A 55,371-nucleotide genomic window follows, 5' to 3' on the forward strand; every position below is an offset into this window, starting at 1 on the left:
GCCCGGCCGAGATTCTGTCTTTTAAAAAAATTAAAAATTAGAAAAAGAAGATACAGCAATCATAAACACGTATGCATGAAAAACAGACCCCAAAGTTATATGACAAAACTTAAGGGAGAAATAGATTGTTCCATAGCAATAATTGGAGAGTTATGTATGACATTTTTAATAAAAAGACATCTACATAGAAGATCAGTAAGGACATAGAGAGTTTGAAAGATACTGTAAGCCAACTAACCCTCAGAGACATGTAGAACAGTCCATCCGATATCATGAGAACACACATTCTTAAGTTCATGTGGAACATCTTCAGGATATGTCAAATGTATATGCCACAGAACGAGTCTCAGTACATTTATTTTTTTTAATTTTTACTTTTTTTGAGACAGAGTCTTGTTATGTTGCCCAGGCTGGAGTGCAGGGGTGCAATTTTGGCTCACTGCAACCTCTACCTCCCAGGTTCAAGTGATTCTCCTGCCTCAGGCTCCTGAGTAGCTGGGATTACAGGTGTGCACCACCACACCTGGCTAATTTTTGTATTTTTAGCAGAAGCAGGGTTTCACCATGTTGACCTGGCTGGTCTCCAACTCCTGACCTCAAATGATCCATCCACTCTTGGCATCCCAAAGTGCTGGGATTACAGGTGTGAGCTACCACACCCAACTGAGTCTCAGTAAATTTAAAAGCACTGAATATATATAAAGTACCTTGTCAGAACACAACAGAATAAAGTTAGAATCTATAATGGCAGAAAAACATTAAAATACATAAATATGTGTGAATTAACACACACTTAAAAAACAGAGGATCAAGAATAAATTTCAAGGCATCTGTTTTCACCATAAAATATGGTAAGTACTTGAGATGGTGGATATGTTAATTAGCTTCATTTAATTATTCTGTATTGCATTCATAAATTATAATATTTTATACTCCATTAATATGTACAATGAAAATTTGTCAATTAAAAAAAGCAGTTAGGTTGGGCACGATGACTCATGCCCGTAATTCAAGCACGTTGGGAGGCTGATGCAGGAGGATCGCTTGAGGCTGTGAGTTCATGACCAGTCAGGTAACATAGTGAATTCCTATCACTACGAAAAGTTTTCTAAAAAATTAACTGGGTATGGTGGCATATGCTTGTAGTCCCAGCTACTCTGTGGACTGAGGTGAGAGGATTGCTCCAGTCTGGCCAAGACAGCAAGATCCTTTCTCAGAACATATCAAAAAACAAAGTAATTTTAATGAGAGGCCCAGACAGCTGCCTTTCCCTTTGCACTATGTGAAGACACAGTGAGAAGACAGTCATGTATAAACCAGGAAGCAGGCCCCCATGAGACATTGAATCTACTTGTGCCTTGTTCTTGGACTTTCTAGCCTCTAGAGCTATAAGAAATAAATTTCTGCTAGTCACAAACAACAACAACAAAAACAAATTACAAAAGAAAATATGTGGAGAGAAACAAAAATGAACAGGACAGACCTAAACTTATAGGATGCAATGAGAGTGCTCAGTGGAAAATTATTATTATTATTTGAGACAAGGTCTGGCTCTGTCCCCCAAGCTGCAGTGCAGTGGCACGATCACAGCTCACTGCAGCTTTGAATTCCTGGGCTCAAGCAATCTTCTTGCCTTGGCCTCCCAAAGTGCTGGGAGTACAGGTGTGAGCCACATTACCTGGCCTCAGTAGGAAATTTATAGCTGTAAATACCTATACATAATTTTACATCTTGTGGAACTACCAAAACGAGGAAAGTAAACTAATCCAACAGAAGAAAGGAAATAATAAAGAGGGGAAATATGTGAAATGGAGAATAGATAAGAATCTATTCAATGAGAATCAATGAAACTAAAAGTTGCTCTTTGCAAAGATCGATAACATCGAAAAACTTCACCTGGATTGACAAAAAAGACAGAAGATGCAAATAATTAGAAATGAAACTGGGGCACACTGACAACAAACTATTCAGAAATAAAGATTATAAGAGGATTCTGGCCGGGCGCGGTGGCTCAAGCCTGTAATCCCAGCACTTTGGGAGGCCGAGACGGGCGGATCACGAGGTCAGGAGATCGAGACCATCCTGGCGAACACGGTGAAACCCTGTCTATCCCGGCCCGCGGGATCGTCGAAGCAGGCCCTGGAGGAGAGAGTGGGAATTTGGGGGACAAGAGACACGAGAAATGGAGACAAGACAGTGCTCTGATCGTCTCGTTTAATGGCAGTAATGCAGTGCCTTATATACACTTGGAGGAGAAGGGGTTGGGCCAGAGGTGGAGATGATCTCATCGCAGAGGGCGTGACCAAGTAGGTATTGGTTTCTCTGGTCGAAGGTCATGTTGCACCTGCGCTGTCAGTTGGTAATTTTCCCGGTCGCGGGATGGTGCCTGCGCTACAAAGTAACAATTTTCGCAGCCGCGGGGAAAAACAAGTGAAGAAGAAGCAGGAAGAGCGCCATCTTTTATGAGGTATTGATACAAAAGAGAAACAACAAATCTAGGGAGGAGGTAGAAGGTGGAAAGGAATAGAGCTTGGGCGTTTAATCATTAATTATTATTTGCTATGGCCGGGGCGTGCAGCTCCGGACACCTGTCTCTACTAAAAAATACAAAAAACTAGCCGGGCGTGGTGGCAGGCGCCTGTAGTCCCGGTTACTTGGGAGGCTGAGGCAGGAGAATGGCGTAAATCTGGGAGGCGGAGCTTGCAGTGAGCTGAGATCCGGCCACTGCACTCCAGCCCGGGCGACAGAGCGAGACTCCGTCTCAAAAAAAAAAAAAAAAAGTAAGGAAAAATCTCAACAGACCTGTAACAAGAAGAGAGATTAAATCAGTATTTCAAAACTTCCCAACAATGAATTGTCAAGGACCAAAGAAGTGTCAATTCACAAACGAATTGTACCAAACATTTAAAGAATAATCAACACCAGTATTTCTCAATATCCTCCAAAAAAGTAGAACAGGAGGCTGGGTGTGGTGGCTCACGTCTGTAATCCCAGCACCTCGGGAGGCCGAGGCAGGTGGATCGTGAGGTAAAGAGATCAAGACCATCCTGGCCAACATGGTGGAAACCCCATCTCTACTAAAAATACAAAAATTAGCTGGGCATGGTGGTATGCACCTGTAGTCCCAGCTACTTGGGAGGCTGAGGCAGAATTGCTTGAATCCGGGAGGTGGAAGTTGCAGTGAGCCGAGATTGTGCCACTGCACTCCAGCCTGGCGACAGAGGGAGACTCTGTCTCAAACCAAACCAAACCAAACCAAACCAAAACAGGAGAAAACACGTTCTTTTTTTTTCCTTTCTTTTTTTTGCTGGTGGGTAATCATCCTATAATCCCTAGCACTTTGGGAGGCCCAGGGTGAGCAGAGGCCAGCCTGGGTAACATGGTGAAACCCCATCTCTACAGAAAAAATACAAAAATTAGCCAGGTGTGGTGGCTCACGCCTGTAATCCCAGCACTTTGGGAGACTGAGATGGGCAGATCACCTGAAGTCAGGGGTTTGAGACCAGCCTGGCCAACATGGTGAAACCCTGTCTCTACTAAAAACACAAAAATTAGCCAGGTGTGGTGATGCACACCTGTAGTCCCAGCTACTCGAGAGGCTGAGGCAGGAGAATCGCTTGAACCTGGGAGGCGGAGGTTGCGGTGGGCCAAGATCACACCACTGCACTCCAGCCTGGGCAACAAGAGCAAAACTAAACACACACACACACACAAAGTAGCCAGGCACAGTGGTGCGTCTGTGCTCACAGCTTCTTGAGAGGCTGAGGTGGGAGCATGGCTTGAGCCTGGGGTGGTTGAGACTGCATTGAGCCAAGATTGCAGCAATGCGCTCCAGCCTGGGCAACAGAGTGAAACTCCATCTCAAAAAAAAAAAAAAAAAAAAAAAAAAGAAATTAGAGACTATCTTTCATGAATATAGATGCAAAAATCTTTAAAAAATATTAGTAAATCATATCCAACAGCACATTAAAAGCACTATACACCATGACTAGTGAGATTTATCTCAGGAACGCAAGGTTGCTTCAACAAAAGGAAATTTAAAAATGTAATTCTTCACATTAGTACAAAAGACAAAAAATCCCACAGAATCACCTCAACTAATGCAGGAAAGGCATTTGATGAAACTCAACACTTTTCCTTGATAAAAATTAAGAAAACTGGCCAGGCGTGGTGGCTCATGCCTGTAATCCCAGCACTTTGGGAGGCCGAGGCAGGTGGATCATGAGGTCAGGAGTTGGAGAACAGCCTGACCAAGCTGGTGAAACCCCGTCTCTACTAAAAATACAAAAAAATTAGCCAGGTGTGGTGGGCACTTATAATCCCAGCTACTTGGGAGGCTGAAGCAGAAAATTGCTTGAACCCTGGAGGTGGAGGTTGCAGTGAGCCAAGATCATGCCACTGCACTCTGAAGCCTGGTGACAGAGCGAGACTCTGTCTCAAAAAAATAAAAAAATTAAAAATTAAGAGAACTAGAACTAGAAGGGAGTTTATTCAACAAGACAAAATGCACTTACAAAAACACAGCTAACACTGTTCACAGTGAATGCTCACCGGGCGCTGTGGCTCAAGCCTGTAATCCCAGCAGCACTTTGGGAGCCGAGATGGGCGGATCACGAGGTCAGGAGATCGCAGACCATCCTATCACGGTGAAATTGGTTTTTATTAAAAATACAGTTAGCTGGCGAGGTGGCAGGCGCTTAACTCAGTTATTGAGGCTGAGGCAGGAGGATTATGTAACTTGGGAGGCGGAGCTTGCAGTGAAGCTGAGATCCGGTTACTGTACTCCAGCCTGGGCGGCAGAGCAAGACTCGTCTCAAAAACAGCCAGTGAATGCCTGCACTATCCCTAAGATCAGGAAGAAGAGAGGTCTGATTTCTCTTTTGTTTTTCAACATTCTACAGGAAATTCTTTTCTTTTCTTTTCTTTTTGAAATGAAGTTTTGCTCTTGTCACCCAGGCTGGAGTGCAATGGCACCATCTCCACTCACTGCAACCTCCGCCTCCCAGGTTCAAGTGATTCTCCTGCCTCAGCCTCCTGAGTAGCTGGGATTACAGGTGCCCACCACCACGCCTGGCTAATTTTTGTATTTTTGTGAGAGAGACAGGGTTTCATCAGGCTGGTCAGGCTGGTCTGAACTCTCCTGACCTCAGGTGATCCACCACCACCCACCTCGGCCTCCCAAAATGATGGGATTACAGGCATAAGCCACCGCACCCAGCCTCTACAGGAAATTCTAGCCAGAGCAATCACACAAGAAAGTAAAATAAAAGGTTTCCCAATTAGAATAGAACAAATAAAAGTATATTTATAGGTGATATTTGATATATAGAAAATTTTGAAGAATCTACAAGAAAACTAGTAGAGCTTGTAATAAATTCTGTAAAGTTGCACAGTACAACATCAAGAGATGAAAATTAGTTTTGTATCTATACACCAGCAATGAACAATCAGAAAAGGAAACTGAGAATGTGATCCCTTTTACAAAAGCATCCAAATAAGTTACATGGGAATAACTTTACTCCAAGAGGTAAAGTATTTGTAAACTGAAAATTTCAAAACATTACTGAAAGAATTTAAAGAAGACCTAAATAGAGAGATATTGTATATTCACACATAGGAAGACTCAGTATTATAAAGATACCAATATAACCCAAAGATTCAACTAAATCTCTACCACAAGTCCAACAGTCTTCTTCTTCTTTTTTTTTTTGCACAGAATAAGTGAAGAATGCCTGGTATCAGTAGTATTTCACAATGTAGTATGGGAGGCTTTGAATAATTTGATAAGATATGAGAAATAGTAACAAATACATAGTTGAAGAAGAAAAAAATATACAATAAGCCCAGGCATGGTGCGTGGTGGCTCACGCCTGTAGTCCCACTTCAGGAGTGCAAGGCGGGCAGATTGCTTGAGCCCAGGAGTTCCAGACCAGCCTGGGCAACATGGTTAGACCCTGTCTCTACAAAATAATAATAATAATGATAATAATAATAATAATACAAAAATTAGCTGGGCGTGGTGGTGTGCCCGTGTCCCAGCTACTCGGGAGGCTGAGATGGGAGGATGGCTTGAGCCTGGAGAGGTCGAGACTGCAGTGAGCCGTGCTCCCACCACTGCATTCCAGCCTGGGCAACAGAGCCAGACCCTGCCTCAAAGGAAAAAAAAAAGAAAAGAAAAAAGAAAGAAAGAAAAGAAAAAAAAATGGCAATATTTACAGAAAGTATCGATACATTGAAAACGCAGAGGAATCAACAATTAGAATTTAGCAAGGTCAGATAAATAAAAAGGAATAAGAGAAAATAAAGTTCTAAAGACGTGATCGAATGGAGGAAGCAGGCCATTTTGTGGATTGGCAGGTTATCAACTGGAGAGAATCCTGAAAGGGGTCCAGGAACGTGGGGAAAGTTTTTAATGAGCATCCTGAGGGGCGAGTCCATCCCCCGACGTTTCGCCCTCCCGGTCCATTCTGTCACGGAAGCCAACCGGTGGGTCTGGTCCCACATCCAGCCCCGCCCCCGGACATGGGCCCCGCCCACAGCCCCGCCCACAGCCCTGATTTAACCCCCACCTTGTCCCGTGGGCCCATTTCTCTCTGCCGACCCACGCACTGAGCCGACCCCTTGATACCTCCGCACCCACGCGGAGGGAAACTAGAATCCTAAAGAGTTCCATCCTGTCCAACTGCCCACGCAACGAGGCACGCCCCTCCCAATGCTCCGGCGGAAGTGACGTTAGCGGCGCGCCAGTTGTCTCTTTTAGTCGCTGGCGCCTATTGCCTCAGAGCCACCTTTTTCTTTGTGTCGTCTGGTTGTTCACTACTTTGGTGAGGCTTGTGTAGACTAGTGGGTTGGGCGTTGTTTCGCGGGGTGGCAGAGGTCACAATCGACCCAGGGTAATCGAGGATCCTCCTTCGAGAGGCCCGGACCACTCCACTTGCGTCCGCGGAGCCGCGGAGCCATCGGGCGAGGCCACGTCGGAGAGGCCATTCGGACGTTCGGTCCCCTAGAGGACCCGGGTGGGAAGTGCAGTATGGGCGCGTCCGAGGGATGTTTTCCGCCATGCGTTCCCGTCTTCAAAAGTGTCCAAGGACTCTGAGGCCTAAAACATAAGTCTCCAAGGCAACCTTTGTGAATTGTTTTTCAGAGGGGAAAGAATTTTGCTGTTCGCGTTCGATTGACTCCGTCCCCAAGATCCTGCAGCCCCACGGACCTGGCAACTCCACCGTGTTCGGGTGAGCACTGGGAGAAAGTTGGTTCAAGCAGGCAGGTGCTTCCTTTTTTATGCAAACGAGTGTTTCCTGTGAGATTTTGGCATTTTGCCTTTGCGAAACCTGTATATTTTTTATGGACACTTTACGTTCAGGTAGAAAGGTGCTTTCTTAGCTGTCTAGGGTGTGCGTATTTCTGCATGTGCATATAAACGTTTGTAGACCGCGAGTCTTTCTACTAAAGAAAGCTAAGAATACTCAGCTATTCTTTTCATTTGAAGTTCCTAGCTCTGTACGTCTCCAAAGAGCTTCATAACCAGGCTTCCTGGAAGAAAGGGTGGAGGGTTTACACACAAATACTACAATAATCGAATTTACCGTTAACAGGATGACTGTACTAAGTGTATTTTTTCTGCATTTTTTTTTCGAAAAAACTGAAACCTATGGGTATGTTGACCATCCAGTACGACGAATAAGTGTCCATTGTAGCTGCACCTGTATTTAGCGTTTTGTGTAGTTGCTGTCTCGTAAATACATTTTATGGTGAACTGTTTGAGAGTAAATGGGAAATTCATTGCAGAGATGAAGCTCGACATTTCTTTCTTTTTTTTTCTTTTTCCGAGAGGGAGTCTCGCTCTGTTGCCCAGGCTGGAGTGCAGTGGCGCCATCTCACCCCACTGCAACCTCCGCCTCCCGGGTTCAAGCGATTCTCCTGCCTCAGCCTCCCGAGTAGCTGGGATTACAGGTGCGTGCCACAATGCCCGGCTAATTTTTTGTATTTTAGTAGGGATGGAGTTTTACCGTGTTAGCCAGGATGGTAAAAGCTCGACATTTAAGTACTGGGTAATACCTGACTCAATGATAAGAGTGTTGTCTTACTAAAACCGTAATTCTATTTGCATCAAGAAAATTACAAATAATATTATCTAATATTTGCTCTGTGTAATAAATGAAAATTCTCCAAATTGTTCTAAAATATAACGAAGTGTTTTTGGATCTGAGCTCTATTCAAGCTTTTTTTTTTTTGAGGCAGGGTGTTGCCCTGATGCCCAGGCTGGAGTGCAGTGGCATGATACTGGCTCACGGCAACCACCACCTACCACGCCCAAGTTGTCTTTCTGTGCCTGGTTTATTTCATTTAATGTACTGCCCTCTAGTTCTATCTATGTTGTTGAAAATGACAGAATCTCATTCTATTTTTTTTTTTTTTGAGATACAGTCTCGCTCTGTCGCCAGGCTGGTGTGCAGTGGCGCGATCTCGACTCACTGCAACCTCTGCCTCCCTGGTTCAAGCAATTCTCCTGCCTCAGCCGTTTGAGTAGCTGGGTTTTCAGGTACACGCTACCACGCCCAGCTAATTTTTGTATTTTTAGTAGAGATGGGGTTTCACCATATTGGCCAGGATGGTCTTGATCTCCTGACCTCGTGATCTGCCTGCCTCGGCCTCCCAAAATGCTGGGATTACAGGCGTGAGCCACTGCACCTGGCCAGGATCTCGTTTTTTGTCTTTTTTCTTGCCTTCCTCCCTACTCCCCCCCTCCTTTTTTTCCTTCAAGTTCAGCTTTTTATTGAACACATTTCAAAAGAGGTTTGGTCAAAAAGACCGAAGCCAGGCCAGGCGCGGTGTTTCACGCCTATAATCCCAGCACTTTGGGAGGCCGAGGTGGGTGGATCACAAGGTCAGGAGTTCCGTACCAACTTGGCCAAGATGGTGAATCCCTGTCTTTACTAAAAATACAAAAAAATTAGCCTGGTGTGGTGGCAGGCACCTGTAATCCCAGCTAGTCAGGAGGCCGAGGCAGAGAATTGCTTGAACCCAAGAGGCGGAGGTTGCAGTGAGCTGAGATCACGCCAGTACACTCCAGCCTGGGCGACAGAGTGAGACTCTGTCTCAAAAAAAGAAAAAAGACCAAAGGCCGTGTCATCATCAGACTCCTCAGATTCTTCTTTCTTTGCTTCGGCTTTCTTCTCCTCATCTGGAGCAGCAACTGTGGAGGGGGTAGGAGCTCCTGCTGGTGCAGCACCTGCTGCTGGGGGAGCAGGTCCACCAGCTCTTACATTGCAAATGAGACTCCCATGTTGACGTTGGCCAGGGCCTTTGCAAACAAGCCAGACCAAAAAGTTTCAACATTTACACCGGCTGCTTTAATGAGGCCATTGATCTTATCCTCTGTGGTGGTCACCTCGTCCTCATGCAGAATGTGGGCTGAGTAGATGCAGGCGAGCTTGGAGATGGAGGTCATGTTATGGGCCAGTATGGGGCTGGTGCTGCCGGATGCAGTGCTAGTTGCCAGATGAAGTGAGGGCCTCACTGCAACGCGGTCCTCGGGAGGACGGAGCACCTTGGCAGCAGCTGAGGAAAGTTTGAGCTCTTGTCACTGAGGCTGGATTGCAGTGATGCGATCTCAGCTCACTGCAGCCTCCACCTCCTGGGCTCAAGTGATCCTCCCACCTTAGCCTCCTGAGTAGCTGGGACTACAGCTGCTCACCACCACACCTGGCTAATTTTTGTATTTTTTGTAGAGATGGGGTTTCACAGTTGCCCAGGCTGGCCTCAAACTCCTGGGCTCAAGTAATCCACCTACCTCAGCCTCCCAGAGTGCTGGGATTACAGGTGTGAGTCACCGCACCTGGCCTGGATCTCATTGTTTTTTATGGATGAACAGTACTCCATTGTATATGTGTACCACACACATTTTCTTTATCCATTCATCTCATCTGTTGAGCTACACTTAGGCTGCTTCCAAATCCTGGCTACTGTGAATACTGCTGTAGCAAACGAGAGTGCAGATATCTCTTCAATATAGTGATTTCCTTTGTTTTTTCTTTTTCTTTTTTTTTGTTGAGACAGAGTCTTGCTCTGTCACCCAGGCTGGAGTGCGGTGGCCGGATCTCGGCTCACTGCAAGCTCCTCCTCCTTGGGTTCATGCCATTCTCCTGCCTCAGCCTCCCGAGTAGCTGGGACTACAGGCGCCCGCCACCTCGCCCGGCTAGTTTTTTGTATTTTTTAGTAGAGACGGAGTTTCACCGTGTTAGCCAGGATGGTCTCGATCTCCTGACCTCGTGATCCGCCCGTCTCGGCCTCCCAAAGTGCTGGGATTACAGGCTTGAGCCACCGCGCCCGGCCCCTTTTTTTTTTCTTAACGTTTATTTTAGGTTTGAGAGTCCATATGAAGGTTTGTTACATAGGTAAAGAAATCCAGGTATTAAGCCCAGTACCCAGTGGTTATCTTTTCTGCTCCTTTCCCTCCTTCTGCCCTCCACCCTCAAGTAGACTCCAGTGTCTATTGTTTCCTTCTTTGTATTCATAAGTTCTTATCATTTAGCTCCCACTTGTAAGTGAGAGCCTGTGGTATTTGGTTTTCTTTTCTTTTTAATGATTAATAGATGATTTATTTAAGCAAGAATAAATATAGTCATCATTGCCAGACTTAATATGAGATGTTAAATGTTCTATCCAATTTTCCTTCCTGGATAAGTTTTTCTTTCCTATCCATGTCAGTTTTGAAAACATAATACCAGAAGAAGAGAGGCCCAATTCTACATAGAGCTTCCAGGAGTGAGTTTTTAGGAGTGGGTCTGAAATTAGGATAGACATTTGCTGATCTTGCACAGGTCCAACTAATCAAGGCAGGATCTTCGACGAGCGGTGGTTAGGGTCATTGTACTGGAGCAGGTACTTCTGCTGAAACTGGACTCTTATGGCCAACTGCTTAGCTTGTGCCCTCCCGGTTTCCAGGGACATGTCATATAGTTGGCCAGGTCAAGCATCGAGGGCAGAGTGGCCAGGCGTGACGGAGTATACTTTGGGAACGACATCTTGGTGACCTAGCACACAACTGCCAGTATTTGGTTTTCTGTACCTGCCTTAGTTTGCTAAGTATAATAGCCTCCAGCTCTCTCTATGTTTTCACCAAAGACGTGATCTTCTTGTTCTTTTTCATGGCTGCATGGTATTCGATGGTGTATGTGTACCACATTTTCTTTATCTGGTCTGTCATTGAGGGGCATTTATGTTGATCCCATGTCTTTGCTCTTGTGAATAGCACTGCATTGAACTTTTGTGTGTCTGTGTCTTTATGGTAGAATGATCTATTTATTTATTCATTTTTTGAGACAGAGTCTCACTCCGTCTCCCAGGCTGGAGTGCAGTGGCGCAATCTCAGCTCACTGCAACCTCCGCCTCCCGGGTTCAAGTGATTCTCCTGCCTCAGCCTCCCAAGTAGCTGGGATTACGGGCGTTTGCCACCGTGCCCAGTTAATTTTTGTATTTTTAGTGGAGACGAGGGTTTCACCATGCTGGCCAGGCTGGCTGGTCTTGAACTCCTGACCCGTGGTCTGCCCACCTTGGCCTCCCAAAGTGCTGGGATTACAGGCATGAGCCACCTCGCCTGGCCAGAGCACTTTATTTTAAAGATAGCCTTTTCCTTTTGGATAAGAAAGTAATATGCGAGATCCTTTGTTTTACTGCTGCTACATCTGAAGATAGATTTTAGTTTTAACCGCAAGCCACTTGTTTTCAAAAAGAAAGTCAGTGTCTTGTTCAGTTTCATCCTGAATAAGCATACTCAAATATATTTTCAGAAGTATAGTGTTCTTTCTTTCTTTCTTTCTTTTCTTTCTCCCTGCCCCCGCCCCAACCCTGTTTTTGAGACAGATTCTTCCTCTCTTGCCCAGGCTGGAGTGCAGTGATGCCATTTCAGTTCACTGCACCTTCCGCCTCCTGGGTTCAAGTGATTCTCATGCCTCAGCCTCTGAAGTAGCTGGGATTACAGGCATGCACCACCACGCCTGGCTAATTTTTGTATTTTTTGTAGAGATGGGGTTTCGTCATGTTGGCCAGGGTAGTCTTGAACTCCTGGCCTCAAGTGATCTGCCCACCTTGGCCTCCCAAAGTGCTGGGATTGCAAGCTTGAACTACTACTGCGGCTGGCCAGTAGTGTAGCATTTTGGTTTATGTTTTATGTGTGAAACATTTTATATGAGTGTTGTTTAATTCTTGTATATTCTATTTCTTTTTTAAAAATAAAAATCCTGTTTATTCAGTGAATCACTTCAGCCTGTGACAGTAATTTTGAATCCAGTTCTATCAGTCATCAAATTGTATAGTCCATCTACGAATTTGATAAGCATGCTGTGTGTTATCTAATTGCCTTAGCTGAAACCTACAGTACAATTTTTTTTTTTTTTGGCTATAGAGTCGTGCTCTGTTGCCCTGGCTAGAGTGCAGTGGCACGATCTCGGCTCACTGCAACCTCTGCCTAGGGAAGAGTGTATATTTCCACATTCAGTCAAAAGGCAAAATTCATTTCCTTGCAGCTATAGGACTTGTTGCTGGCTGTTGCTGGAAGCTGTGCTCAGCTCCTAGAAACTACCTGCAGGTTTTGTGGTTTTTTTTTTTTGAGACGGAGTTTCACTCTTGTTGCTCAGTCTGGAGTGCAATGGCATGACCTTCGCTCATCGCAACCTCCGCCTCCCGGGTTCAAGTGATTCTTTTGCCTCAGCCTCCCGAGTAGCTGGGATTACAGGCATTCGCCGCCATGCCTAGCTAATTTTTTATTTTGTTTTGTTTTGAGACGGAGTTTTGCTCTTGTCACCCAGGCTGAAGTGCAGTGGTGTGATCTTGGCTCACTGCAATCTCTGCCTCCTGGGTTCAAGCAATTCTCCTGCCTTAGCTTCCCGAGTAGCTGGGATTACAGGCACCTGCCACCATGCCTGGTTAATTTTTTGTGTTTTTAGTAGAGACAGGCTTTCGCCTTGTTGGGCAGGCTGGTCTCGAACTCCTCACCTCAGGTGATCCGCCCACGTTGGCCTCCCAAAGTGCTGGGATTACAGGCGAGAGCCACCGCACCTGGGCTCCCTTCCATCTTATAATGCAACATGATAAAGCTTAACATGTTCCATTAAAAGATAAATGCTTAAAGAATACAGCCCTTTGTTCCACAGCAGATAGTGATGGTGAATTTGGAGCTGAGATGGATAAATTGGTAACTGGCATGTTCACTGTTTTGCCTAGTCAGCATCCACATGTGCCCGTCTACACACACTTTGATTCTCTTATAATGATTAAGTCTGCATTTCCACTTAACAAGATTGAAGGGAGAATTTCTCACCCCTAAGTGAGAAGGTGCACAGCCCCTCATCACAGGTCATTATTAATTTTTTTTTTTTTGGAATGGATTCTCACTCTTTCACCCAGACTGGAGTGCAGTGGTGCGATCTCAGCTCTCTGCAACCTCCGCCTCCCAGGTTCAAGTGATTCTCCTGCCCCAGCTTCCCGAGTAGCTGAGTGAAGGGATGGCCTGCCCCTCCACACCTGTGGGCGTTTCTCGTTAGGTGGAACGAGAGATTTGAGAAAAGAAATGAGACACAGAGACAAAGTATAGAGAAAGAAAAAGTGGGCCCAGGGGACTTGCGCTCAGCATACAGAGGACCCACACTGGCACCGGTCTCTGAGTTCCCTTAATTATCTTTACCATCTTAAAGATAAGGGAGTGGCAGGACAATAGGATCATTTTAGGGAGAAAATTAGCAGTAAGACATATGGACGAAGATCTCTGTGACATGAATAAGTTCAAAGGAAAATGCTGTGCCTTGATATGCATATGTAAACATCTCCACAAACCTCTTAGCATTGCGCCAGCAAGTCCCGCCAGCAAGTCCCACCTTATGGGTCCTTATGGGTCCCACCTTAAGGCGGTTTTCTCCTATCTCAGTAAACAGAGCATACAATCGGGTCTCACACCGAGATGTTCCATTGCCCGGGCACGGGCAGGATTTTTAACCAGCAAGCTGCCTTCAGGCACTTGTTTAACAAAGACACATCCTGCACAGCCCAAAATCCATTAAACCTTGAGTCACCACAGCACATGTCTCTTGCAAGGACAAGGTTGGGGGTAGGGTCACAGATTAACAGCATCTCAAATACAGAACAAAATGGAGTCTCTTATGTCTACTACTTTCTGCATAGACACCGTAACAGGCTGATCTCTCTTTCTTTTCCCCACACTGAGATTAAAGGCGTGTGCCACCATGCCCAGCTAATTTTTGTATTTTTAGTAGACACAGTGTTTCGTCATGTTGGCCAGGCTGGTCTCGAACTCCTGACCTTAGGTGATGTGCCAGCCTTGGCCTTCCAAAGTGCTGGGATTACAGGTGTGAGCCACCACGCCTGAAGCCATGTTAATTTCTACTGAAATTTTGTCATATTCTCCTTGAATATTCTGTTACCTGAAGACTAAATTTTAAATTTAGGCTGGGTGCGGTGGCTTATGCCTGTAATTCCAGCACTTTGGGAGGCTGAGGTGGGCTGATCACGAGTTAAGGAGATCGAGACCATCCTGGCTAACACGGTGAAACCCTGTCTCTACTAAAAATACAAAAAAAAAATTAGCTGGGTGTGGTGGCGGGCGCCTGTAGTCCCAGCTACCCAGGAGGCTGAGGCAGGAGAATGGCGGGAACCTGGGAGGCGGAGCTTGCAGTGAACCAAGATCTCGCCACTGCACTCCAGCCTTGGCAACAGAGAGAGACTGAGTCTCCAAAAAAAAAAAAAAAAATTTATATATATATATATAAATTTAACCTTTAGGAACATATATAAGATAGAAAAGAGAAGTGAATGGTTGGTTTATATAAATACATGCTTAGAAACTAACATGTATACATAAAAATCAAAGAGAAAACTCGGGGCTGGATGTGGTGGCTCATGCCTGTAATCCCAGCACTTTCGGAGGCCGAGACTTTTGGATCACTTGAAGTCAGGGGTTTGAGACCAGTCTGGCCTACATGGTGAAACCCTGTCTCTACTGAAAATACAAAAATTAGTTGGGCGTGGTGGTGGGCACCTGTAATCCCAGCTACTTTGGAGGGTGAGGCAGGAGAATTGCTTGAATCTGGGAGGTGGAGGTTGCAGTGAGCTGAGATTGCGCCACTGTACTCCTGCTTGGGCAACAGAGAGAGATTCCGTCTCAAAAAAGCAAAAACACAAAACCTGCCGAACTGCTGAAGTTCTTGTCTGTCGTTGATCTTGAAGTTATAGTTGATATCCATGGTTTTACTTTTTCAGTGAACATTTTTTGTATTTTCCTTGCCCTCATCCAGAAACTCAGCAGCTCTGGGTTCTGTACCTAATGGAGTGACTCAAATCTTCATTGTGAGAGGATCTTGGTCCTCCATGTTCCTGCCTTTTTTCTATTGTAATTTTTTGTTAATCTTTCTAAGTGGTATAGAAGTGCTAGGAGGTTCTAGATGTCTTCCTTTTCGCCTCAGTTGTATAGCAGTACCCCAGTTTCCCTTTGGTAATTGAGATTAATCCCTTCAGTTAATAGATTATTCCCTCTCACCTCCTTATTTTTCTTTTTCTTCTTGGTTTAATGGATATGAAACTCATAAGGGCCAGATGTTCATCTCACTTTCCAATGTGTTGGGACCAAACAGTTGCCCCTTGGGAAGCATTCCCCATTATGGACTCAGATCTCCAAATTACACTGCTCTACATTGCTGGGATTGGAAGCAAAATTTTTGTCATGGAGCTAATTCTGCCTTCACCCGTCAATTCCTGAGCCTGTTTGTTCTGACTGGTGAGATAGCAGCATCTAATGATCTCTGATTCAGAGCATACACTGTGTCTTGTGAAACAGAATCCTATTCTTTCAGAGGTTGTCTCCCAGTTGGCCCTGTATTTGAATTTTCAGTAAGCCATTTCACCTTTCATTTAGACTAGCCGCTTCTGAGTGATGGGGTGTGTGGATGAGACCAGTTGATGATAGGGACATGTTCCCACTGTTGCACTTCCTTTGCAGTGAAATGGGTTCCTTGATGAAAGACAGTATTGTGTGAATGCTGTGACTACAGTGAAAGCATTTTGTGAGTGCATGGATGGTGCATTGTATAGGCAGAAGCCTAGTGGATTTGCCTCTCGCCTATACAAATCTGTCTCTATACAAATCCTATATGGATTTGCCTCTCTACTTAGTAGTTAGGCTTCTGGCAAATCCATATCCAGAACATGAGTCTGTTCCAGTGAGGATGAATCTTAGTCACCTTCATGATAGGAGTGGTCCAGTGTAATCATCTTGCCACCAGATGGCTCCCCTGGTCACTCTAGAAATTAATGCCCTTGGTTCAAGACTAACCTGGGCAACATGGTGAAACCCCATCTCTACAAAAACAAAAAATCAAACCATGCTCCCCAAAAGCCCCCCAAATTAGCCAGGCTTGGTGATATACACCTGTAGTCCCATCTACTCTGGAGCATGAGGCAGAAAGATTGCTTGAGCCCAGGAGATTGAGGCTGTAGTGAGCTGTGATCTTGCCACTGCACTCCGGCCTGGGTGACAGAGTGAGACCCTGTCCCCCTCCCCCCAAAAGAAAAGAAAAAAGAAATTAATGCCCTTATATATTCAGTTTTGGTTTTTGCTTTTAGCAGATTAAGCACCTAGCAGTAGCGTTAGCTGCATCAGCTTTGGTCAATGGAAGTCCATACTGTTGAGCCATAGTAGCCTTTATCCCTGTTTTTATGGCCATCTTATTCAAGGGCCTATGGAGCAAACATTGGGGTGGCAGGGGAAAGCAATTGACTTCTATATAGAGTATCATTTTGTCCAGCTGATTATTAAGAGTCTTATTTCTAGTGGATTGCCTTTGCTGGACATTTACGTGGGACACAAATATCTTCACAGCCCATGTCCTTTAAGAGAGATCTATCCATGTATGTATTTCTAGACTTACCAGTCTTGTTCCATATACATCCTTGGCCATTCAGTGAAACCATTAGCAACTGCTCACGGATCATTGTTTACGTGTCCTTCTGGCCGTGTCCTCCAGACCCAGATAGTCAAATATACTGTGAGAAGTTCTGCCACTGGGATGCCATTCTTATCTGAAAGATACTACAGTCTTTTGGCATCATTGTTCAGCTGAGCTGTTGTGTTTGCGCTCCCACTTTTGGATGGTGCTAGCATATTGTGCAGACACATCTGTAAACAAGCCTTGTCTCAGATAGGCATAAGAAATACCTCAGGAAGCCACAGGCATGGATTGAGGGAAATGAGGCAGTGCGAATGGAGCTTGTGTTGAGTCTTTGCCATTTGTTGATGCAGTTTACTTGTACTCGCTGCAACTTCTAGAGCTCAGTGTCTTCTGTGCCATTTCCATTTGTTGAAAGATTGCTGCTGTATTTGCCCCAGACTTGGGGTTTTGTGGGTCAGACAACCTCAAGTTCATGGTAGATAGCTCAGGCCACTTGGTCATTTGATGTACCATGTACAACTTATATGTTGAACCCAGTGGTAATTATTTACTCAAAAGGAGACTAGTTTCCTGCAGAAGAAGGAATATATTTATTCTGAACTACTGCTGTGATTTTCCTACTGGTGCTTGCTAGAGGCTTCCAGCAACTATTATTTACTATGGATACTTTGAGTATCATTGTATCTGGTGGATTATTTTGACCAAGTGATTACAAATCTTGTACTGCAGCCTGAGCTTGGTGCACTGCAATCACTTGGTGTTCACTCACTTGTAAGCATTATGACCAACTCTGTAGATGGGTTGAAGCACATTGAAATGTGGTATATGCTGTCTAAAGAATTTTATTTTATTTACTTTTATTTTTTTAGACGGAGTCTTGCTCTGTCGCCCAGGCTGGAGCGCAGTGGTGCAGTCTCAGCTCACTGCAGCCTCTGCCTCCCGGATCCAAGTGATTCTCCTGCCTCAGCCTCCTGAGTGGCTGGGACTACAGACGTGTGCCACCACGCCCAGCTAATTTTTTGTATTTTTAGTAGAGATGGGGTTTCACCGTGTTAGCCAGGATAATCTCAATCTCCTGACCTCGTGATCTGCCCACTTTGGCCTCCCAAAGTGCTGGGATTACAGGCGTGAGCCACTGTGCCTGGCCAAGAATCATATAGGTCTGCCAAGTGTTGCACCTAATTTTGGGGAGCATTGATTAGGAGTGATACCTTGGAGGGGATATCTTGATATGGTCTAGACAACTGAACCCTCAAATCTTTGTTGATTGGATGGGGCATGGTGGCTCAGGCCTGTAACTCTTACACTTCGGGAGGCCGAGGCAGGCAGATTGCTTGAGGCCAGGGGTTCAAGACCAGCCTGGCCAAGGTAGTAAGATCCCATCTCTTCCAAAAAAAGGTTAAAAGAAAAAAAAAATTACCTGGCGTCGTGGTAGTATACACCTGTCATCCCAGATGCTTGGGAGGCTGAGGTGGATCACTTGAGCTTAGGAGGTGGAGGTTATGGTGAGCCATGATCACACCACTGCACTCCAGCCTGGGCAACAGAGCAAGACGCTGTCTCAACAAAACAAAACAAAACCAACTTTGTTGATTTAGCTGGCTCTTGAATCTCCCATCCTGTACTTTGTAGCCTGTAAAGGTATCCAAACTATTTACTGTTTCCTGTTCATGGGATCTAATATGCAAAATATTATCAATGTGATGGAGTGTTGCAAAGTTTTGTGTAATATCAAAACCTCTGAAGACTCTATTTTGATGGAAAACAGGAGAATTGATATAAGTTATGATAGTCCCCCGTAATTCTCCAAAGTCCATGTGACTTCTGCACAATCCTGAGTGATGTGTTACCTAGGTCTGGTGATTTGATGAGAGGCTGTGAATCTCTCCTGTGGTGACTCTTATCAGGTTTTTGGCCATTAGACTTGAGATTTCTTGTTACATAGATCAAGCAATATTCCAAGACTCACATTGGCAAACTATGGCTAGTCTTCAACGTGTTTTTGTAAATTATAATTGGAACAGAACAACCATATTCATTTGTTTACATATTTTCTGAGGCTTCTTTCATACTACAAGGGCAGAGTTGAGTATTTGTAACAGAGACTGTGGCTCACAAAGTATAACATTTATTATATGTCACATTACAACAAGATTTATTAATCCCTGTTGTAGTAGGGTGCTTATCGGTTTCATCCTAGGGACGAAATGTGATCAGTTTGCTAACATCAATGATCTCTGCAGGCCAAAGCATTCCAATTATTGGTACATTCAGTGTGCCCTTGACATTCGATGTAGCCTCGTTGTCTTGGATAGTTAAGTGCTACCCACTTGATTTTTGGCACTCAAGGTTGTCATCATCCCCATTGAAACAAGGAACTCATCTCAGTGATTGTATCTCCTGTAGTCCTAACAAATGTGTAAAAGAGAATAAACAGAACTTTTCAAGAATGGAGGTACTCCCTTCAGTTACCTATTTCTGAATGGCTTTGTGAAGAGGGTGTCTTCTGGGCCCTCAATGTAGGTTGAAGAAGGGAAGCTGTGCAGATCACATGTGATAAATCCAGTGCAACCTTCCTATGTGTCCAGGATTCCTTCCTTTGTGTTAGCCAGGGAAGCTCTTACATATTAACCCTGTTAGCTAGGTCATGAGTACAAGTTTCAGTCATCTAACCAGTTTAGCTATTAGAATCATGCTGTGGTCCATTAGCTAATATGTAAAATTCAAAATGTCTAGTAAGTACCTGTATTAGGCTATTCTCACATTGCTATAAAGAAATACATGAGACTGGGTAATTTATAAAGAAGTTCCCAGCCGCCCAACTGTCTGGGAAGTAAAGAGCGCCTCTACCTAGCCGCTGCCCCGTCTGGCAAGTGATGAGTGCCTCTGCCCGTTGCCCCACTGTCTGGAAAGTGAGGAGCCTCTCCGTCCGGCTGTTCACCGTCTGGGAAGTGAGGAGCGCCTCTGCCCAGCCGCCGCCCTGTCTGGGAAGTGAGGAGCGCCTCTGCCTGGCCGCCACCCAGTCTAGGAAGTGAGGAGTGACTCTGCCTGGTCACTGCACCATCTAGGAAGTGAGGAGTGCCTCTGCCTGGCTGCCCCGCCATCTGGGAAGCGAGGAGCACTTCTGCCCGGCCACCCCACTGTCTGGGAAGTGAGGAGCGCCTCTGTCGAGCTACTGTGCAACCCTCTAAGTGTGAAGTGGTAGCCTTGTGTGTGATCTTTCTGCCCTCCCCAAGTTTGCATTTTCAACATTAAAGTTTATTTTTTTAATTAAAAGTTTTAAATTGGAGAATGAAAAAGAAAGTTTAATTGGCTCACAGTTCTGCAGGCTGTACAGGAAGCATAGTGACTTCTCCATCTGGGGAGGCCTCTGGAAGGTTTCAGTCATGGCAGAGAGTGAAGCAGAAGTAGGTACATCTTATATGGCAGGAGCCAGGAGCAAGGGAGAATGATGGGAGGTGCTGTACACTTTTAAATGGCCAGTTCATGAGGACAGTATGAAAGGAGATGGTGCTAAACCATTCATGAGAAATCTGCCCCCATGATCCTGTCATCTCTCACCAGACCTCACCTCCAGCACTGGGGACTGCCGTTCGACATTAGATTTGGTGGGGACACAGATCCAAACCGTATCAGTGTTCCATATCAATGAATTTGGGCCTATCTAATGTTACATTTTAACCTTCTTGATCTAATACCCTTAGAATCCGTCCCGTATATGTTCCCTTATTTTCTTGTGATACGTTATCAGAGTTGGAATTTTTTTGTTGTGTGAGCTTTTTTCTCATGCATTATGTTGTATATCTTTGCCCCTGGATTTTGGACTAGTTAAGACTCTAGTGATAAAAATAAGTGATTATGGTGTGGGTCTTGAGGAGAATATATATTACCTTCCAAGGTATCTGGACCAAATGAGATTGTCACAAATTTCAAGCAGAAGGCTTTCTCCTCAGAAACCAAAAGGCAAGCTATATCCTTGATAAGGGAGGCTCAAAGTGTCTTAGTCTCTTTTTTGTTGCTATGATATAATACCTGAGTAATTTATAAAGAAAAGAGATTTCTTTGGCTCAGGATTCTAGTGACTGGAAAGTCCAAGAGCATGGCCCCAGCATCTCCCCTGCTTCTGATGAGGCTCACATGCTGCAGCAAAACATGGTGGAGAGGCAGAAGAGGAAGCAGGCTTGTGCAAAAGGGACCAAACACAAACAGCAGGCTTGCTTTGTAACAGTTAGCTCCTGTGGGCACTAATCCAGTTCTGTGTGAGCTAAAATTCACTTCTGCCTGACAGCATTAATCAGTTTATGTAGGCTCTACCCCCACGACCCAAACATCTCATTAGGCCCCTTCTCCCAGTGCTGTGATATTGAGGACCAAGCCTCAATAGGAGTTGTGATGGGGACAGACCACATCCAAATCATAACAGGGGTTTAAGATCATGTCTTTCATCTGGATCCAACCAGATGTCTTCATTCCAGGTTCCATATTGTCATTCTTCCCTGAATACGTTATACATTTTAAAAAATTCATATTTTCTTGATGCCTTAGCATTCTAACAAGCAGGCTGTGAACTCCCTGCTCAAGTGACAAGATGTACCAGTATGATAAGGTACTTATGCTATAAGTTCTTCTGTTGGCCCTCCCCTGACTATGACCTAGTAACATTCAAATGCACCAATGCAATCTAATGCCTTTTGCTTTAGTACTATACCTCAAGCCCCAGTAAAGGCAATTGCCCTCAAGGGAGGCTTCTCTCTTAGCTCCCTACCTGCTTGTCAGAGCCTCCTGCTTTGGTCCTCCTCCAGCATGGCCCCCTGCATGGCATGGCATGCCTCTCTAGGATCTATGAGTGTAATAAATCCTTTAATTTCATGAGCCTCTCCAAGTGTAATTGCAAGAGTGTGTTGGAGGGATCCTGAAAGATCCCACAAAAGTGACTTAGTGCCCCATTTACAACACAGTTGGCGAAAAGTGTGAGATCACTTTGAACTGGGGTGGAAAGTCTCTTGTAAGTGCCCTTTGACCTTTCGTGGCTTGCTGATTGTATAAGTAAAACGCTTATTACTCTAGAAATGCTTGTTCCTTAGTGCTGAGAAGAACTAGCGCTCAGATAAAGAATTTTCTCAGCAAGGAAATTTTGCTTTCTGCAGAAAGGGTGCTCCTCACAGACGAAACAATGGTGAGAGGACACACAAACGAAGGAGGGAAGCAATTTTTATCCCTTATGGAGCTTTTCCCTGCTACTGTGTCCTGTCTTTATTGGCTGGAGCTGGACTGTACAATCTAAGCTAAACCTGACTGGCTAATAATGTAAAACTTTCCTAAAGGTAAAGGCAAGGGAGAACAAAGGAAAAGAGGAAGTTGCTTATGAAAAGACTTAGAGAAGTAATAACATTTCCAAATAAGGAAGGGGCATAAGCTCTGAGTTGGGACATGCCTGAGCATGTCTAGAACAAATATATTGGTTAAAGTACAAGGACATAGAATGTACTCATTCCCTTATATCTAACGGCTACATAGGATAGGGCCTAACAAAGAGTTATTAGCACAAAGAAAGGAGGCGTGAAGGAAGTTAATCTTTAAAAGAAACTGTTATTTCTTTTTTGTTTTTTGAGACAGAGTCTCACTCTTGTTGCCCAGGCTAGAGTACGGTGGCATGATCTCGGCTCACTGCAACCTCCACCTCCTGGGTTCAAGTGATTCTCCTGCCTCAGTCTCCCAAGTATCTGGGATTACAGGCGCCTGCCACCACACTTGGCTCATTTTTGTGTATTTACTAGAGACGGGGTTTTGCCATATTGACCAGGCTGGTTTAGAACTCCTGACCTCAGGTTGTAGCAGGACGAGCCGCAGACAAAACCCCTCAGACAGCGAGTTTTGGAAGGAAGGGCTTTATTCAGCTGGGAGCATCGGCAAGCTACCATCTTAAAATCCGAGCTCCCTCAGTGCACAATTTCTATCCCTTTTAAGGGCTCACAACACTAAAGATTTCATATGAAAGGGTCGTGATTGATTGAGCAATCTAGCGGGTACGTGACAGGGGCTTCATGCACTGGTAGTCAGAGTGAAACAAAACAGAGCAGGGAGTTTCACAGTGTTCTTCCACACAGTGTCTGTAATCTATAGATAACATCGGTTGCTAAGTCATGAGTTGATTTTTAACTACTAGGTTCAGGCCAGGCAGGCCCAAGCCTGGTTTTGGGTCTGGTTTTGGATCTGGTGTCTGGTGCTGGGCTGCCTGCCTTTGGTTTCACTTCCTTGTTTCTTCTTAAAACAGGTACTGAGTATAAAACAATATAAAACGATATGAGAGGGTCTCGCTCTTCCCTCAAGGTGATCCACCTGCCTCAGCCTCCGAAAGTGCTGGGATTACAGGCATGAGCCACGGCACCCTGCCTAAAAGAAAATATTATTTCTAACACTTATGATTTATTCTTTAACAAGAAGGGAAACTTTGAAGAGGAACTTTACTTTCCACTCGGTACCATTTGGGAAGGCTGCCTGTCTTGTTGAAGTTTATGTGTATTGCTGTGCCATGCTTTGTGTTGTCCCTTCCAAGTGTTGGCCTGGAGTCTTTGTCATGAAGTTTGGAGCCTGTGCTAGTACCAGTAATGCACCCCAGGATACTGCTTACCAACCATGATCCCAGGAAGAGGGGTGATTATACTGTTATTCTCCAGGATCTGGAGTCATTTGTTCATGTGAATTGGGCATTTCTTAGCGCACATACAAGTGACTGATTTGAAGAAGGGACCCTGGCAATAGAATTGCGCTCCTCTTTTGTATATTTGCACCAACTACACCTTGCTAAGTGCCTCCTATGTTGCGATGCTATTCTGGTTTAGTGCTGATGCTCCCTGCCCCTGCCAGCTCCATGGGTTATGGCAGATGCCTTTCATGGAGAATGGTAGCTCAATGTTTTTTAAAAAAATGAATGGAAGGAGTACTTGATCCCTCTCCCCCTAAGATACTTGAGCATGTTTCTCAACTTATTTGAGGTTACAAATCTTTTGGGGCTGGGCTTGGTGGCTCATGCCTGTAATCCCAGTACTTTGGGAGATCGAGGCGGGCGGATCACTTGAGGCCAGGAGTTCAAGACCAGTGTGGCCAACATGGCGAAACCCTGTCTCTACAAAAATACAAAAATTAGCTGGGTGTGGTAGTGCACGCCTGTCATCCCAGCTACTAGGGAGACTGAGGCATGAGAATTGCTTGAACCTGGGAGGTGGAGGTTGCAGTGAGCTGAGATCACACTATTGCCCTCTAGCCTAGGTGACAGAGTGAGACTTTGTCTCAAAAAAAAGAAAAAATCTTTTGGTTAATGTTCTTCAGCACCTTTTTTTTTTTCTTTTTTTTGAGATGTAGTCTTGCTCTGTCGTCCAGGCTGGAGTGCAGTGGTGTGGTCTCATTCTTTTTCTGCATCTGTTGACAAGATCATATGATTCTTATACTTAATTCTGTTAATGTGGTACTAACCACATTGATTTGCATATGTTGAACCATCCATGCATTCCAGGGGTAAATCCTACTTGATCATTATGAATGATAATTTTAATGTACTGTTGAATTCAGCTTGCTAGTATTTTGTTGAGGATTTTTGCATCTGTATACATTCGAGATATTGGCCTGTAAGTTTCTTTGTAGCATCCTTCTTCAGTTTTTTGGACTATTTTCAGAAGGATTGGTTTAGATATTCTTAGATGTCTTATGTAATTCAACCACGAAGCAGTCAAGTCCTTTTGGTGTGTGTTTGATGGGAGGTTTTTAGTTAGTGATTCGGTCTCCTTCTTCATTATTGGTCTGTTCAGATTTTCTCCTTTTTAGTATTTAGTGTTTGGTAGGTTGTGTGTGTCTAGAAATTTGTACATCTCTGCTAGGTTATCCAGTTTGTTGGCATGTAATTGTTCCAAGTAGTCTCACAATCTCGTATTTCTGTAGTTAACAGTTGTAATGTTTCCTCTCTCATATCTGATTTTGAGTGTTCTTTTTTAATTTCTTTTTTTTTTTTTTTTTTGAGACGGAGTTCCACTGTGTCAGCCCAGGCTGGAGTGTAGTGGCGCTGACCACCGTAAAGCTCCTCGGGCCTCCTGGGTTCACGCCATTCTCGCCTCAGCCTCCCAGTAGCTGGGACTACAGGCTCGCCTGACCCGGCCTTGCTATTAGATATTTTTGTGAGACGGGTTCATGTTAGCCAGGATGGTCTCTCGATCTCTCCTGACCTCGATCCAATTCACCGGCCTCCCAAAGTTGATTGCTTGAGCCACCAAGGCCTCCGCCTTTAATTTTTTGAGAAAAAGAAGTGCAGTGCTGCTGCAATCATGGCTCGCTGCAGCCTTGACCTCCTGGTCTCAAGTGATCCTCCCACCTCAGCCTCCTGAGTAGCTAGGACTATAGATTTGTGCTACCATGCCTACTCCTGGCTGGCTGGCTTACTTGCTTTTCTTTCTTCTTTTCTTCACTCATCTGTTTATTTTATCACTTGTTCTAGGGTACATGTGCACAACATGCAGGTTTGTTACATGTGTATACGTGTGCCATGTTGGTTTGCTGCACCATTAACTCGTCATTTACATTAGGTATTTCTCCTAATGCTATCCCTCCCCCATCCTCCCACCCCACAACAGGCTCCAGTGTGTGATGTTCCTCACCCTGTGTCCAAGTGTTCTCATTGTTCAATTCTCACCTATGAGTGAGAACATGAGGTGTTTGGTTTTCTGTCCTTGTGATAGTTTGCTGAGAATGATGGTTTCCAGCTGCATCCTTGTCCCTACAAAGGACATGAACTCATCCTTTTTTGTGGCTGCATAGTATTCCATGGTGTATATGTGCCACGTTTTCTTAATCCAGTCTATCATTGATGGACATTTGGGTTGGTTCCAAGTCTTTGCTATTGTGAATAGTGCCGCAATAAACATACGTGTGCATGTGTGTTCATAGCATCATGATTTATAATCCTTTGGGTATATACCCAATAATGGGATGGCTGGGTCAAATGGTTTTTATAGTTCTAGATCCTTGAGGAATCGCCACACTGTCTTCCACAATGGTTGAACTAGTTTACAGTCCCACCAACAGTGTAGAAGTGTTCCTATTTCTCCACATCCTCTCCAGCACCTGTTGTTTCCTGACTTTTTAATGATTGCCGTTCTAACTGGTGTAAGATGGTATCTCATTGTGGTTTTAATTTGCATTTCTCTGATGACCAGTGATGATGAGCATTTTTTTCATGTGTCTGTTGGCTGCATAAATGTCTTCTTTTGAAAAGTGTGTGTTCATATCCTTTGCCCACTTTTTGATGGAGTTGTTTGATTTTTTTTCTTGTAAATTTGTTTAAGTTCTTTGTAGATTCTGGATATTAGCCCTTTGTAAGATGGGTAGATTGCAAAACTTTTCTCCCCTTCTGTAGGTTGCCTGTTCACTCTGATGGTAGTTTCTTTTGCTGTGCAGAAGCTCTTTAGTTTGATTAGATCCCATTTGTCTATTTTGGCTTTTGTTGCCATTGCTTTTGGTGTTTTAGTCATGAAGTCCTTGCCCATGCCTGTGTCCTGAATGGTATTGCCTAAGTTTTCTTCTAGGGTTTTTATGGTTTTAGGTCTAACATTTAAGTCTTTAATCCATCCTGAATTAATTTTTGTATAAGGTGTAGGGAAGGGATCCAGTTTCAGCTTTCTACATATGGCTAGCAGATTTTCCCAGCACCATTTATTAGGTGCTGGGATAGGGAATCGTTTCCCCATTTCTTGTTTTTGTCAGGTTTGTCAAAGATCAGGCGGTTGTAGATGGGTGGTGTTATTTCTGAGGCCCTTTTTTTTTTTTTTTTTTTTTTTTGAGATAAGCTCTGGCTGTATTGCTCAGGTGGAGTGCAGTGGCATGATCTCGGCTCACTGCAGCCTCTCTCTCCTGGGCTCAAGCTATCCTTCTACCTCAGCCTCCTGAATAGCTGGGACTACAGGCATGCACTACCACACCCAACTAATTTTTGTATTTTTTGTAGAGAGGATTTTACTGTGTTGCCTAGGCTGGTCTCGGACTCCTGAGCTCAAGCAGTCTGCCCATCTTGGCCTCCCAAAATGCTGAGATTACAGGTGTGAGCCACCATGTCCAGCCCCAGCTATTTTTTAGAACATTTTTTGTATAGATAAGGACCTTGCTATGTTGCTCAGACTGGCCTTGAACTCCTGGGCTCAAGTGATCCTTTTACCTCAGCCTCCCAAAGTGCTGCGATTGCAGGTGTGAACCACTGTCCCCAGCCTTTTTTTTTTCTCTTCATTCCTTAGTCTACCTAAAGGTTTGTTCATCTTTTCAGAAAACTTTTCAGTTCCTTTATTTTTTGTGTTGTTTTTCTAGTTTCATTTATTTCAGTTCTGGTCTTTATTATTGCCTTCCTTCTACTAACTTTGAGCTTAGTTCTTGTTGTTCCTCTAAGTCCTCAAGGTACAGTGTTAGGGTGTTTACTTGTGATTTTCTTTTTTCATATAGGCATTTATTGCTATTAATTGCCCTCTTAAATCCTTTGCTTGTTCAGGTGTGTGTTACTTCATTTCCACTTATTTGTGAATTTTCTAATTTTCTTCCTATTATTGATTTCTATTTCCATACAGCTGTAGTCAGAAAAGATGTTTGATATGGTTTTAACCTTCTTAAATTTGTTAAGACTTGCTTTGTTGTTGTTTTGTGGCCTAACATATGATCTATCTTGGATGATGTTCTGTATGCACTTGAGAAGAATGTATTTTGCTGCTGTTGGATGGAATGTTCTGTGTATGTTGTTAGATTGTTTTGGTCTAAAGTGTAGTTCTAGTCTAATGTTTCTTCATTGATTTTCTGTCTAAATGGTCTGTTCATTGTTGAAAGTAAGAGTATTAAAGTCCCCCATTATTTTATTGCAATCTATCTCTGTCTTCAGATCTATTATTAATTTGCTTTATATATTTATGTACTCTGTTGTTGTTGGCATATGTAGTCATCCTTTGGAATCTATGGGGGATTTGTTTCAGGATAATCCCCCTTCCTGTAACCCCTCCCCCACCTATGGATACCAAAATTTAGGCGTGTTCAAGTCTCTTATAAAATGATGTTGTATTTGTTTGAAAATCATGTGCATCCTCTCATATACTTTAAAACATCTTTAGATTACTGTAATACTTAAAGTAAATGCTATGTAAATAGTTGTTTTGCTGTATTATTTGGGGAATAATGAGAAGGGAAAATATCTGCACATGCATAATACAGTTGGACCCATGCATTTTTTTTTTCCTGGATATTTTCAATCCATAGCAGGTTGAATCTACCCTAATAAGTGGAGATGTGGTACCCATGAATTCAGATGGCCAGTTGTATATTTATAACTATTTTTACTGATGAGTAGATCCCTTTATTATCATATAACGACCTTTGTGTCCTGTTACGGTTTTTGACTTAAAGTTTACTTTGTCTGATATAAGTAATACTTAACCTAGCTGTCTTTTGGTTTCTGTCTGCATGGAGTGTTTTTTTCCCCCGTCCTTTTGTTTCTAATTTATGTATGTCCTTAAGGGTGAAGTGAGTCCCTTGTAAACAACATATCATTTGTGTCTTTGTTTGTTTTTTTAATCCACTTGGCCATTCTGTCTTTGAATTGGACAATTTAGTATGTGTGCATTCAGGGTAATCGTTGTAGGTAAGTACCTACCTTGGAAAAAAAAAAGCCCAGGCTGGAGTACAGTTGTGTGATCTTGGCTCACTGCAACTGTTGCCTGCCGGGTTCAAGCGATTCTCCTGCCTCGTTCAAGCGATTCTCATGCCTCAGCCTCCTGAGTAGCTGGGATTACAAGTGCCTGCCATCATGCCTGGCTGATTTTTGTATTTTTAGTAGAGACAAGGTTTCACCATGCTGACCATGGCTAGTCTTGAACTTCTGGCCTCAAGTGATCCGCCTGCCTCCACCTCCCAAAGTGCTGGGATTAGTAGCAACAGCCACTGCACCTGGCTCATTAAATTTTCTGGTTGTTTTTTTATATTCTTTGTTTCTTTGTTTGTCTGTTTTTATGATTAATAATTTTCTCTACTGGTGTACTTTTGATTCTTTAATTTTTTTTATCTTGTGTGTCTGCTATACATTTTTGCTTTGTGCTTACCGTAAGACTTACATGAAACATCTTATAGCAGGATATTTTAAGCTGATAACTGTGATCACATAAAATAACTATACTTTAACTCAACCTCTCCTCATTTTATTTTTTTGATATCATAATTTACATTTTTTATATTGTATATCCCTTAACAAATTATTTTAGCTCTTACTGTTCCTAATACTTTTATCTCTTAACCTTCATAGTAAGGATATAATTCTCTTATAAACCACCATTACAGTGTTTGAGTATTCTGAATTTAACTAGGTGCTTATTTTTACCTCAGTTTTGCGCTTTGTTTTCTTGTTACTAATTAGCGTCCTTTTTTTATGCTTGAGAACTCCCTTTAGCATTTTTTGTTAGGTCTGGTGTTGATGAACTGCCTCTGCTTTTGTTTTTCTTTGAAAATCTTCATCTCTTTTCATTCCTGAAGGACAGCTTCGCTGGGTATGGTATTCCTCGTGAGCAGTTTTTTTGTTTGTTTGTTTTTCCTGACAGCAGTTTATATATGTCATCCTCTTCTCTCCTGGCCTGTAAGGTCTTTGGTGACAGGTCTGCTCATAACCTTATTGGAACTCCTTCATATGTGATTTGCATCTTTTTTCATGTTTTCATGTTGCTTTCAAGATCCTCACTTTGCTTTTCAGTTTTGACTGTTTGAGTATATCTTAGAGTAGCCTTGTTTGGATTGAATGTGATTGGAGATGTTTGCCCTTCCTGAGTATGGATATTTATATATTTTCCTCAGTGTGGAAACATTGTTGTTGTTGTTTCTTTAAGTATGTGTTCTCTTTGTTTCTTTCTTATCTTCTTGCACTCCTGTAAATCAAAAATTTGCTTTTGATGATGCCCCTTGAATCCTGTAATTTTTCTTCATTTTTGTTTTTTCTCCTTTGTGTATTTCTAAATAGTCTGTTTTCAAGTTCAAATAATTTTTTCTTTTCCTTCTCTACTATTGATGACCTCAACTGCATTTTTCATTTGATTTGTAAGAACCATAAAGGAAGGAAGGAATAAAAATACAAGCAGAAGTTTTAGGAAAAAGAGAACTCACAAATAATAAGAAGAGATGATTTTCTGAGAAGACCCATCAATTAGTCAATGTAGGGCAGAGTCTGATTTTCCATTGCTGCTCTGCATGTTTTTTGCCCTCTTGCAGGAGCAGTGGGTAGAGCTCAGAACTCTAACTTCAGTGTTTCTACTTGGAACCCTGTTGAAGCAACCAGAGTTGGAAATGAGTTCTGACTTGTTTGTAAAACCATGACATTCTGGTTCTAATTCTTTATATTCAAAAGTAGAATAGCACATTTTAAGCAAGCCAGATATCAATTCCCAGAGTCCTTTATATGGTGGTCGTTATAGGGGAGTAACAACCACCACAGAGGATTACACTTAGGGACAAACTTGACTGCATTCAAGTCCTGGTTCACCACTTCCTAAGTAGATGATATTAGAAGAGTCATTTGTGTTTTCTGAATTTAGATTTTTTTCAGCAGTAAATAGGGATATTGTTCAGATAAGTGAGCATATATATACACGTATATGTATATGCACATATATGTGTATATATATGTAATGTCTAACATATAACAGACCCTAGTAAATGGCAGTTGGTGTTATTAATACTCATTTTATACAGTACATATACCATTTCTAGTGGGTTTCACACATATCACCAGCAGTAAAGATTTAATATAAGGTATTTAATGACATAAGTAATGCTTGTTGATTAATGATTGATGTCTACATGAGTTCAGATACTCTATAATAAAGAGGAATAGATTGCCAGTTAGCCACTTAGATTTATAAGCTACCCTGACATGTCCTTGGAATTACAAAAAAGCATGTCCAGACATATTTCACTGCCAGCCTCACAGGATAGAAGCCATGGATTTGTCCTATGGTTTTTCCAAAAATCTGCTTTAGGTACCCATATTAGTCTGTTCTCGCTGCTGTGAAAAAATACATAAGACTGGATAATTATAAAGAAAAGAGGTTTAATTGACTCACAGTTCCACATGGCTGGGGAGGCCTCAGGAAACTTACATCAATGGCAGAAGGCACCTCTTCACTGAGTGGCAGGAGAGAGAATGGGTGCAAGCCGGGGAAATGCCAGATACTTATAAAACCATCAAATTGGCTGGGTGTGGTGGCTCACATCTGTAATCCCAGCACTTTGAGAGGCTGAGGCGGGTGGATCATGAGGTCAGGAGTTTGGAACCAGCCTGACCAACATGGTGTGAAACCCTGTATCTACTAAAAATACAAAAGTTAGTCAGGTGTGGTGGCAGGCGCCTGTAATCCCAGCTACTCAGGAGGCTGAGGCAGGAGAATTGCTTGAACCTGGGAGGCGGAGGTTGCAGTGAGCTGAGATCACGCCATTGCACTCCAGCCTGGGTGACAGAGCAAGACTCCATTTCAAAACAAAAAACAAAAAACAAAAAAAAATCCACCATTAGATCTTGTGAGACTCGTTCATTATCATGAAAATAGCATGGGGGAAGCTGCCCCCATGATTCAGTTACCTCCACCTGGTTCTGCCCTTGACATGTGGGGATTATTATAATTCAAGATGAGATTTGGGTGGGGACACAGAGCCACTCCCATATCAGTACCCCATACAGAATATAGAGTCCAGTGCTCTAGGCCTTAATATTCACGCTAGTAGTTCCTTTCTGAGGTGTTGAAGTGGGCCAGAGAAGGCTATTGTGTGAGTTAGCCCCCTTATGTGTGTGCTTTGAGAAGAGGTGCTGCATAATCTCATTTGTGAGTTATATCACCATGGGCACAAAAAGACATTTCTCGTCTTAAGTTTCTTTATCTGGCCGGGCGCAGTGGCTCACGCCTATAATCCCAGCACTTTGGGAGGCCAAAGTGGGCGGATCACGAGGTCAGGAGATCGAGACCATCCTGGGTAACACGGTGAAACCCTGTCTCTACTAAAACTACAAAAAATTAGCCAGTTTTGGCGGCAGGCACCTGTAGTCCCAGCTACTTGGGAGGCTGAGGCAGGAGAATGGCGTGAACCCAGGAGTTTGCAGTGAGCCAAGATCATGCCACTGCACTCCAGCCTGGATGACAAGAGCGAGACCCTGTCTCCAAAAAAAAAAAAAAAAAGTTTATTTACCTGTACAATGAGGATATTATACTTTTACTTACGGACAGCTTGGCTCACAATTCCTTTTTCTTGCTCTAGGTGAGACAGAACTGCAGTGGCATTTTATGAATGTAGTGTATATTTGTGTGAGTTTATATGAATTATAAGAGAATTTAGAACCAGGATGGAATAACTTCCATGCATGTGAATGTTGGAACTGTGATTATGTCTGGTTCTTACGCCTTCTTTCTCTTCCAGGAGGTCTTCTTTATAGGAACCCAATCTGCCTTCATGAAGAAAAGACAGAGGCAGAAAGGAAGATGGCTTACTTCTTGACAAATTGTTATCAGGTATGCAGAAAGTGTATACTTTCACAAAATGACATATGTGCATCACCAGGTAAACGCATTTCCTTCTAGGCAGATGTGTCTCCAGAGCTTCTTTAAGTAAATAAAGACTCACTCAAGCACTGAGTCACTTGTTGAATTTCCCCAGGGAGTGGAGGTTCTCATACTGGTAATCCTTTTCAAGGTAATCCTTGAAAAACATTTCAGCATTTCAGTAATTGTTAATTAATTTCGTCCCTTATGGTGCCAGATATATGTTTCTTATTTTGCTGAGTGGTCTGGCAGATGGAAAGGAAGATGAAAGCATCCTTTACTCAAAGGCTAATCCTGGCCAGGTGCAGTGGCTCATACCTGTAATCTCAGCACTTTGGGAGGCTGAGAAGTGGCATTATCGCTTGATCTTAGGAATTTGAGACCAGCCTGGGCACATAGTGAGACATCGTCTCTACAAAATAAATAAATAAATAGCCAGGCATGGTGGTGCATGGCTATAGTCCTAGCTACTTACTGAGCCCAGTAAGTCAAGGCTGCAGTGAGCTATGATCACACCACTGCACTCCAGCCTGTGTGACAGAGCAAGACCCTGCTTCCAAAAAAAAAAAGGCTAATCATTCATCACTGTTTATCAAGTATATGATGCAGTGTACTTTGGGGTATCTTTTAGTAGAGGGAAATAAGATGAGAAAGCACTCACAGTCTGCTCGTGATGAGAAGTTCATGTTTGAGATGTGCCATTAAAGCCATACAACTGGAATTGATAAGTAGTGAATGAGCAAGGATAGAGAGAGGAATACCTGAGATTCACCTGGAATTATTAAGCTTTGGGTAGATAATGAGAGACCTCACAACTCTTTACAGGCATTGGGGTCTGTTAACTGATTCTTCAGTGAACATTGGTTCATCTGTTACTGCACTCCATGTTACAAACATGATCTGTTACTTGGCTGAAGTCAGCATGTATGTGATGGTTTAGGACTTGCTGATCTTTGAGGATACGGCTGTGGACTTCACCCAGGAGGAGTGGACTTTACTGGACCCAGTTCAGAGAAACTTATACAGAGATGTGATGCTGGAGAATTATGAGAACGTGGCCAAAGTAGGTAAGACTGCCATCATTTTATGTAGCCTCTTAGGGAAGAGATATACATTGAGTACTTGCCGTGTTCCAGAATTGGTTTGTTCAACACTGAATTCACCAGAGACATTGTCCCTGCCATAATAAGTCTTAATTACTGTGGTCGTTTTCAAAGTGTGGTCCGGTTTCAAGAGCATCACTGTTACTCCCTTAGAAATGTACAGTCTTAGTCTCTGCCTTTGACCTACTGAATCAGAAACTCTTCACTTGGATTGTCATCTGTGTTTTAACTATCCTTCCACATCAATTTGACACACTATAATATTAAGAATCACTGGTGTAGTTTTATTCTCCAAGTATACAAGGATTTCTTTGTTTCACTTTATTTGTTTTTTTTCTTCATTCAGGAGTTTGACAACATACCTTATTTCTGTGACTGAAAGGTTATTGCTTTGTAAATGCGTACATAAGCATGGATTTGCATTTCAGAGGTTAGAGATAGCCAATTTTTGGGACACAGAAAGAAGAGATATTTTCAGTTTTAGTCCATTTGAAATAATTTCACTGCTTTCTCTAAGAACTATAGTTCTATAATGTAAGGTTTATCATCTCTTGCATGAGCCTCTTCCATTAATTTTTTTTTTGAGATGGAATTTTGCTCTTGTTGCTCAGGATGGAATGCAGTGGCATTATCTCGACTCACTGCAACCTCTGCCTCCCAGGTTCAAGCGATTCTCCTGCCTCAGCCCCCCAAGTAGCTGGGATTATAGGCACACACCATCACACCCAGCTAATTTTTGTATTTTTGGTAGAGACGGGGGTTTCACCATCTTAGGCTGGTCTCGAACTCCTGACCTCAGGTAATACACCCACTTCAGCCTCCCAAAGTGCTGGGATTACAGGCATGAGCCACTGTGCCTGGCCTGCCTTCCATTAATGTATCATTTCTTCTTGTAAAGGATTTCAGCTCCTTAAACCCAGTGTGATCTCTTGGTTGGAAGAAGAAGAGTTGAGGACCTTGCAGCAAGGAGTTCTCCAAGGTGAGTATTTGTGAAGAATAACCTTGGTCAGTGAGAAGTTCAGTACGGTTGGAAGCTGTGTTAGTCTGTTCTTGTGTTGCAAGAAAGAAATACCTGAGACTAGGTAATTTATAAAGAAAATAGGTTTATTTTGGCTCATGATTCTGCAGGCTTTACAGAAAGCATGGTTCTGACATCTGCTTCAGGTGAGAGCCTCAGAAACCTTACAATCATGGCAGAAGGCAAAGGAGGAGCCCACAAATTACATGATGAGAAAGGGGGTAAAAGAGAAGTTGGGGGTGGTGTCACAGTCTTTTAAACCAGCGGTCCCCAACTTTTTTGGCAGCAGGGACCAGTTTCTTGGAAGACAATTTTTCCACAGACCGGGTGGCAGGGAGATGGTTTCAGGATGATTCAGGTGCATTACATTTATTGTGCACTTTATTTCTACTATTATTACACTGTAATAAATAAAGAAATAATTATACAACTCACCATAATGTAGAATCAATGGGAACCCTGAGGTTGTTTTCCTGTAACCAGATGGTCCCATTTGGGGATCTGGGGGTGATGGGAGACAGCAACAGATCATCAGGCATTAGATTCTCAAAAGGAGCACGCAAGCTAAATCCCTCGCATGCACAGTTCATGATAGAGTTTGCTTTTCTATGAGAATCTAATGCTGCTGCTGATCTGACAAGAAGTGGAGCTCAGGAGGCAATTGGGATGGAGAGCAGCTATAAATACAAATGAAACTTCACTTGCTCCCCTGCCACTCATCTCCTGTGGTGTGGCCTGGGTCTGGTCCATGGCCCCGGAGTTGGAGACTCCTGTTTTAAACTACCAGGTCTCACATGAGCTCAGAACAAGAACTCACTTATTACTCCGAGGATGTCGCTAAGCCATTCATGAAGGATCTGCCCCCATGATCCAAGCATCTCCCACCAGGCCCCACCTCCAGTATTTGGTGTTACATTTCCATATGAGATTTGGAGGGAACTAACATCCAAACCATCAGAAACATAATGAGGGAACTTCTCAAGATGCACCTTCTCTCACAAGATTAAGGCCATTTATCTCAGAAGTTAGAAAATATTCAATTTCTGATACTCTTTAAATTTCCGTCTGTTCCAACTTTGTATGATCTTATGAAACTATATATTTTGTTTTTCAAGTTCTTTGCTTTGAACTATGGCCTTGGCCCAGATCTTTCCTACTGTTCTGATAACATTTTCTGTTTGACATTAGTTTTAAATTTAAATGAGTCAATTTGTAGCAAATTAGCTAAAATTTTGACCCTTTATTCTTATTGCCAAATTTTTGACATGGTCTAAATGTTTAAATTTAACTTTCTTTTTTTTCTTATTATTTTAAAAACAAATATGAATGAGGGCCATAATTTTTAACTCTTTCATTTTACCTTTTTTTTTTTAAACCCTCAGTTTATGTTTTTGTTTAATTTCAGACTGGGCAATGAAACATCAAACCAGTGTTTCAGCACTGCAGCAGGATTTTTGGAAAATACAAATTTCTAATGGGATACAAACGGTAATGTTAAGAAAGGGTATTTCTTATTTTTCACACTCAGAATATTGATACTTCCAATGTATGTAGAAAATAAGCATAAAAGATAATTGAGAGAAATAGCATTCACTCAAGAGGGAGCAGTGTCTCTGGAGAGATATTCTGATAATGATGAATTTGGGGAGATCCAAAGTTAGTGTGAAAGTTGTATCCTTCTAAAATTGGAGTAATGATACCAACAAAGACTCATTTTCTTGTAGGTAGACCTGTCTCTCTTGTTCCTTAAAGCAAATACAGACCCTAGTTGAATTTTCCCCAGAAAGTCATACCTGTCATATTGGTGAGGAATTACCCTGAAAATTATCTCAGTATTTTTGTAGTTATGAATTAATGTTCATTTTCCTGGTGCCAACCATGTATTTATTTTTCTGGGTGCCAGGACAGATGGCAAGGGGTTTGAAAGTGTTCTGTTCTTAAGGAATTTTTCCATGTCATCATTTATCAAGTATTTGTCATGTGCTCAGGAGTATATTGCAGTACAGAGGAATCAAATGAGAAAAGCTCCCAGTCTAGTTGTGGTTGACAAGTTTACGTCTAACAGGTTCTGTTACAGCCATGTTATTGGAGGAAATTGACAGTGAGTGAATGTGGATAGAAGAGATCCTAGGGCCATTGAACCTTGGGGTGTAGATAGTGGGACCATTCGGTACCCTGTACAGGGATTGGGTCCTCTTTCTTCATTCTTCAGCCAACATTGGTGGAAATGTTACTTGGCTCAAATCAACATGTGTCTGATGGTTTAGGACCTGGTAACCTTTGACAGTGTGGCTGTGGAATTCACCCAGGAAGAGTGGACTTTACTGGACCCAACTCAGAGAAACCTGTATAGTGATGTGATGCTGGAAAACTATAAGAACCTGTCCTCAGTAGGTAAGCCTGGCATCATCCCTTGTAGCCTCTTCTGGAACAAGATACAAATTATGTACTTACTGTGCTCTAGGATTAGTGATGTCAAATCTGAATACAGTGGGATATATACACATTGAAAAAAAATTTTTTTCATGAATAAAATAGGAAATAACAGTTCCTGTACTAGTGGGTTTTAATCTTGTATAGTAGTTTGCATCGGTAGCATCACCATCACTCTCTTAGATATGTGTACACACTCAGACTCCACCTTTGATGTACTAAATCAGAAAGTCTGCTGTTGGGGCAGTCTTTCAGACTGTTTTCAGATGAGTAATTCACTCTAAAGTTCAGAACTACTGGTATGGGAGTTTTCCCAGGAGAATCAAGATCTCTCTTTGAGCTTCCATTAGTTTCTATTTTAATAAAGGTTTTAGTGGTTTTTAAAATTTGTATTTAATATTTGCCATTTAGAAAGAAAAAGTGCAGCTGATTGCTAGTGCTCATTTCTTGGGGCTAACAGGAAATGGGTTAAGCTTGAATGTGAATTTCAGGGGTCAGAGATAACCAGTGTCTTCAGAGAACACAAAGATGGGATGTATGCAATTTAAGTGCTTTTCACTGTTTTAATTAGAAACGTAGGCCCTGTTTCATGGAAAAGTTTGCCATTTCTTGCATGAGCCTCTTCCATTGGTGTATCTTTCCCTGTATACAGGTTACCAGCTCTTCAAACCCAGTCTGATCTCTTGGCTGGAGGAAGAGGAAGAGTTGAGCACATTGCCAAGAGTTCTCCAAGGTGAGTGTTTGTGAAGAACAGCCCTGGTCCATGAGAAGTTCTCAGTATGTTTGGAAGCATAATGAAGTTTTAAAAGATGCTCTTTGAATCAGAAGGCTGAGTCCACTGGACTTGAATGTTTTGGGGTATCTTAACGTTTCATCCTCCATTGCTTTGCCTCTATCCAGACTTCTCTGTTATCTAACAAATGACCTTCTTTATGTTTATGGTTTAATGCTTTTGTTCTAATTTTTCCTACTTTTCCTTCCCTGATAGTACTGTTTCTGTTCACCATTGTGTTTAATTTTCATAGAATAAGTTGTTTTAAAAACTACTAAAACTTGGCCAGGCGCGGTGGCTCAAGCCTGTAATCCCAGCACTTTGGGAGGCCGAGACGGGCGGATCACGAGGTCAGGAGATCGAGACCATCGTGGCTAACACGGTGAAACCCCGTCTCTATTAAGAAATACAAAAAAATCTAGCCGGGCGAGGTGGCGGGCGCCTGTAGTCCCAGCTACTCGGGAGGCTGAGGCCGGAGAATGGCGTGAACCCGGGAGGCGGAGCTTGCAGTGAGCTGAGATCCAGCCACTGCACTCCAGCCTGGGCGACAGAGCCAGACTCTGTCTCAAAAAAAAAAAAAAAACTACTAAAACTTGACCCCATATGATTGCCAAATTTTAGACATATATAAATTGCTCAAATCTATCTGCTTTTTATTTAACCTACCATTTCATGTGTAAACTCTAATATATATTTTTCTCTTTTATTTCAGAATGGAAAATGTGCCTGAAAACCAAGGGGCCAGCCCTTTGGCAAGATAATTTTTGTTTAAAAATATCAAATGGGATACAATTGGTAAGATTAACAAAATAAGTTTATTTTTCACATTCAGAGAAGATTGACATTGCATTGTAGAAATCAGCAGAAATGGCCAGGCACGGTGGCTCATGCTTCTAATCCCAGCACTTTGGGAGGCCAAGGCAGTTGGATCACAAGGTCAGGAGTTTGAGACCAGCCTGGCCAATATGGTGAAACCCTATCTCTACTAAAAATACAAAAATTAGCTGGGCGTAGTGGTGTGTGCCTGTAGTCCCAGCTACTCAGGAGGCTGAGGCAGAAGAATCACTTGAACCCAGGAGGTGGAGGTTGTAGTGAGCCGAGATCGCGCCACTGCACACTCAGGCCTGGGCAACAGAGTGAGACCCCATCTCAAAAAAAAAAAAACAAAAAACAACAACAACAAAGAAATGAGCAGAATGATAGATATTTTAGAGACGGCATTCACCCAATTCACCCGTGGGAGAAATATCTGGAGAGAGATCCCATACCTAGTGTGAAGGTTGGTACTTAAGACTTCCCATGAATGTTCATTGTGACATGTATAACTAGACATTTAAGTTTTTAAAATAACTTCATGAAAGGCTATACGAATCTTTCCAAGATTAGAGCAGATGGCATAGGATTTTTACAGTAGGGTTCCATTATTGAAGTTGAAGGAAATCCAAAGGGTAGGAATTATATGCATGTTATAAAAGTGGCAAAATAATAATTATCATGTTTCTTAGATGAGTAGTATCTATTAATAAGTCTGCTGAAATGCTTCCTTTATTGTTCATTCCTGTGTTAACAGGCAAGAAACCAAAATGGAGAGGAACTCTATGACTGTAATCAATGTGGAGATGTCCTCTGTAAACATTCATGCCTTAAGACCAACGTGAGTACTCACAATAGAGAGAACACGTCTGAATATATTCAGTATGCAAAAGACCTCCTTTCTCTGTACAATAAAACTTCTACCATAAGGAAAGTTTCTGTGTTCAGTAAGCGTGGAAAATCTTTCAGCCTGATTTTAAATGTTCAGGTCCAGAGAAAGTGTATACAAGACAAATCCTTTGAATGCATTGACTATGGGAAAGCCTTTGTTCATCAGTCACACCTTGAAGCACACAGGAAAACTCAGAGTGGAGAAAAACTCTATGAATGGAAGCAATGTGGGGAAGCATTTACTCACTCCACAAGCCATGCTGTAAATGTTGAAACACACATTATTAAAAACTCCTATGAATGTAAGGAATGTGGAAAAGATTTTAGATATCCTACCCACCTTAATAATCACGTGCAAACCCACATTGGGATAAAACCTTATAAATGTAAGCACTGTGGCAAAACCTTCACTGTGCCATCAGGCTTTCTTGAACATGTACGAACTCACACTGGAGAGAAGCCCTATGGGTGTAAGGAATGTGGTAAAGCCTTTGGTACATCTGCAGGCCTTATTGAACATATAAGATGTCACGCCAGAGAGAAAACCTTTAAATGTGAACACTGTGGAAAGGCCTTTATTTCTCACCCATCTCTTTTTGGACATTTGAGAGTTCATAATGGAGAGAAGCCATATGAGCATAAGGAATATGGGAAGGCCTTTGGTACATCCTCAGGTGTTACTGAAGATAGAAGAAGTAACACAGGACAGAAACGCTTTGATTGTGACCAGTGTGGGAAAGTCTTTGTTTCTTTCTCATCTCTTTTTGCTCATTTGAGAACTCACGCTGGAGAGAAACCTTTTAAGTGTTACAAATGTGGGAAACCATTGACCTCTTCTGCCTATCTACGTATTCATATGCAAACTCACACAGAAGAGAGACTCTATCAGTGTAAGAAATGTGGGAAAACTTTCGCTAAGTGCTCATATCTTACCAAACATTTACGAACACATGCTGGAGAGAAACCCTATGAATGTATGAAATGTGGGAAAGCCTTCACTGAGCGCTCATACCTTACTAAACATTTACGAAGACACAGTGGAGAGAAGCCATATGAATGTAAGAAATGTGGAAAAGCCTTCACAGAACGCTCAGACCTTACTAAACATTTACGAAGAAGACACACTGGAGACAAGCCCTATGAATATAAGGAGTGTGGGAAAGCCTTTGTTGTCTCCTCCAGTCTAGTTGATCATTTAAGAACTCACACTGGATATAAACCCTATAAATGTAATGCATGTGAAAAAGCTTACAGTAGGTCTTGTGTACTAACTCAACACTTAAAAACTCATGCTGCAGAGAAGACCTCTGAATGTAACACATGTGGAAAATCCTTTCGAAATTCCTTGTGCTTTCATGATCGCTTAAGAACTCGCACTGAAATAAAACCCTATAAATGTAAGGACTGTGGGAAAGTCTTCACTTGTCATTCAGATCTTACTAATCATGTGCGAATTCACACTGGAGAGAAGCCCTATAAATGTAAGGAATGTGGGAAGGCCTTCCGAACATCCTCAGGACGTATTCAACATTTAAGAACTCATATGGGAGAGAAATCCTTTGAATGTGACCAGTGTGGGAAAGCCTTTGCTTCTTTCTCAGCTCGTATTGCACATTTGAAAATACACTAGAGAGAAGCCCTATGGATGTGAAGAATGTGGAAAAACCTTTGCTGTTTCCTCAAGCCTAACTGAACATGTAAAATTCACAGGAGAGAGTAACACTGTCAATGTAAGGAATGTGAGAAAGCCTAAACACTTGAATCTTTCTAGACGTGTACAACCTCACACTGTAGAGAAACCCTATAAATGTAAGGGGTGTGGGAAAACATAGTTCTTCTCTCTTTTTTTTTTTTTTTCCGATGAGTCTCGCTTTGTCACCCAGGCTGGAGTGCAGTGGTGTGATTCTTGGCTCACTGTAACCTCCGGGCCTCCTAAGTTCAAGCGATTCTCCTGCTTTAGCCTCCCGAGTAGCTGGGATTACAGGCATGCACCACCACACCTGACTAATTTTTTATATTTTTGGTAGAGACAGAATTTCACCATGTTTGCCAAGCTGGTCTAGAACTCCTGACCTCACGTTGGATCATGTGCTTCGGCCTCCCAAAATGCTGGGATTACAGGTGTGAGCCACTGCACCTGGCGTTCTCATCTTACTGAACATGTAAAAACACCATGGAGAGAAACCATTTTTTTTTGAGATGAAGTCTCGCAGCCCAGGCTGGAGTGAAGTGGCGTGATCTTGGCTCACCGCAACCTCTGCCTCCCGGGTTCAAGCCATTCTCCTGCCTCAGCCTCTCGAGTAGCTAGGATTATAGGCATACACCACTGCACCTGGCTGATTTTTTGTATTTTTAGTAGAGACGGGGTTTCAACATGTTGGCCAAGCTGGTCTTGAACTCCTGACCTCAGGTAATCTGCCCGCCTTGGCATATCAAAGTAGTAGAATTACAGGCGTGAGCCACTGTGCCTGCCAAGAAACCCATTTTATGTAAGGAATGAGGAAAATCCTTTTGGAAGTGCATGTTCCTTAATAGTCACATTGTAATTCACACTGGTGAGAAAACATCAATGTAAGCACTGTGTCAAAGTGCTCATTTGTCCCTGTTCACTTCAAAGATGGGAAAGAACTTACACTCTGAAGATGCTCCATAAAGTTAAAGGCATGTGGGAGAACTGTTGGAATCTGTTGACAATGCACTGTGTAAGAGTTCACTCTGAAGCTGTACAATGTTAGAAACATAGAACGCTGGCCAGATGCGGTGGCTCATGCCTATAATCTCAGCACTTTGGAAGGCTGAGGCAGGTGAATCAGGAGGTCAAGAGATTAAGACCATCCAGGCCAACATGGTGAAACTTCGTGTCTACTAAAAATACAGAAATAAGCTGGGTGTGGTGGCGTGCCTCTGTAATCCCAGCTACTCGAGAGGCTGAGACAGGAGAGTCGCTTGAATCAGGGAGGCAGAAGTTGTAGTTAGCCAAGATCGCACCACTGCACTCCAGCCTGGTGACCAAGCGAGACTCTCTCTCAAAAAAAAAAAAAAAAAAAAGTAACTTTCACTGTTTCCTTGGGTTCTTGCAATGGAGGTAAGGAGCTAAACCCTTTCAATGTAAGATATGTTTGTGTAAGATGTTCAGAAGTTGTATTTTTGTCAAATACTTTGGTGTTTACCTGTAATTTCACAGTGGAGAAAAACTTCTGAGGAAGGTAATAAATGTAGGAAAGTAATTTTTTACATTCTTCCTTTAGTGAATGTGAGGGGCATTCACACTTACAAGAAACTGAGCATGCATGGAACATCAGAATTCCTTCCCTGAAACCTGTCAAAGACATGGCTTTCTGGGTGGTTCTATAGAACTATTTTGGAAGTTTCTCATACCCTGCTGCTCATTCCTGGCATGGTATGTCTGTCTTCTATAGCAACACCACTCTAGTTGCTATACATCCTCTGGGTTACAACTGACCTAAAGTGGGCCTTCAGGATTCAGACAATCCTGTTTTAACAGTGTGGATTCTCTTTTTGGTTTGTCGTATTCTTAGACATGGTCCACCTGTAGTGGCTCACACTGGCCAAGGTAAAGGTTATGATATAGTTTCAAAATGTAGAAATACTCTTGTTCCTCTTTTCAAACCTGATCATTTCAGATAAATAGGGTTGAAGAAGGGTCTGAGTGGAGAAAGGGTGAACTAACAGATAGTAACTTAAGATACCGTGATTTCATGGCCATGGAGGGAGACCCATAACCTTCTTCACCTGGAGAGGTGGAAACTCTTGCACTATCAAGCAGTGCAGAGAGATGGTGGGAACCACGAATGTTGTCTTTGATGCCACTGTTTGGCAAAGCAATCATGTATGCCTGACTCAGTTAACTGCTATGATTGGCAGTATGACCCGTTTCTGGGTCTTCATTTTGCCCTTGTGCTACGAAAACAGAAAAAAGTCCTGTGAACATGGATGATCATGATATTCTACTGTGCTTGACACCATCACTGGCACTTCCTGAATGTGGCCCTGGGATGTGCGCGCGCGCACACACACACACACGCTGCATAACTAGGTTCCAGTCTGAGTGGTATAAATTTAAATATTTCTGTTACATCATGTACAGCCATTAAGGCTGTTGTTACTTGGTGATTCTTTCTGTGGTTCTTAATCCAACCAGTGTAATGGTAATCCAGAGCTTCAGGTAAGTTTACCAGTCCTGAATCAGCTGGTTTTAATAGCTCATGCCTGTAATCCCAGCACTTCAGGAGGTCAAGTCAGGCAGATCACTTGGGCCCAGGAGTTCAAGACCAGCCTGGGCAACATGGCAAAACCCTATCTCTACAAAAAAATACAAAGATTAGCCTAGTGCAATAGCATGTGCCTGTAGTCCAACCTACTCAGGAGTCTTACTGACCCCCATGAGGTGATGGCTGCAGTGAGCTGTGATCGTGCCATTGGACTCCAACCTGGGTGACAGAGTGAGGCCTTGTCTCAAAAACAAAACAAAAAACAAAACCTGAATCGAGGTCCATGCATTTTCATGTTACATGTTTTCTTATGAAGAGGAACGGGGTTTAGAATGGTTCTCTTGTGGTATGAGTGTGATTGTTTGGCCCATCTTCGTTGTGTTTAACTGTTGCCAGTGACACAAAAGATGTAGATTAGTCTTAATTGCCTTGTGTGACTTCTGTCACTTCATAATGTCCTTAGATGCCATCCTGATTGTCTCAAATAAGACCTATAGGTTCTTCCTGAAGCTTTTTCACAGTTGCTGGAGTATGAGCACTTGCCCTTGGGTCACTTAGGCCCAGGAGCCAATACCATAGAGTTGGCTCATCTGATCACTTGGACTAATAGTGATGTATCACTAAGAAATGATACCCTAGTCTCATAGCCTAGAAATTGCCTAGTTTCAGAGGCCGATTTCCTTTTTTTTTTTTAGAGGCTGATTTCCGATTGTCTATATAAAGTCACTTGATCTTTGTATACTGAATTTTATTTTATTCAGCATTCTTTTGGAGACGGAGTCTCGCTCTATTTCCCAGGCTGGAGTGCGGTGAGCAGTCCTCCACTCACTGCAAGCCTCCGCCTCCCAGGTTCACGGTGCCACCTCAGCCTCCCGGTAGCTGGGACTACAGGCACCTGCCTTTCTGCACTGGGCTAGTTTTGTATTTTTAGTAGAGGCCGGGGTTTCACCGTGTTAGCCAGGATGGTCTCGATCCTCCTGACCTCGTGATCCGCCCGTCTCGGCCTCCCAAAGTGTTGGGATTACAGGTGTGAGCCACCGCACCCGGCCTAACATTCTTTAACATCCTAGTTTTATGTATTGTTTTTGAGTTTTCCACATAGGCATTCATATTATCTGTAATTGACAGTTTAATTTTTCCACTTGTAACCTTCAGTAATTTATGTCTTGTCTAGGCAGAAAAGACTAGAATAATAACTAGAGGCAGTAAAACAAGCATACTTTTATTTCTAATCCTAATGGCAGATGTTTTTCATCATTACTAATCACTGTATTGGTTGCTGTCGATTTTTAAAAGGTCAAGGCTTTTTTCTACTTTTCATTGTTTAGGGAGTCTTTCCCATGAATGGCTTAAGAATTTATTGAATGCTTTCCCCTGATTCCTCTTTGATGATCTTGCCTTACTCAGAAAATTCAAGTACCTAGGACTGACTGTACCTGCTGTTGATAGATAATATTTAAACGTGTAAGTAAATGGAGTTTTTTTTTTTTTAATGTGGAAAGATAACTGATTGACAGTTCAATGTTATATCATCCTTGTAATTCCAGAAAAATGCAGTTTGAGTATAATGGATTAACTTTTTTTTTTTTTTTGCTAGACTATTTTATTTTATTTTATTTTTTTTGAGACGGAGTCTCGCTCTGTAGCCCAGGCTAGAGTGCAGTGGCCGGATCTCAGCTCACTACAAGCTCCGCCTCCCGGGTTCACGCCATTCTCCTGCCTCAGCCTCCCGAGTAGCTGGGAGTACAGGCGCCCGCCACCTCGCCCGGCTAGTTTTTTGTATTTCTTAGTAGAGACGGGGTTTCACCGTGTTAGCCAGGATGGTCTCGATCTCCTGACCTCGTGATCCGCCCATCTCGGCCTCCCAAAGTGCTGGGATTACAGGCTTGAGCCACCGCGCCCGGCCTTTTTGCTAGACTATTTTATATACCTATAATGTAAAGATTTAAAAAATATATTAGTAGAAAATACTACATTGGCATGTAATATTTGCCAAGACCAGGTCGGTCATGGAGACCACAATCCAGTGGCACTAGAGGAATAAAGACACAGACACAGAAACAGAGTGCAAAGTGGGATCAGGGGCTAACAGCCTTCAGAGCTGAGAGCCTCAAACAGAGTTTGACCCACCTATTTATTCACAGCCCATGATAAACATCATTTCGGCAGTTTATAGATTAACTGAAAGTATTCTTTAAGGAGAACAAAGGGACAGGCTCTGGCTTGTTATCTGCAGCAGGAACTTGTCCTTAAGGCACAGATTGCTCATGCCATTGTTTGTGGTTTAGGAACACCTGGAGCAGCTTTGTGCCCTGGGTGAGCCAGGTGTTCCTTGCTCTCATTCCGGTGAACCAGCAACCTCCAGTGTGTGTGTCATAACCATCACGAGCATGTCACAGTGCTGCAGAGATCTTGTTTACGATGTTTCTCATGGCCTGTTTATGGCCAGACTTGGGGCCTATTCCCAGCATGTCCCCCTTTTTGTTTTTCCAGGGCAATAAAAGCAAAGGCAGCTTTATCACAATGAGCTACTTCTTGCAGGAGTTGGGATCTGCATCTGCAGACTACACAAAGACCAACAACACAGATTAATAGCGCAACCATCATAGAAATCACAGAGCCTCCAAGTGTTTTTATGCATTTTGTAGGATTTATGGTTGCCAATCCATCTGCAGTTCCTTTAAGCACTCCAGTTCCTGGTATTAAGGTCAAGTGTGCCTGGGATGCTTGAAATATTTGTTCTCTTAATTTTGCAACATCCAAAGACAAGTTTGTAGAGTGTCCTTCCAGATGCTTTTTTTATTTCCCATTCATGCTCTGATTCATTATGAGGGTGAGGAGTGATACAAAAGTCAGAAGTATTACAGTCGCATTTCAGCTGCATTCTATAATCCAATCTCACAGCCATATTACAGTTGGTCTGAGACCATTCATTTGATTAACTATGTTTTGGTCTATTTTATTGTGAGAGTTCCATAGCAAAGTAGAATTCTTTTGCCATTTATTTACAAAATCTGCTGTCTGCACTGATGAATGTGGTGCAACTCCAGCTGACACATCAGTAGCTGTGACAGCGATCAGTCCCATAATAATAAAGATTAAAGTAGCAATGAAACACCGAGAGCCTCTCAGAATTTTCTGAAGAATTTCAGTAATAATATGTACAGAGGGAGAGGCTTCCCAAGGATGGGAAGACTTCACCAGTAACCATACTCCTTCTCAAGCTCTCACTACTAGGATAGAATGATGAGTATTAAACAAGGAAGAGTTCACACAAGAGAACAATCTACCTTCCTGGCAAGTTACATGATAATTAGGGGTGTCAAACTTTAGATTGCCCATTACAAACGGGAAAGGAGGGCGAACACAACCTTGTATCCAAATTTTATTGTTTTCAACAAGTTCTAAAATGTAATTAGGATTATATTGCGATGGCATAGTATATTTTCCTTCCCAAATTTTGATCTTATCAAGAGCCGTTAATAGTTTCCACAAATCCTTATGTTTAGCTCTGACAGTGGGCCATATCATTTGAGGTTGAGGTGCCACTATACTGCCATGTTTCCAGATAATAGGAACTCTTGCCGTACTTCTTATCATTTCTACCATCCAATTGTTTTGTTCAGACCAGCTGAACATAGTGTGGCTGCCGCACGCAGACTGAGAGGTGCAATTCATGCTAAACATCCCCTTGGGGGACCAATCAATAATGATTCCACAGGAATTGTGCAGCACCTCTGCCTGTCCTGCAATGCAGTCTTCCCAAATGAGTACCTTCATTTTTTTCTGATCAGGTCCAATCCTGTTTACAAATAGGTTTTTGAGGGCAGTATGTCTCAATTAGAGGAGCAGATTCATTATGGTAAATACTGAGACCAGAAAGCATGTGTAACTGTGCCATAGAGTGATTATGTCCAGGGATTATTGCCAGCCAAGTTTGATAGCGAGGGGGTAGACAACTAATGGCCTTTCCCAAACAGATGGGCAGATATTTAAATCCTAAAGAAATAATCATAGCAATTCCTTCCTCATGTGGGTGAGATGTGCCTCTATCTGTAGGACTGGGCATTCAAGAGCTATTATTAGTGTAAACTTTCACTGGGGGGTCCAGCTAAGTTATAGGTCATAGAAGTGGTGGAAAAGGTAAATATGCCCAGTGAGTATAATTGTTCTCTGTGTCAGCCCTTGCTGAAGGAATATTCATGTCAGTGGTGATCACCGCTATCATAGCTATCATTAAATTACTCATTGTGACTGGTTGTCCTGCTTTCCTCAGATTTTCTTCCGCCATCTGTGACAGCTTCTTGATCTGTCCCCAGGTAGGTGGCTGCATTTGATGAGTGTTGCTCATGACAGGGTTCATCCTCAGCCTCAACTTGGACAACATTGCCATGGTGGGTCTTTGGGATCCTCCCAAAACCTCTTCCTGGGTATCTAAGATGGCTCCGAGTAGGGCTTTAGATGTCTTGATGGCACCCAAATTGGCTGTTGGCTGGGTCCTGGAGAAACACAAGCATAATCTCTCGCCCATGTTATTATTTTACCTGTTTCCCAACCTTTTGTTATTGGGTCTTTCCACCAAACTCGTTGTTCCACTTCTGTGTTGGTAGAAGGGCTGAGGCAGGGCCTGCTTGTCTGACATAATGTAAGAGAGTCTTGGAACATGTCCTAGGTTGAGGGTCTAAAACCCCTCATGGCCTATAGAACACTAAGCTCTGTGCCTAAGGGTGGAAGGCTGCCCCACTACACTACAGTCTAAGCCCAGGGCATAAAACCCCTTGTAGCCTGGCAAATCGGGATTGTACCTTGAGCAGCCAACCCATTCTCCCATTATCTCAAGTAGCAGAGCATACAAACCATCACAGCCATGCTTGATGCACCACTACCTCTACCCCAACATCCCTCATGTCCTCACCTTCCGTCTACCCCTGCCCTGCACGTCCTCGACGATTCGACCCACCACGGCGGGCCGGGGAGTGCAAGTGGCCGGATCTCAGCTCACTGTAAGCCCGGGCCCCGGTTTTACGCCATTCTTCCTGCCTCAGCCTCCCAGTAGCTGGGACTATAGGCTTCACCACCTCGCCCGCTAGTTTTTTTGTATTTTTTAGTAGAGACGGGGTTTCACCGTGTTAGCTAGGATGGTCTTGAACTCCTGACCTCGTGATCCGCCTCGCCTCCCAAAGTGCTGGGATTACAGGCTTGAGCCACCGCTACCGCCCACCCTACATACTCTTTAACTTGTCTCATTCCTTTGATCTAATTCAGGACTTCATAGCCCTACAAGCCTGGTGTTGGGTCTCATCACCCCAACATAGTAGGGCTTTATATGTCTCGATGGCACCCAAATTGGCTGTTGATTCAATGTTTTAGAAACACAAGCATAACCTCTGCCCCATATTATTACCTGTTTCCCAACCTTTTGTTATGGGGTCTTTCCACCAAACCCGTTGTTCCACTTCTGCCTTTGTAGCTGTCTTCTGTAAATGTTTTTCAGCTGCTGATAACAATCAGCCTTCAGGCAAGCTCAGAATATTTAGTTAATGCTAGATTTAGTTGCATGTGTGGAGTCCTATAGTCACTGTCTCCCCCTTTCTGTTTTTGCAACTGCTGTTTTAGGGAGAGATTCATTCTTTCCACTATGGCTTGTCCTTGAGAATTATATGGGATACCGGTAATGTGTTCAATATTCCATATAGAGAAAAATGTAACTAGGGCTTGGCTAGTATAGCTTAGCGCATTACCTTTTTTTTTTTTTTTTTTGAGAGGGAGTCTCGCTCTGTTGCCGAGGCTGGAGTGCAGTGGCACGATCACTGCTCACTGCAAGCTCCTCCTCCCAGGCTCAGGCCATTCTGCCTCAGCCTGCTGAGCAGCTGGGACTACAGGTGCCCGCCACCACGACTGGCTAATTTTTTGTATTTGTAGTAGAGACATGGTTTCACTGTGTTAGCCAGGATGGTCTCGATCTGCTGACCTTGTGATCCGCCTGCCTCAGCCTCCCAAAGTGCTGGGATTACAGGCGTGAGCCACCGCGCCCAGCGGCATTATCTGTTTTAATAGAAGCTGGAATGCCCATCACCGCAAAACACTGCAAAAGGTGATGTTTAACACAGGCAGAAGACTCTCCTGATTGGCATATAGCCGAAAGTGAGAAAAGGTGTCCACACATACATGTACATAAGCTAGTCTCCCAAACAAAGGAACATGTGTGACATCCATTTGCCAAAGAGAATTAGGTTCCAATCCTTGAGGATTAACTCCTCCTGTAAAAGATGAGAAATGCACCATTTGGCAAGTTAGGCATCGCTGGATAATAGCTTTAGCTTCTTTCCAGGTAATGCTATATCTGCGTTTGAGACCGGAGACATTAACATGGGTTAAATTGTGAAAGTGTCTAGCATTAGATATTGCAGTAGCAACTAGGCAATCAACTATTTGATTCCCTGCAGTCAAAGGTCCTGGAAGAGGTATATGAGCCCTAATGTGAGTGATGTAAAAAGGGTGCATTCTGATCCTAACCACTGTTTGCAATTGGGTAAATAAAGTCATTAGTTGCTCATCTGTGTGGAATCGTAGCTGAGAATTTTAACTGTGTAGAATGAACCACATATGAAGAATCAGAAATCACATTAATAGGCATATTAAAAGCAGTCAATGCCTCAATTACAGCCTCAAGCTCTGCTTTTTGAGCTGAAGTATAGGGTGTCTGAAAAACTTTACCTTTCAATCCAGAATAAGAGGTTTTACTGTTACTATACCCATCTGTGAAGACATTCTCCGCACCTTCAATTGGTTTGAATTTAGTTATTTTAGGGAGAATTCAATTAGTTAATTTCAAAAATTGAAACAGTTTCATGTTAGGAAAATGGTTATTGAGAATACCCATAAAGTCAGCTAAATAGGTTTGACAAACAAGACTATTTATAAAAGCTTGCTGTATTTGTGTCTTTGTGAGAGGGACAATATTTTTTTCAGAATCATATCCATGTAATTTAACAATCTGAGTTCTCCCATTTCCTATCACAGTAGCAATTTGATCCAAATAAGGAGTCAAAGTCCGTGGATCAGTATGTGGAAGGAAAAGCCACTCTACAAGATCTTGCTCTTGAACAATAATACCAGTAAGTGAATGATTTGGAAAAATTAGCAAATCTAGAGTATTCTCTGGATCTAGTCTAATTATTTGGGCCTTATGGACTTGCTTTTCACTTAGCTGCAGCTGTGCCTCAGCTTCTTTTGTTAATTGCTGAGGGCTTGTGACACTAGGATCTCCTCTAAGGATAGAAAACAGATTACTCATGGCATAAGTCAGAATGCCTAGAGCAGGCTGTGTCCAATTAATATACCCTAGTAATTTTTGAAAGTCTGATTCAGTGTTTTCAGTTGATCCCTACACATGGCTACTTTCTGTGGCACTATTGTGGTGTCATCTACTAAGGTCCCCAAGTAGGAGTAAGGAGGAGTAGTCTGAATTTTGTCAGGAGCTATAATTAAACTGGCATGAGAAATTGAATTTTGCAAGTGATCATAACATTAGAGTAATATTTCTGGAGTGGGGGAAGCACAAAGAATATAATCCACATAATGAATAATGTAACACTGTGAAAATCTTTATGAGTAGGTTCAATTGCTTGCCCTATGTAAGTCTGGCAAATTGTTGGACTGTTTAACATGCCTTGTGGCAACACTTTCCAATTAAAATGCTTAGCAGGCTGCAGGTTGTTTACCGCAGGAATTGTAAATACAAACCGTTCACAGTCCTGATGAGCTAAACGGATAGTAAAGAAACAAGTCTTTGAAATCTTTGAGTATTAAAGGCCAATTTTTTTTGGAATCAGCAGGAGAAGGCAGTCCTGGCTGTAATGCCCCCATAGGTTATATAACTGAATTAATGGCCCTTAAGTCAGTTAACATTCTCCATTTACCTGGTTGTGTCTTAATTACGAAAACTGGGGAATTCCAAGGGGAGAGCATTTGAGCTAAATGTCCCTTTTGAAGCTGTTCTTTGACTAGTTCATTTAAAACCTCCAGTTTCTCTTTACTCAGTGGCCACTGTTCTATCCATATTGGCTTGTCTGTCAGCCATTTTAACGGGATGGGCTCTGGAGGCTTAACAATGGCTGCCATCAAAAATGGTATCCTAAGCCTTGGCGGGAACTTTGTCTTTCTGCTTGAAGAGTTTCCTTCAAATCTTGCAAAGTTTTTCCTAGTCCCATACCAGGAACATAGCCCATTTCATGTATCATATGTTGACTTTGAGGGCTGTATAATTGCTCAGGAATTAGAACTTGTGCTTCCCAATGTTGTAATAAATTTATAGGGGGAGAGCCCTCATAAATTTATAGGTATAGAAGTTATAATTGGTTGAATAGTCCCAGGTTGTCCATCGGGCCCTTCACGATGCAAAATATAAGTATTCTGATATACTTCAGGGGCTTTATCAACTCCAACTATGTTAAATTGAGCAGGTTGAATTGGCCATGTGGACAGCCAGTGTAGAGAAATGATTGAAATGTCTGCTCCTGTATCTACCAAACCTGTAAATTTATTTCCTTGAATAGTTATTTCACAGGTAGGATAGTTATCAGTAATTTGATTTACCCAGTAGGCGGCTCTCCCTTGTTTATTTGTACTGCCAAATACCCTTGTTCTTTTAGTTTCACTTTTTCCTAGTCCTCCATATGGTAAAATCAGAAGCTGCACTATATGCTGTCCCAGCTCTGCCTTTTAAGGAATGGAGGTAGATATAACGATTTGAATTTCCCCATTACAATCCGAATCAATTACTCCTGTATGAACCTGCACTCCTTTTAAACTAGATCTTCCCAGAAGTAGTCTTACCATTCCTGCTGGCAGAGGTCTGCAGACTCCTGTTGGTACTTTCTGTGTCGGCTTTCCAGGCCATAGACTTATAGCCCTGGTGAAAGACAGATCTACTGTGGGACTACCAGCTGTGGCGGGGGACAAGCATTGTACAGGAGTGAGGGAGTGACCTGAGCCAGGAATGCCCTGGTTTGACATGTGGCCCGGGACGGGCCCCTCATGGCGTTTCTCGAAATCGGGTTTCCGTCCTTATCAAATTTAGAATGACACTCATTGGCCAAAGGCTTTCCTTTTTACACTTCAGGTGTAGACCTGGTTCAGCAGTTTTCTTTTTTCCATCAAAGGGGGGTTGGACCCTCTGATTTTTTCTACATTCTCTCTTTGTATGCCCATGTTTCCCACAGTTGAAACAAGCTCCAGGAAATGGAACATTTCCTTTACCCACTCTCAGCCCTGCCATGGCTTGCACTAACAGAGTAGCTTTATGCAGATTACCTCCGATACTGTCACAGGCCTTGATATAATTAACTAAATGTGCTTTCCCTCTAATAGGTCACACAACAGCCTGGCACTCAGGATTAGCATTGTCAAAAGCTAATAACAGCAACACTGTATCCTGAGCAGTCGAATCTGCAATCACCTTTTGAAGAGACTCCTGTAACTGAGCTATAAAATCTGCATAAGGTTCTTTTGGCCCCTGCTTAACAGCACTAAAAGAAGGGTATTGTTCTCCACCTGAAGATTTTTTTTTCCCAAGCTCTAATGCACACTCCTGTAAGCTCATCTATAGCATCATCCTGCATGATTACTTGAGCGTCTAATGCAGCCCAGCCACTGACTCCCAAAAGTTAGTCTGTAGTTATATTAATTGGAGGTTGAGCTTGTGCATTGCAGGCAGCTTGAGTAGAAGCTTCATCTTCATCTTCCACCAGGTCTTAAACTGTAAAAATTGAGCAGAAGCCAGACAGGCTTGAGTAAGAGCGTCCCAATCAATGGGAATCATCTGACTGGAGGTAGCAACATTCTTTAACAGACCCATCATGAAAGGAGAACCTGGTCCATACTGATTGATAGCCTGTTTAAACTCTTTCAGTAATTTAAAGGGAAAAGGCTCAAATGTAGCCCTAACATTCCCCTGTTGACCTGGGGGGTGTATCCTAACAGGGATCTCCAAGCCTCTAAATCACCTTCTCTTCTAGCTTGCTGAATTCCTGCCTGAATAGAACTAAGGGCAGTCACTTGGGGCACTGCTCGAACAGTTCCTGGGGAGACTATTTTTTGCTCAGTGTCCTCCAGAAAAGAAATATCCAGAGGGTCAGGCCATTCTTTATCTTCAAGGTATTGAGGGGGTGCCAAGGAGCAGGGACAAGCTTCCCCTTCTTGGGTCTCTTTAAGCGGTTGACAAATCTGTTCTTTTATCTCTTCTGCAACATTATCACACTCCCCCTCTTCTTTGTCTCCTTCCTCCTCCTCAGTGTGAAAAGGTTCCAAGTGGAATGAATCAGAGACCACACTGACCAGACAGTTATAGGAATATCCTCAGCACCATCTTTATATGCCTTTTTCAGTGCGCTGCCTACCTTCTTGCAGACCTCTACATCCATAGTTCCTCGGTTCGGAAACCAGAGGCAATATTTCTCTACCACACTAAAAAGCTGCATAAGTTGGCCAGTGCTAACTTTCACTCCTCCTTTTCTGAGGAGCTGCCAAAGCAGACTCAAATAAGCCTCGTGCCTACTCGACCCTTGTCCCATTGTTACCCTGATGCTTCCGAGCTCCCCTTCTTACTCACCACGGGGATTGCTTAAGAGTACTTGGGTGTCCTCCAGCATAGTTCCACGTTCTCCAACCATCGCTCTTCAACCCGGATTCGAGCCCCATGTTTGGGCGCCACTTGCTGAGACCAGCTCGGTCATGGAGACCCCAACCCAGCGGCACTAGAGGAATAAAGACACAGAAACAGAGTGCAAAGTGGGATCAGGGGCTAACAGCCTTCAGAGCTGAGAGCCTCAAACAGAGTTTGACCCACCTATTTACTGACAGTAAGCTCGTGAAAAACATTGTTTCTGCAGTTTATAGATTAACTGAGCATATTCTTTATGGAGAACAAAGGGACAGGCTCTTGTTATCTGCAGCAGGAACATGTCCTTAAGGCACAGATTGTTCATGGCATTGCTTGTGGTTTAGGAATGCCTTCAGCAGTTTTCTGCCCTGGGTGGGCCAGGTTTTCCTTGCCTTCATTCCAGTGAACCAGCAACCTCCAGTGTATGCATCATAGCCACCACGAGCATGTCACAGTGCTGCAGAGATCTTGTTTATGGCCAGTTTCTCATGGCGTGTTTATGGCCAGGCTTGGGGCCTGTTCCAAGCAATATTCTTTTCTTAGTCTATCATTGCCTGTTTTTTGTATGAAGGTTGGCGTATTTTCTCCTTTCCTTAGGCATACAGTACTTTCTTATTACAAGCATTATCAGTCACAATTCACTGGCAGAATCAGCTGAATCTGGATTACTTGTTGCCATTGTTATGGGATTTTATTTTCATGTTTTGGAATGAATTCAAAGCATGGACTCAATTATTTTTATATTTTGTAGGCACTAGTAAGGTTTGCAATTTCATCTTTTTAAAATTTTTATTTATTCTTTCCCAATTTCATCTTAAGTGTGTTTTGGCAAGAGTTATTTTTATAGGCAGTTTTGTATTTTAAAATTTATACTCAACGTTTATAGTATTTTCTGATATTTTAA

The 55,371-nt window shown here is 42.9% G+C and overlaps 1 protein-coding gene and 2 pseudogenes across 3 annotated transcripts; 1 reads left to right on the forward strand and 2 right to left on the reverse strand.

Moving 5' to 3' along the window:
- The first annotated feature begins 6,603 nt into the window (after window positions 1–6,603).
- ZNF560 (zinc finger protein 560) lies at window positions 6,604–41,441 on the forward strand. Of its 3 annotated transcripts, XM_003914834.5 has the most exons (10): window positions 6,604–6,824; window positions 7,145–7,232; window positions 32,421–32,512; window positions 33,483–33,609; window positions 34,544–34,624; window positions 36,069–36,151; window positions 36,931–37,057; window positions 37,749–37,829; window positions 38,581–38,663; window positions 39,439–41,439. In XM_003914834.5, the coding sequence occupies exons 3-10, from the start codon at window positions 32,483–32,485 to the stop codon at window positions 41,200–41,202; spliced, it is 2,376 nt and encodes a 791-aa protein (XP_003914883.2). In that variant the 5' UTR covers window positions 6,604–6,824; window positions 7,145–7,232; window positions 32,421–32,482; the 3' UTR covers window positions 41,203–41,439. The 3 variants fall into 3 exon arrangements, with proteins under 3 accessions (XP_003914883.2, XP_031515816.1, XP_021786359.2); XM_031659956.1 differs by lacking the exon at window positions 6,604–6,824 and having other exon boundaries at window positions 7,195–7,263; XM_021930667.2 differs by lacking the exons at window positions 6,604–6,824; window positions 7,145–7,232; window positions 33,483–33,609 and having other exon boundaries at window positions 32,426–32,512; window positions 39,439–41,441.
- On the reverse strand, window positions 7,467–9,451 carry LOC101014267 (annotated as a pseudogene).
- LOC101007651 lies at window positions 10,640–11,027 on the reverse strand (annotated as a pseudogene).
- Window positions 41,442–55,371: the final 13,930 nt, after the last annotated feature.

This window comes from Papio anubis, chromosome 20 (genome assembly GCF_008728515.1).
Source record: "Papio anubis isolate 15944 chromosome 20, Panubis1.0, whole genome shotgun sequence".
Taxonomy (NCBI): Eukaryota; Metazoa; Chordata; class Mammalia; order Primates; family Cercopithecidae; genus Papio; species Papio anubis.

Excerpts from the sequence above, each read along its gene's own strand:
- ZNF560 (XM_003914834.5), top strand. The coding sequence starts at position 32,483 with ATGGCTTACTTCTTGACAAATTGTTATCAG. Across the intron at positions 34,625-36,068 it reads GCAGCAAGGAGTTCTCCAAG|ACTGGGCAATGAAACATCAA; the intron begins GTGAGTATTTGT and ends GTTTAATTTCAG. Across the intron at positions 37,058-37,748 it reads TAAGAACCTGTCCTCAGTAG|GTTACCAGCTCTTCAAACCC; the intron begins GTAAGCCTGGCA and ends CCCTGTATACAG.